At 33.8% G+C, this 72,089-nt stretch overlaps 3 protein-coding genes and 1 long non-coding RNA gene across 6 annotated transcripts; 2 read left to right on the top strand and 2 right to left on the bottom strand.

Moving 5' to 3' along the window:
- Positions 1 to 20,060: 20,060 nt before the first annotated feature.
- LOC111916052 (cytochrome P450 CYP72A219) lies at positions 20,061 to 27,557 on the top strand. The gene is made up of 5 exons (XM_023911701.3): positions 20,061 to 20,406; positions 20,621 to 20,838; positions 23,557 to 23,801; positions 26,122 to 26,506; positions 27,010 to 27,557. Exons 1-5 carry the CDS (start codon positions 20,124 to 20,126, stop codon positions 27,433 to 27,435), a joined length of 1,557 nt encoding a protein of 518 aa, XP_023767469.1. The 5' UTR covers positions 20,061 to 20,123; the 3' UTR covers positions 27,436 to 27,557.
- Positions 27,558 to 29,977: 2,420 nt separating this feature from the next.
- Positions 29,978 to 32,194, bottom strand: LOC111915977 (uncharacterized). Of its 3 annotated transcripts, XR_008230002.1 has the most exons (4): positions 31,901 to 32,194; positions 31,699 to 31,814; positions 30,753 to 30,829; positions 29,978 to 30,126 (listed from the first exon to the last, which is right to left on the bottom strand). It is a non-coding gene; the product is annotated as an uncharacterized LOC111915977 (long non-coding RNA). The 3 variants fall into 3 exon arrangements; XR_006188796.2 differs by lacking the exon at positions 30,753 to 30,829; XR_006188797.2 differs by lacking the exon at positions 30,753 to 30,829 and having other exon boundaries at positions 31,699 to 31,822; positions 31,919 to 32,194.
- Positions 32,195 to 48,853: 16,659 nt separating this feature from the next.
- LOC111916054 (uncharacterized oxidoreductase At4g09670) lies at positions 48,854 to 50,273 on the top strand. The gene is made up of 2 exons (XM_023911703.3): positions 48,854 to 49,422; positions 49,548 to 50,273. Exons 1-2 carry the CDS (start codon positions 48,955 to 48,957, stop codon positions 50,163 to 50,165), a joined length of 1,086 nt encoding a protein of 361 aa, XP_023767471.1. The 5' UTR covers positions 48,854 to 48,954; the 3' UTR covers positions 50,166 to 50,273.
- On the bottom strand, positions 50,213 to 59,654 carry LOC111916053 (cysteine-rich receptor-like protein kinase 3). The gene is made up of 8 exons (XM_023911702.3): positions 58,888 to 59,654; positions 52,559 to 52,977; positions 52,333 to 52,452; positions 51,841 to 51,956; positions 51,378 to 51,588; positions 51,044 to 51,275; positions 50,794 to 50,947; positions 50,213 to 50,701 (listed from the first exon to the last, which is right to left on the bottom strand). The coding sequence occupies exons 1-8, from the start codon at positions 59,301 to 59,303 to the stop codon at positions 50,432 to 50,434; spliced, it is 1,938 nt and encodes a 645-aa protein (XP_023767470.1). The 5' UTR covers positions 59,304 to 59,654; the 3' UTR covers positions 50,213 to 50,431.
- Between the last annotated feature and the right edge of the window lie 12,435 nt (positions 59,655 to 72,089).

Genomic DNA, 72,089 nt, shown 5'->3' with positions numbered 1-72,089 from the left:
AATACTCTACAACCTAGAAGAGGGATGTCGTAATCCAGTTGCAGAATATTTGAAGGTAGGTAAATGACGATTTACCAATAATTTCCACCATGAAAAACGAAAAAGAAATTTAAGTTTTAAATCTATTGAAAATTCCTAGATCTTTTGAGATTCATTGAACTTTTCAATGGCATGTTTAAATCTCGATATGCCCCTCGATTTGTGACTGGGATGCCGAGGATCACAAAATAGGGTGTGAATAACCATGCAAACTTACATGGTGTCCCCAATGTTACAGTCACCTATTCGATGTGTCGGTTAACCACACACGCTCCACCGAACTATGACAAACATTGAGTCACCCTTTGCTACCTTTGCTTAGAACCATTTAGTGTGCCGGTTAACCACATGCGCTCTACTAACGTCTTCACAAGGGCACAAAGTGTAATTTCATGGAATTACATCAATTCACTTTTGCCTAAAGTAACTAAGATTGGGAATTTTGTAAAAACATTTAGTTACTTTATACTTCATTATACTTTTAATGGAAAGGGTTTGCCCTATCCTACCCGTTCGGCTAATGACCCTCCACCAATCAAGGAAGCGGTGGGTGAGAGTGGACACCCATTAAATGGCCATTTTATAGGCCATAACCTTATACCCCCTTATAGATCGGCTTCGTGAATGAGGCCTACTAACGGTAAGACTAGCATTTAAGTTATACATATACAATATTAGACTTTTAATGTTATACATAGTATAAGAGTGTATTTTACACTTTTAAAATATTAGGTGGTTTAATTTTATAAATTACACTTTTAATTTAATTAAATATAAACCATATCATTATGGATTTATTAACTCTCTTTTAATTATATACTTACTTAATTTAATAAAACCATAAGGGTGTAATTTGAACTTTTCAAAATTAGGGTTTTAGAATTTAGACTTTTTCAAAATTAAACCTTTTAATCAAACAATTTAAATCCCAAAACTTGAGGGCAAGTTTTGAAACTTTTCAAAACATAAGCAAGAACATTCTAGACCAAATTACAAATAATAATAATTAACCAATTAATTAGTAATTATCTAAATATGACCTAATTCAATTTCTTGCAAGATAATCTATCAAATAATTCAAATAAATCAAGTTTATCACATAAGGAAATGATTATCTAATTAATTTGACAATTATCTTTTATTTTGGTAAGGATATCTTTTAAATTAAACAATTAATTTAATCTAATCCCTTAAATCCCTTAGATTTCGAAATTATGGGATGGGATAAATCAAAATATTTAATTACCAAATTTAAACATTTAAAGGATAATTACAAGATATGGCATTATCCAAATCCCTAAAATTTAAGATCTAATTTTGGGGAATGAGGCAACTTCGAAATCCAAGGGTTGGATAACCCTAAATTTCAAAATCTTGGAGGCTAAGGAAAAGGGTTTAAAACCCTATCAAAAAATCGCCAACTAGGGTTTTGCAACCCTAATTGCGAAAATTACCAAGCCCTAGGGTTTACTAGCAATAAACCATAATTTGTCAAGTTCATACATTTGAATAATGTTAATTGAAAACAAAAACCAATGGCTCCAATACCACTGATGGGTTTATACAAACAATGATGATGTGTGCATGCAACCCTAGAGTTGGATCTATGTTTTTACTATTAGTTATACAACTTTATGAACGCAAAAGGAAACCTGGCCTGCTACTATTATTTTCAAAATTCATATATAAAATAGAATACATACGTTTTGTTGTTATATAGCAATAACAACTAGTTCCTTGAATTTCCTTAGCTCTTGAAAGCAAGTACCACAAGTGTAGTACCTCTAATGGCTCACAAACACACTAGGTGAAAGGATGAATATGGGAGAGAGGAGAGAAGGGTATCTTGCCCTAGATTTTGTCCCTTTTAGGGTTTCCCAAGGCTTAGACGAAATCTTAGTGCCTTAGGGTGCTATTTATACTTAAGGCTAACTTGGGTTTCAAGGTGTAAACCCTAATCCCTTAGCTTAGGGCCTAAGCAAGTCCATGAACTCCTTTCCTTAAGCCCTTGGACGAAAACTCCTAGATCCTTCTAGGATTTTCGTTCAAGCCTTAATAAAGGTGATCCAATGGCCCAAAGCCTCAACTATTAAATAATTACAAAATAGCCCCTGCACTTTCAGTCAGTTCCTTTAATCCCAAAATTAATTCTAAATTAATTTCTGATTAAATACTAATCAATAATATGATTCCAAATTAATATATTATTCATATAATATATTAACAAATCATATTTATACCCTAATTTATTATTCTTAACAATAAACCAGCCTCTCTCCTCAACAATCATCATGTCTAGTCACCAGTGTGAAGGCAACCCAAAAGGACCATGCATAATCGGGTCAAGTACATACCAAAATAGTTATGGACTTAGAAACTAATCCAACACTTTAATATCTCTATGAAATATATCTTCGTATCGATACCTATGATACAAAGGAAACTGAGTGGGTCAGGCTTGGGAGTCTGGTGAGCATATAAGGTTTTCATCCCACAATGTTATATCATATATTTATAAATATAGAACAGTCAAACATGTACAATTTCACCATATAAAGGAAACTCTTATCCCACCCCATCGATCCTCACAATGACACGATCTAAACTCTCGTATCTAAAATTTTCCTCTTTACCCGATCCCTACTCACGGATCTAAAACTATCCTCTTCACCCGATCTATACTCACGGATCTAAAACTAACATTTTCACCTGATCCATACTCACGGATCTAAAACTAACCTTTTCACCTGATCCATACTCACGGATCTAAAACTAACCTTTTCCCCTGATCCATACTCACGGATCTAAAACTACCTGATCCATACTCACGAATCTCAAACTAACCTCCTAATCTGATCCATACTACCGGATCAATAATTGTACCCAATCCATACTCCCGGAATAGGGACAATCAACTATACCTTAATCCTGATCTGATCCATACTCCCGGATCAATAACTGTGCCCAATCCATACTCCCGGACTAGGGACAATTAACTTAGTCTTAATCCATACTCCCGGACTAACAGCAAGTTTTATCTCTTTACCTGATCCATACTCCTGGACCTAAAACTAACCTCTTGGTCTAATCCATACTCTCGGATCTAAAACTAGCCTCTTGATCTGATCCCTACTCACGAATCTAAAACTAACCTCTTGATCTCATTATCCAACTCATCCTTTTATCACACACAAACTATCTCATCTACCCATGTTCTACCCAACATATTTGTAGATATAAAATACATATACAGTTTAACTCATTTAAAAACTATATAAAACATCCATTCCACACTCATCTCAAATAAACAACAATATATAAACACATAGCACGTATTTTATAACAAATACTTCATATTTATGTGTTAGAAGAAAGTAACCACACACTCACTTGATCAGAAGATGATCGGGCAGTGCCTCGTCTCTTAAAATAATCTTTTGCGATGAAACCGGGATGTTTTCCTCCAAAACCGGGCTTCACGCGGGTAGAGCTTCGGCTCGAGAATCTTTCTTCTCGGGATCTTCGGGTTTCGGGACTAGCTTCGGGTCTCGGGAATGATACCAGGGCTTTGGGGGGTTAAAATAGGGCTTAGAGAGAGTATCGGGAGTGGGAGAGTAAGAGATGAGCAACCTAAATCGGCTGACCCTTGAATTCTATTTATAGGGAAAAAAATGCTAAACTCACCTCGTGAGTTTTTAATTCTCACCTCGTGAGTTTCTAATATTCACCTCGTGAGCTCGATACGTCATTGCGTTCATCATGGCCACTTGCCCTGGAAGACTTCCATCATCTGCTCACCTCGTGAGCCACTTAATGCTCACCTCGTGAGCTCTGATAGGGGTGGAAGTTTGTGCCCCGAACTTTAGAAATTCATATCTTTCGCATATGAGCTCCGTTTTTTACATTCTTTATATCCACGCGTAGGTAAAAATAAGATCTACAACTTTCATTTAGACTTCGTCGGCTAATTTTGACTTTCCTTTTAATATATTATTAATATATTATTTTTAGTAGGTCAGGACAGGAAAACTCCGTTTAAAATTCATAACTCCTTCATCTGAACTTCGTTTTTGTCTTTATTTTTATCGTTGCACTACCATTGACGAGATCTTTGATTCTCGTTAAGATTGTTTCGGCTAAAAACTGCTCGATCTCAAATCGAGTATTCGGGCTGCATACCGCTAAGTCGAAACTTAGAAAAATCATAACTTCCTCATACGAAGTCAAATTTGGGCGTTCTTTTTATGCACGCTTTTGGTTTAACGTATTATATGACTTTTATTTAGATCGCTAAGGCCAAATATCGCTCTAATGTAAATTTACTATTTAGTGTCATGCTGGTTTTGTCGCGAAACTTCAACAGGTCATAACTTCTTCGTTATAACTCAGATTTCGGCGTTGTTTATATGCTTGGAAACCTTGTGACATATACTGCAACTTAGTTAAGATTAATCCTTCTAAATAATCTTCCATCAAAAAGTCATTTTTGATGTTTACTGTCTCTAATTGACTAGCCCTGATCTATGGGTGTTATTCTATACTATTTGATATTACAGCACTATAATGATCTACTGCTTCTGTACGCTTACCATTCTAAAAGGCTTCATTTCCTAAATTCTGATTAACCTAACTAAAAGAAATTAAATTCACACTTAATATTAAAACAAATGCAAATGTCAGCTATCTATAATTCCATACCTTGTAGTGTAAAACCAATGTTTGAAGAGTATTTGTTGGACAAATTCGCCCGTAATGTTGAAGAGTATTTCCCATAGAGTGTTGAAGTGTACATGTGACTCAAAAACAAAAACTAATGTTTCATTCTTTGATTTTTTTGTTTGAGAAAATCTCATAAACAAATAGATGATCAGTATTAGTTAGAGACCACAAAAAAATATGAGAATTCAGGAAAAACTTTTAAGAAACAGTTGGTGGGCAAATGTTTCAACATGTAATCAAAGTTAGAATACCATCCCAAATTGTTCCAATACCTGTATCGCCCTATCAACAAACTGCAATCCTAAGCTCGGTGACCTTGAAATCAAGTCGATTACAATCTGAGATACTAACAACCCAAAAAAAAGTCGACATAAGAACAAATATGGTGCCCTAAGCATAAATTCTTGAGAAGCGAAAGACCCAAACATAATCCAAAACCAATACATAATGAAAAGTATCAAAATCACTATATGAAGCTCTATAAATTACAAATTCATTTTTAAAGGACCTAATTATCCACACACATACCTAGGGGTGTTTACAGTCTGTTTTTTTCGGTTTTTAGGTCAAACCGAAGCCAAACCGTTACTAACGTTTTTTGTCAAGCAAAAACCAAAGCCGAACCGTTGAAAATTTAAAACCGAATCAAACCAAACCGTTACTAACGATTTGGCTCCGGTTTGGTTTCACGGTTTGGGCTTTTTAGGCCCATTTTAGTCGAGTCCATTAAATTAATTTAGCAAAAAAAAAGCATTGTTACATGTATTAAAACAGTAAAAATGTGACACTCTAAAAATTCAAGCCAATTTAAACTTTTCAAAAACAACCCAGTTTCATTAAGTCATTACAAAAAGGTTTCAATACAATTATTATCAGAGTCTTCCCAGAACCATATCATAAAACATAAACACGAGGAGCGGTACGATCATGCCTTTTCCTTGCCACGGTCTCCTGAAGTACCTGAAACATTTAAACCACAACTGTAAGCCCGAAAGCTTAGTGAGATACCCCCAAAATACCAACCACATATACCATACACATAACATATCACAACAGAACAGAACAACCATGCACTTCGGGTCTACTGTGTGACTGGTCCGCCGCTCCGGGCCTTCAGTCCACCTGGTCCACCCTCCGAGTCTAGCCATATCCATCGAGTCTGTAGTGTGGTTGGTCCGCCCGCACCAGGCCTTCAACTCACCTGGTCCACTCTCTGAATCTACAGTATGACTGGTCCGCCCGCACTAGGCCTTCAGTCAGCCTGGTCCACTCTCCGAGCCTTGGCACGTCTGGTCCGCCCTCGTGGGGCCTTTAGCCTATCCGGACCGCTCGCTGGGTCTTCGGAATATCCGGTCCGCCCTGCGTATGTTGGCCTATAGCACAAAGCAGGACCCACCTCAACCCAACCCCAGTCAACCAACCATGTGCACATAAACATATAACCACGTAACAATTAATCATCAATCAACCGATCTAGCAGATCACATACATAGCATACTCTAAACAAGATACCGACCTAAACGGTCACTAATATAGCATCATCCTATGTACCAGGATACCGACCTCAACCAGGTCTCTAACATATATCACCCTAACTACCATGATGCAAACATAGCAAAGAAAATAACATAACAACAATACCCGGATACAATCCGAAAAAGGGCTGGCCTTGGTGCCTTAGACCATGTCGATATAGTGAGGATAACTCACTCTGCTCCAACCTCTGACACGAACTCCACCACTGATTATACCAAAAGACTGAACTCAATAAATACCAATAATTACCAAATTACCCCTGGAAGTCAACTGGTCAACTCTTGGTCAAAGTCAAAGTCCTCAGTCGAAGTCAAACTTCCTGACTGACTCTACTTGCCGAGTCAGCCCGCTGACTTGTCGAGTCCCTATGCTCTGAAAACTCCCATATCACGACCCAACTCGTCGAGTCGCCCCAAGACTCGCCGAGTTCCACGCACTCTGAGTCACCTCTTGCCCAACTCACCGAGTCGTCCCTCGACTCATCGATACACAGCTCAACCAAAACGGTTAGGACTTCGCGACTAGACTCGACGAGTCCAAGAACAGACTCGTCGAGTCCAAGGCAATCTTCAACAGACTCGTCGAGTTGTTCTTCCAACTCGTCGAGTTCCTGCCTATCTTTATCCAACTCGCCGAGTACACCCATGCGACTCGCCGAGTACAACTAGTTCTTAATCCATACAGTGGCTTTCCAAGCCATGCAAGGGCTCCAATCCATAGATCTACTCTTCTACAAGTTATTCCTCACGTAAAGTTGCAAACTTTATGTGAATCCAAAGAGATCTAAGCATAAAACACTCTTGAGCTAGGGCTTGGGACAAGAAGGCTTCACCAATAATTCAAAGATAGGAACTTTATTCTCTCTTGGATCATCACTACTCTAGATCTGAGGTAGCAACCTCAGATCCAACCTCCAAACTCAAGATAGCACTAGATATATTCCCAAAAATCCCACAAATCATAGATCTAGATGGATAACAGCTTAAGCAACGAATCATTACGTCAAGAGAAGACTCCAACAGAAGAATAAGCCAAAACCTTGTAAAGCCCCTTGCTCCAAGCCTCTTAATCTTCAAGGATCTCTTTACCAAGCACTTATCAAGGTTCCAAATGCACTCACAAGCGGATTTAGGGTTTCTGGACTTCAAAAGAGGCTAAGGAGACTGAGGGGAGGGCATTAAGTCCTTTAAATAGGGTGCAACCCCAAAGATTAGGGTTTTTCTCTCTTCAGCACCAACTCGCTGAGTCCAGCCTCTGACTCGCCGAGTTAGTCACTTGACACATGACCAAATTCGCGACCCGACTCATCGAGTCTATCCATTGACTCGCCGAGCCGGTCTTCAATATCTACACTAAGCACCCTGAACTTTTCTCTTTTGAACTCGGGGTGTTACAAAAAATTCTACCTAATATTAAATCTGCAATATTAGAGGTATTAAAACAGTAAAAAACTGCACTATTAAAGGTATTAAAACAATAAAAAAAACTGCACTATTAAAGGTATTAAAACAGACAAAATTTTGCCTAATTTAGTAAAAACCCGCACTATTAACAGTTTTAAAAAATACTGCAATATTAAAGTTGTCAAAACAACAAAAATTCTGCCTGATATTGTTAAAAAAACTGCAATATTAAAGTTGTCAAAATAGCAAAAAACAATTATCAAAAAAGTTGTCCAAAACAGCAAATAAAAAGCAGTTAATGAAAACATCAAATATTGTTCCATTACATCAAATATTATACTAATACACACAACCTACTAAGTTGTCCAAAACAGCAAAAATGTTATCCAAAAAGCATTATCAGCACGCTCACTTCCAAAATGCTATCCAATTCATAAGCTTTTGTTGTCCAAAAAATTCAATATTAAAACATCACACCAAATATTCAATATAAAACCGTGGGAAGAAATGTACCTTTCAGTCGATATTGTCGGTGCAAATATTAAGTTTGCTTACAAAATCTGAAATACAAGTTATATTTTGTTAGAATTAGAAATAATAAGTATGAGAAAATATATAACTTTTGAAAACTTAAGACTTACCATTTTCAATTTCATCAAGGTCTTCAATTTATTTCAACACATTTTCATAACCAACTTTTGCATTTTTGTTAAACACACCCCGAATCCAATTTTGTGTGCATATAAGCGCTTGCACTTTTTTTAGGAAAAAGACTGCTCCTAAATGAATCCAAAACTCTACCCCCTGTGCTAAATGCGGATTTCAAAGCAACTGTGGAAACTGGAACAACCAAGACATCCCGTGCAATTTTTCCCAAAATCTTATATTTTGCTTCATTTGTCTTCCACCAATCCAACAAGTCAAATGACTCATAGCTTGGCTCTTGGTTATCTGACAAATATCTTTCAAGCTCACTCACTTCCCCTGTTTTTTCATCTTCCAAATGTACCTTATATTTTAGCATACGCTTCTCTTGTATGCTAAGAATCTCATTAACTTTCCTTTTTTTTTTTTTTATGATTCTTGTTTGAAGAACTTTTGGCATGCATAGGATCTTTTGCCATATAAAAGTCATAAAGTCTAGTCAAAGTTGCTTTTAACTTCTTTTTCAAGTCCGATGCATAGGAATATTGTTGTTATCTTTATCCATGTAAGGACCTGAAAGAAAAAAGTGCAATCAGAATTCAGAATTATGGACTCACTGAAATCATATTAAGAGGTGATGATTCTTAGCAGTTAGCAACAGGTTTAGAAAGAAATAAAAAGTCAACAACTCATTTCTACTTTTGTTTCGTCCGATGTTTTCTTCTGTTAAAAAAAATCAAACTCAAAATAATACGAGAGGTGATGGGAAATCAAAATCCAACTTGCACATAATATTATAAGATTATCGATTGAGTGTAGCAACAAGTTTAGAAAGAATTAGAATGAGAATAATGAATAGAAATCAAGTGTAGATGGATGGTAAACAAATCAGTTCAGTTGATTCAGAACATATCAGCATACCTTATCGGAGGAATAGACCAACGATAGAGAAACGAGAGGTGTGGTCAGACACTCGAACCTGCAAACGCCAAACGGAGCTAGAATCGGAGCTGTTGCAGGGGAGGCGACGAGCTGTAGTCATAAGGAAAACGAGTGTTGTGGCAACTGGAAACGATAGAGAAAACGAAAGAAACCGAGCCTTTGCGTCTTTGCAAATTGCAATTACTCAATTAGGGCAAGCTGAAACGGATCAATGAATCACGAATTCACGATTGCTCGGAGCTGGAGGTGGACTACTGGACTATCAGGATTCAGGACTATGAATTTAAGCTTCATTTACTAATTACCAGATCACAAAAGAACTATAATTGGGTTGAAATAATTAAATATTGTGGGTTTTAAAGTTTATTATTTGTATATAAAAACTAATATATAATACAATAAAATACAATTATATATAAAAAAATTAATTCATATATATACAAATCCTACGGTCCGGTCCAGTTTTTATACGGTTTGAAATCTTAAAAACCGTAAGCCAAACTGTTCAATATGGTTTGAAAAGTTCGAAACCGCAAGCCAAACCGTAAAGAAAAATACAAACCGTAAAACCAAACCAATGACCGGTTTGGCCGGTTTCACGGTTTCAAACAGAACCGCGAACACCCCTACACATACCTGCTTCGACATCAGCAAACCAATTTCTATATTTGTTGAGGTTTTTTAAATTGGGTTTGCTTAGAAATAATTCACCTTTTTGTCTGGAACACATCATCAAAGAAAGACTCTTGACACCTGAAACTCAAAATACAATTAAAGAGTCCAATTTAATGCCATATAATGTATAAAACAATGTAAGGGCAAAATGGGGATCAAAAAAGATTGTACCATTGACTGTAAAGCAAGCAACGGACCCGTTTCGTCTCTATTATCATGGTAGAACAACCTGCAGATACCTTCTCGTGAACATAAAATAGAAATAGGTGAACTTGATAGATCAAATCATTCTAAAGAAATCAAACCGACGCTTTCTAGGAGGTAACCCAACTTTCAAACTTTCCTAGAATGCTCTTGCAAGCTGTTCATCCTAACTCAATTGACTATCATCAGAGCCACTGAATCATACACAAACTGTTCAAATTACTCAGATTTTGAAGTCTTTATACTATGATATCTTGTTGATTAGCAGACAACACACTCAGAGGGACTATAATTTCGTAGTATAAGTTCAAATTCTTTTGATTCAGAAAGAACAGTACCTGGTTGATCAAATTCATGACATGAATTACAGATAAGTATGAACTTAAACTAAGCAGCAAATACTTTAACATGAGAAATAACTATGCATAATCGGTAAATTAAAACCCTATATATACACAACATCAGTCGAAAGATATAAAAGATGCATTAATTCAATATACAGTTGACATCAGACTCACAAATTTGAATTCAAACACTCATGACACAGATTTATCCAGTAAGAGCTGAAAGCATAAAAAGAAACTTATACAGATCAACTGAAATAGAACTTACCAGATACTACCGGTGTTTAGATTGTTAATGGAAGTTGGCAAAGGATCCGGTTGATGATGGGGTCCGATGGTGATTGCTTGATGAATCACCAAATGCTGTCATTTGTACAATTTGCATATTAAACATACAATAGTTTGCATACACTTCCAGGAATCTTTAAGAAAATGGTGTAATAAAAGAAGCAAACAACATATCACATACACACAAGTATTTGGGTTAGCATGAAACAAACTTGTGCACCAACGGGAACAGGGAACAATCATTGATGGAATTCGGACCCGCAGAGGGAACGTATCCAACTTATATCGAAAATCTTCAAAAGAGTGCAGTAAATAAAGAGAGAACGACTTTAAAGGCAATGACTTTGATAGATGGGGGAAATAGGCGTTTGGTGATGGCGGTGTCCGTTGATTACAGTTATGTAGGGTTTTGGGAAGGCCACTTATATCCGGATCGTCTTTGGAGACGGTAGACGACCACGACCGCAGCCTCCATTACGGACCGGTGAGTTCCGCTCACACCCACCAACTTACCTCCAATTAGAAACCTCCTGCGTTTCACCAACATCAACCGTCTGGTTCTGTGACATCCCCATTTTTCACGGCCAGAAAAGACCGGTTTTGTTTATGCTTGTTTGAAAATCAGAGTAATACTTTTAATTAAAATGTTGCAGAATTTGTTCTCAAAATAAAATATGATAAAGATTTATCAAATCATTTCCGTAGAAATGTATTTCATTAAAAAGACTCGGGATGTCATGTTCGATACAGATCAAAAGCATAAATAGTACAATATAAGCCTTACTTCATTATTTCATATCTACAGGCCTATATCCGTAATCCCTCATCCAAAACATCACATCTATGCTCGAACGCCACTACTTGTAATACATGAAACTAAGTGGGTCAGGCTTCGGATCCTGGTGAGAAAATAGGGTTTTCAACCCATTATAAATAAGTTTATTAATTTCATCAACCAACAATAACCCGATTACCCGTTCTCATTATCCTCACATTACGTCCCCAAAACACCTATCATAAGGGACCTAGACTAAGGATCAACATCGGGATAGACACTAATGCTAAGGGGATTCCTCAGCAATAAATGTCCTTAAGGCAACCATAAGGGGGATGGAGTACACCGGTGAACACATCGTTCACAAACACCTACATGTTGCGAGCCTGCTAGCGTTCCACTGGACTATCTAGAAGAGTCTGTGGTCGTCATCCATACTATGCTAGATGACAGAATCAACAACAACAACATCGAGGCCTCTCATCATTTTATCACACATCATCTATTACATCTACCCATGTTTTACCCCAACATTTTTGTAGATATAAAATACATATATACAGTTTAAATCATTTAAAACGTGTATAAAAATCTTTCATCAGCATAGACAGCAAGTATTCAGACAATATGCACACATAACACGTAGTTTATATTAAATAATTCATATCTATGTGTAAGATGAAAGTAACTATGCACTTACTTGAAAAGGTAGTGATTCCAAACTCAAACAGTGCTTCGCTTCTTAAAAATAGTTTCCTAGCTTTGACGAAACCTAATATTATTACCACTAGAGTTTAGTCTATCATTCACCGAGACTAATTAATAGTCTAGCTATTATTACTATTATATAATCGTTAAACAATACTTATATAACCCATAATAATAGCCCAAATACTTATTGTAAGTTCCTAATAACATTACTATAATTAAATAAAAGTTATATTAAAAATAGCGTAGGCGTAGCTCACTTCCAACGGGTTTTTATAGAAAACCAGGCTTTGCTTGGAGCAGCGTTCCCGGGCCGAAAAGCTCTTCTTCTTGGAGCCGTCAAGCACTCTGGGGCTTCCGCCTCGTGCTAGGGAGGTTCCCTAGGCTTTTCGGGGGGGGGGGGGGGGGGGGGGTTCAGGGCTAGAGAGAGGTTCTAGAGAGAGAGTAAAGAGAAGAAAGAATGAGAAAGGTGTGAAGAAAATGAGGGTGGGAGAGGTTCTATTTATAGGGTGAAATATGGCTGAACTTAGTGCCACATGTCACCATCTGGTGGCAAGACTTGGGGAGAAAGCAATGGCCAAGATTGTGCCACGTCACCCATTTTCGCACAGCACACTTCCGACTTCTAAAATCCGTAACATTCACATACAAACTCTGTTTTTGATGTTCTTTATATCCACGCGTAGGTAAAAATACGATCTACAACTTTGATTTTTACTTCGTCGGCTAATTCTCGACCGATCTTAAATTTAACATTACGGGAAGATTAGACTGTTAAATGTCTGCGAAAAAATCGTAACTCCTTCATACAGACTCCGTTTTCGTCTGTCTTTTTACCGTTGTGTTCCTATTAATGAGATCTTCAACTCTCATTTAGGTCGCGTAAGCCAAAACGGCTAGAACTAAAATTCGAGTTTCGGGTCATGCATTGCTAAGCCAAATCTTAGAAAAATCATAACTTCCTCGTACGAAGTCAGATTTGGGTGTTCTTTTTAAGGACGCTCTCAGGTTAACATATCCTATGAATTTCATTTAGATCACTAAGGCTAGAAGTCGCTCTACCATAAATTCACTATTTACGTCTCCCCGGTGTTGTGCCGGTTCCGTCGCAAAACTTCGACGGGTCATAACTTCTTCGTTATAACTTGAATTTTGACGCTTTTTATATGTACGGAACCCTTGAGACATATTCTACAACTTGGTTAAGAATATTTATTCTAAAAAATCTTTTGTCGAAAAGTCGTTTTCGACCCCTATTATCTCTAAGTTGACTAGCCTGGATCTACGGGCGTTACAGGTTCGGCTTCCAATTGATCAACTGTCGGGTACGACTTATAAGATGGTGACTTAAAGGGGTGGAATCGGAAAATCGATGCAGATATTTGTCATTTGTGTTCATGACAGGTCGGAGGTGGATATTAGAGAAAGCATGTGATTGTGGATATAGGAGAAAATGGGTCACCATCCGGATTTAGGGTGAGAGAGAGAGAGAGAGAGACAGGAGAAGACGAGGGGAACATAATCGGTGAGAGGCGGTGGAACTGGAGATTGATCGTCTCCAAAAGACTAAAACAAATAGAAAGCCGTGGAAGCAAGCATATGTGATTGGGAGAGGGAACAATGATGAGGCGGTTACCATGGAGGTAAGGTGTCTGATGCTCATCTGAAATTTCTAAGAAATCAAAGGGGATAGGGGATGGAGTTGGAATCGGAAGATATTGGATAAGGATGCGGTGGGAAGGATCCGGATGCGGATAAACCCAAACGATGATCAACACGTGTATAAAAGAATATAAATATTTCCATAAAATGTCCAGGTACAAAAACAAAATGGAAACAACAAATTCAAGGGCTATTCTTGCCAAAAAGTACACAGGTTCACTATTGCAAAAGGTGGTCATCTTATATATATATATATATATATATATATATATATATATATATATATATATATATCTTCTCTAATAAATGAAGGTTTTTTTGCCACTTGTTACACTCTCATTCATTTTGCCACTTGTCATTTTGTTGTTATTTTGAATTAATTTTTATTCCATATGTAATTTTGTGGTTTTCCTATTTTATTAAATTCCATATTGTATTTAAATTTAATAATAAATGCATATCAATTTCATTAATGGACTTTACTTATAATTTCAAAATTTTAAAATAAAATCTCATTAATTTGCTTTGATTATTTTATCTAAATGATTTGTTTAAATTTAAAAGAGAAAAAAAACACTTTAATTTTAGTAATTCAATATTTTTCTCATTTTTCTTATAAATTCAAATTTCTCAAATGTTTATACATATTTAATTGTTTTAAATACACCCATGTAATACATGGGCTCACACCTAGTATATATATATATATATATATATATATATATATATATATATATATATATATATATATATATATATATATATATCCTCCATAATAAATAAAGATTTTTTTGCCCCTTGTTAAATATTTATGCATTTGGACACATGTAATTTTGTGGTTAATTCCTAAAAATTAATTTTCACTTGTCATGTGGTAGTTTTTGATTTTCTTAATTAACTATCTAATTTTAAGGTTATAGAAAGTAATTAATATATCATTAATTTGCTTCCTTATATTTCAAATTTTAATATGTTTCCTTTAATATATATAATTTAAAATTGAGATGTTTTTTTTAAGTTTATTGTCATTTTAGGCAAAATGGTCTATATAAAAAAAATAATCAAACTTTGTTGTTTTTTATTGACAAACTAAAAAAAATGTTATATGGTCAAACTATAATTATTTTTCTGTAGTTTTTTTTATTAATATAAATTGAATTATTTATTTTTTCATCATTTTGTTTGTATATATATTTTGAAAATTTATTTTAAAAAATACTTAATGTTTACACTTTGATATTTAATGTTTTCTTTAAAAAAAATATTTAAAGTTTATATCTTCATATATATAATTTTTTTTTAATTAACCCGTTTAGTATAAATGTTTCACACCTAGTATATATATATATATATATATATATATATATATATATATATATATATATATATATATATATATATATATATATATATATATATATATGAATGGAGTGTTGAAACTTAGTTTTATCTGCAGGTGATAGATGGTCACATGCCTCAACAAATCAGATAATTTTATATGGTAATGGAAATATTGACTGGATTTTCTTCAAATTCTACCGTAATAATTATTTTTTTGTAACTTTCTCCGTGTAAATGGTATGGGTGACCTTCATCTAGTTATATTTAAAAGCTTGTAACATTGTTGTACCATGATTATCAACCTGTTACGATACTATGAACCTTACATATTGACTACCATATATATTGTCTACGAACTTCTTGGTTAGGTTGGTAGTATGTTGGTTGATTTTCATTGTTATATATATTTGAGAGTCCTATATGAAAGGATATATAATACAAAATAAAATCATATTTTCTTCTTGTTACTTATATAAAAATAAAATCATATTTTTTCTTTTATAATTAATATCTGAAGTAACGGCATGATGAAAGAGACGAAGAAATCCATATAATGAAGCGGTGAAGAGGTGGAGGAACAAATGCAAGATAGGTATTGGTCGATAGAGGCGGTAACGAACATCTATAAACGATGATGAACGGTGTTATCTGCTATAGAAGATCACAGGGAAAACACGTATATGATAGATGTGGACATGATTGCACGTGTAACCCATTATCTTGAAGAACACCACAGAGAAAAAAAAAACGAAAAGTATAAAAAAAATCCATCATTACAACCAATCAGATGCAATAACTGTTCACCTGGCACTTCAAAATTAGTATATATATATATATATATATATATATATATATATATATATATATATATATATATATATATATATATATATATATATATATATATATATATATATATATATATATATATATATATAATGAGAAAATATATATCATTGCATATGTCACTTCTTCTATTGCGTTTTGATTAAGGAAAAAACTCATCGTAGTAGTCAATGCGTGGATACAGTCCATGAGTCGACTTCCCTTAGATTCCATAATAGATTTTAATTTATTGAGCCAAAATTACACAAATGATCCATGCAGTTTATAATAGATTTTGTCACACTTAGTAACGTTGGTTTCCAAAAACTTAAGGGAATAGTCATTTTTGCACACACTATTGCTTTTCGGTTGTTAAGCCCTATAGATACTTTACATGTGAGGGTAATTTGATCTGTAGTTTATATTAAATTTGTGACAATGAGTAAAACCATAAAGACTATATATACATGGACTATTTTTTCCCTTCTATTTTGTAAAATTATCTCTTTAATTTTTAAATTTTTGCTGTGAAATTTATAAGATGTCACTTTCATTTTTAAAATTTTTCTACTTGTTTATTTTTAGACAAAATTACAAAAATGGTCCCTGTGGTTTGCCAAAAATCACAAAATTAGTCCCTACTAATTTTTTCTTATGCAAATGATCATTGTGCTGAGTTTGTAAGGGTATTTTCGTCTTTTCAAGTATAAATGTACTGAATTTACAACATTTAGTAAACCACAGGGGCCATTTTTGAAATTTGTTTGAAAAAGACAATTAAATGCAAAGGGGAGGGCTCGAACTTGAGACCTACAACACCTTAGTGTACCAAAGCCTTCACCACTTGAACTGCATGCTCTTTGGATTTTTCATTCCTAAAACTAACTTATACAGTAACAAATTGTTAAAATATAAAAAATATATAAATTACAAATAACTTTTGTTCCTAATTTTTTTTAAATAAAACAAAATGTACATTAGCTTAGTTGTATTATATAAAAAAATATTTTTTTACAAACAATTTGTATGTATTTTTATATATTTATTTTACGTAAAATATATTTTTTTGTTTTTAAAAAATACGTTTTTGTAAAATATATTTTTTTTATGTCTTTGAAATAATAATAATTAACACTGCTCATGACATAAAAAAATGTATAAATTCTTTTGGGTTGCTAGTATTAAAACCATTTTTTCGATTATATATACTAAAAAAATGTTATTACACTATATTGAAAAGCAAAATCGGCCAAATATGTTTTGGTTTGGTCTAATCGGCTTTTTGAAAACCGTTTTTTTAAATACGTATTTGGTTATATGTATTTTAAAAAACATAAAAAAATCTATTCGGTTATATATCTTATTTAAAATACGTATTTCGTCTTAATCGAAAGTTCTAAATCGTATGGTTAAAATGAAAATAGAAAGATATAGTGATATATATCTTTTCAATTATTAACACTACTTTTGATACAAAAAAACCGTATAAATTATTTAGATATACAACAAAATCGTTATTAAGTTGTTTTTAATACATATAGTCATTTTAGAACTAGCGACCCAAAAGAATTTATACATTTTTTTATGTCATGAGCAGTGTTAATTATTATTATTTCAAAGACAAAGAAAACATGCATTTTACAAAATCGTATTTTTTAAAAACAAAAAAAATATTTTTGACGTAAAATAAATAAATAAAAATACATACAAATTGTTTGTAATTTTTTTATTATATAATACAGCTAAACTAATGTACATTTTGTTTTATTTAAAAAAAAATTAGGAAAAAAATGTTTTTTTGTAATTTATATATTTTTTATATTTTAACGATTTCGTTCATTAAGGACTAGGTCTCGAGTTCGACCCCTCCCTTTTCCATTTAATTATATTTTTCAAACAAATTTCAAAAATTGTCCTTGTGGTTTACTAAATGTTGCGAATTCAGTCCCTTTATACTTCCCTAACGGCTGAATACTAACGGAGTTAGTAAAAAAGGCCATCAGTACAAGTTTTGCAAACCACAAGACCTTTTGCATCAGAAAAAATTAGTAGGGACTGACTTTGTGACTTTTGGCAAACCACAAGGACCGTTTTTGTAATTTTGTCTTATTTTTTATATGTATGGGTATAAACTCAAGATGATTAACATTTTCCATTTAATAATATTTTTCAAACAAATTTCAAAAATTGTCCTTGTGGTTTACTAAATGTTGCGAATTCAGTCCCTTTATACTTGAAAAGACGAAAATACCCTTACAGATTCAGTCCCTAACGGCTGAATAGTAACGGAGTTAGTAAAAAGGGCCATCAGTACAAGTTTTGCAAACCACAATGACCTTTTGCATCAGAAAAAATTAGCAGGGACTGACTTTGTGACTTTTGGCAAACCATAGGGACCATTTTTGTAATTTTGTCTTATTTTTATATATGTATGGATATAAACTCAAGATGATTAACATTTGGACGTACATTTAAAAATTTTGTTCGTTAGTTTGTTTTTTTTTTTATTTAAAGTTACTTGTTTTTTTATTTACGTATCGATATAAATTCAAGTTTGTCTATGCTGCGATGCAATTTTTTTTTATGTTTCTGTGTACTTATTTTTACATATATTTTCTACGTATGAGTTAGATCAAATATAACACGTCTTGATTATTTATACTTCCTTTTGTTAATTTAAAAAATCTTACTTACTTATTCTTAAAATATTATGTAACAACCATGTACGATCCGTGGACTTTCTTTTTCTATGTTTCAAACTTTTGTAACTCGATTTTTTAATACGTATTAAAATAACTAATGTTTAATACTTTAAAAGTGAAAAAGTTTGGGGGTATTTTGATGTGAAAATTTGGGTGTTACAAGCTGTAGAGCAATTGTTCAAGTAAACTAGGTCTTGGAATGTAGGATTCTAGACTTGAACTATGGAGGAATCGGTGATATTGACCTCTCATGAGACAATATGGTTGAATGAAATTTCATGAATGTTAGACATGTACTAGTTTTAAACAAATAGATGATGTGTATTGTTAAGTGAGGAAGAAAGTTAATATTAATGTGGACTATATTGTTTAAATTTGTTTAAACTATGCTTTATGATTGAGCAATTTGATTTTAAGTGCACAACATAATATAACTCAAATGCAAGTATAATTAAGCTAATAATATATAATGACTAAAATGAGAATGATGTTTTTTAGGTTAGAAGATGTTCGAAAAAGTTAGACGACTCTAGTCTATATCTACACTAAAAAGATGACATATATTTTTAGGTCAGTCATCTTCTAAAAAACAAACAGTCTATAAAATGTTAATTTTTCCGTATGGTTTATGCTCTAATTTTTCCGCATGGTTTATGCGGCACGGACAAGAGAGACCTTATTGTATTTGTCAACTACATTTCCACTAAAAAATTAACAAAAAAAGAAAAAAAAATACCCTAGTGCATGTAAATATGTATAAAATCTTTTTATCTTTTAAGAATGACTTATAGAATAAAAAGCTTTTATTTAAGAGAATGACTTAAAAATAAAATTCTTTTACTTAAAACACATTTTGCTAGAAAGTAAAAAAAAAAAAATTAAATGACATATTCAAAAACTATTTTTTTTTTCAAAAAACCTTTGTATTGAAGATAGTCTAAGAAAAAAGAAAAATGATAATGTCCATTAAATGTCACTGCATATGTCACTTCTTCTATTACGTTTTGAGCAAGGAAAAAACTCATCGTATAGTGGTCAATGTGTGGATAAGGTCCATGTGTGCAACTCCCCTTTCAATAATTGCCATAGAAAATTCAAACATATTTGATTCCAATATACACGTTCAATTTATTTATTTTGTATTTATTACAAATCATAATTAAATATTTGATTAATACTCATAACCTTTTTTAAAAGTTTGTCAAAATTTTAACTTTATTAGAAGATGTAAACTTAAAGTTTACCTATATATAAAAAGGATAGACCAAACAATAACTTGAGTCTTCTTTCACCATATTCTGAAAAGTTAACAAACATGATCGATTCAGTGACAAACACAGTGGCAATCTCATGTGCTATAGCAGCTCTACTATGTGCATGGCACTTGATAAATATTTTGTGGGTGAGACCAAAGAAGCTGGAGAAGTACCTGAAGAATCAAGGTTTCAATGGAAACAAATACAGATTGGTTTTTGGGGATATGAAAGAGTTTTCTTCGATGTTCCAAGAATCCAAATCTAAGCCTTTAAGCTTGGATGACGATGATGGAGTTCTTCCACGAGTTGTGGCTTTCACCCATCACTATTTGCAAAAACATGGTTAGTTTCTTCTTTTCTCCATGTCGTTTTCCAACTCGATTCGTTAAAAAGAATAAGAATTAAGAAAAGGTTAAACAATATTTGGCATTGTGACATCGATTTCTGGAGTTTTCCCAAGTCAAGATTATATTTTACATGTTGATAACAAAAAGGTGAATAATAAGAAATGGGACATGGACATAATCGGGATTATTTTTTTTTTTTTTTTTTGTAGGTAAAAATTACATTATGTGGTTGGGATGGAAACCAAGAGTGACTATTATGGACCCTGATGTCATCAAAGATGTATTTGCAAAGTTAAATGATTTTCAAAAGCCGCAATCTAATCCAATTGCTCAGTTAATAGCATCAGGATTAGTGAACTACGAAGGAGATCAATGGGCTAAACATAGGAAAATAATCAACCCAGCCTTCCATATGGAGAAGCTAAAGGTACTTTGATAACTATAATTTATTTATCTAAATCGTGTTATTAAAATTGTACCTATTATTTGGCTTTATCACCTATGTAAATTGTTCTCTTCTTAGCTAGTTTTGGTTAGTTCTTATCGGTCACTAATGATTGATTAACCATTTTAAGTTTTTCTAATAAAGTCAACGGCTAATTATTTGTACATATATTTATGGCCCTTATACTCGTAGAAGGTTTTACCGGTCAAAACCTAGGATAAACTTGCTTCTTTTCAACAATTTTTAATTAAATATTTATAAATAAATATTTGAAATATATATATATATATATATATATATATATATATATATATATATATATATATATATATATATATATATATATATATATATATATATATATATATATATATATATAAAATAAAACATCTTCCTCTGTCCCAATATTATTGTGCACAAACAAAAAACACACAGATTAAGAAAACATTAATTACCATTAAATTTATATAATAAAATGACACTTTTGTCCTTATTTTACATTTAATGTTCCATTAAAATCTTAGCTAGTTAAATAATAATATTAGGGTATTTTGGTAAAAATGTTATTTATTTTTAGAAGTGGACTATTATTTTGAAACAAACCAAAAAGAAAAGATGGATTATAATTTTGAGACGGAGGGAGTATATATAAAAAATCATAGTTTTTATTTTTCTATAAATTAAACTATTTCTCTATAAATAAAATATAATATTTATATTTGTATATTAAAAAAGTAAGGGAGCAGCGATCATTGTTTTCTATCGACGAAAGGAGTAAATGGAGAGTAAGGGAATCAGTTGGCAAGAAAAAAATGGAAGGAAGTGATAGTCGACATCTCAATCTAAAACTTGCTATTACATGACATGTTGGTAGAAGACAAAACCACTCCTAGCTTTTTAGTTCGGTTAAACAAAATAGAAATTCTAGAATAGTTCGTGAAATTATAAAATATTTTATTAATATTTTTGTGAATGTAATGCTTTTTTAAAAATAAAATTACACTATTGTTTAAGTCTTTTGTTAAAACTAATTGGTTGAGAACAACTATCAAAGTATTTAATATATTGATTATCGTCTTTTTATTGTTTTAATTTTTATAAGATTGGTTCTTTTGGTTTCATTTTGTTTGGTAAAAAATACTATTTTACTCTTTTTATTTCTTAATTAATTTTTATTTTTATATTCATAATTATTTAACATTTTTAAAACAAATTCAATTAAAAATAATAATAAACAAACCTTACCCACCTAGGCTAAAACAAAATTCTCCTTGATCTTTCTCTCTCAAGAAGCAAACAACATCACCACCACCTTCAGCCACCATCGACGTAACCACCTATAGTTGTCGCTCAAAGAACCTTACCCATTGCCACCCCGTCCCTAATCTTAGTCACCACTCAAAGAAGCAACAACCACCACCAAAATCTAGAAGCTCAATTGAGGGTTTTGAAGCCCGAATTTCATATTCATATTTTTATCCCTATATTCCCATTCGAAAGCTCGTGCTCGTCCCAAGATTCATATTCAAAATCTAAAATCAAATTTTAAATTCGTACTTGATGAAGGAAAACACACATAAGACTTTAATATGAAATGTAGTGGAGGTAACCACGTTTAAAGTGTAGTGAAATGTAGTGGAGATGACGTGACACACATGTGACAACACTTTTTTTTAAGTGGGTATGTAGTGACTATACCCCTTAACCTTATTGTGGTAGGGTGTGGATGTAATTTTTTTTTTAATTTAATTAGTTAAATAAAATTAGGAATATGTTTAAAATCAATTAAAAAGGATATTTTGGTCATTTTGTATGCGCAAAAAACTAACCACATCTCTATACTAATAAAAAAATAGTTTTAACTTTTTTTTTTGTAATGTGTTATTCTAATACAACACCTCATTAATATTATGTCACATGTTAAGAAGATATATTAGACAAATCACAATAACAATTAACGACTTTAAGGTTTTAAATAATAGATTTTAAATTTTTTATCGAAGCATTTACTTTTTGTAATTATATATAAATTTGAAGTTATAACTAACTTAAAAATTTTGGTATATCCCTTAATTAATAAACTTTTTATACATGTATCTTTAAAATAATTGATTAATACTTATAAAATTTTACTATGAAAATTTAATTAATTTTGTAACCATGGTTCTCATAGGTTATAAACTAGTCTAACATAATAAATGAAAATCAATTTTGTCAAATATTATGTTATCATTGAATTTGACACATGTTATTTTCTAAGAGTTTTTGAATTATTTTTTTTTCACTTGTCATTTTTTTTGTATTTTTTATTTTCTTAAATTTAAAATCCACATTTTAGTAAGATTTATATATATAAAATATATCATTCTATTAAATTTCATAATAATTTTTCTATAACCTTTCAAATATCTTACAGTAGATATGAAATTATTTACCTTATTTATTATATTCTGTGTATTTATGTAAAATTATTAATTTAAAAATTATGTAATGATTATAATTTTATATTAAACTTTTTTTTATAAACTCGTGTAATACATGTGTTTTACACCTAATAAATAATAAAACCACATTAACATCACATACGAGCTCTTATAGTTGTCCTTACCCGTTACCATTTCTGTTTTGACAAACCATAAAACACCTGCCTAGTATTGTTTTTTTTAAATGGTAACAATTTTTTCATTATTTTGTTCCCAGAATATGGTACCCGCTTTCCATTTAAGTGGTAATGAAATGCTAGGGAAGTGGGAGAATTTAGTTTCTTCAAAGGGGTCATGTGAGCTCGATATATGGCCTGATCTTCAATCTTTAACGGGTGATGTGATATCAAGAACCGCATTTGGAAGTAATTATGAAGAAGGTCTTCATATATTTGAACTCATAAGAGAACAAAGTGTACTCGTACAGGAGGCACTAACATCACTTTACATCCCCGGATTTAGGTAAGTCCCATGCATCTCTACAAAAAAAAAAATGATATGCTTTGTTAATAAGGTCCAAAGAGATTATGAATTAATAAAAAAATTTAGGTTTAGTCACAGAAATCTCTATTCTAATAAATGAATAGTTTTAATCTTTTTTTGCCAAATGTCACTCTAACATAACACCTCATTAATATTATGCCATGTGTCATGTAGATATATTAGGTAACTAGGTGTGAACCCCGTGTATTACACGGGTTGATTTAAAAAAATATTAAACATTAAAGTGTAAACAAAAAATATTTTTAATATTTTTTAATGTAAAATTTTAAAATAAGAAAGAAAGAAATGTATTTATTACAATTTAATATCATATGTATGATATTTAATACTTTATATATATAAGTATATGATTTTAATTTTAAAAATTGAAACAAACAAAAAATTGACAAGTGGATAATATTTATTTCAAAAATACCACAAAATGACAAGTGTCAAAACTAATGAGAGATTGACATATGGCAAAATAACCTTCATTTATTAAGGAGGATAATTCATTTCAAAATTCAAATTTACATTTTCTAATTATATGTTAAATTTGAAGTTATAATAACTTTAAAATTTTGAAATATCTTTTAATTAATAATTTATTTAAAATGAATTATTTAAAATAACTGATTAATAATTATAATTTTTTATTATAAAAATTTAATTAATTTTATAACCGTAGTTTCCACGAGTTATAAACTAGTTACTAATATAGCAAGGTGAATGACTGGCTTTTGGAACAAATATCAGAAATACACGTATTTCCTGAACTAGAATTTGGAAATAAATTTTCTTGGGAAATTCGATTTGTTTGTGGAATGACGTCATTTTTATTATTTTTTTTGCAAAATGTCATTATTTGCAAATTATGTGTACCTCTATGTGACTTGGTGAATGTTTACTTCTCATAATTTGACAATTTATATACTGAGTTGGTGAATGTTTACTCCTAATAGCACTCATTTTAAACAGTCATAGTTTGCCTTAGTATACACTATTAAAAATAGGGTTTTCAATAAGTTGGGGCTAACATCTTTGGTTAACAAAGTGTCTAATAAAGTGTTTCTAAGAAAGAGGTCATCGGCTCGATACAAATCATATACTAACTTGCGGATCTAAAAAACAAAGAAACATGGTTTTAGCGAAGTAGTAAATATAGCGAGGGAACTGCATCAAAATCTTTAAATGCATCAAGCGAAATCTATCAAAATTTTCGCTTGCAGATATGCATGTCGTTGATAGTTGTATGTGTCTTCCATAAGAGTATCTCATACACCCTAACTGAAATTGGCATAAACTTTTACTTTCACTAACGTTGTTGATTCATTGCAACCGCATTTAGTGACGGATTGTTGACTGTCTGTCGCTCTATTTCTATTTCTAGTAGTGAGATCAGTTTTAGTCCTAAATCAGTTAAAGACTAAAACTGGTTTAAAACCAAAATGAACCTAATCGATTTATTAATATTATACATTAAATGCATTCATATCGTCTCTCTCTTATTTCTCATTTCTCAAGAAAAAAACATTGCTAAACATAACTAATGCATTCCTTACCCATCAAAGCCAATATAATGCATGTTTCTCACTTTCTCACTTTTTGATGCTATTGTAATTGATTTAACCATTTGATAAATATTTTTCCAATTATATTCACAAGTGAATCATGTAGGGATTAGTTTAATTTAATAAACGATCTTAAAGTGGTGTTGTTTTGCAAATTATATAACTATATTTTCTTCTAATGATCTAACAATTCCACTTCCATTTGTATAACGTTCTTGCAATTGTTTACCAATAATAAATATATTTAATAAGGGTTATTGTCTTGCAATTTTGCAATTGATTATCAACAATATAAAACGGATACATTTCTACATCTAATACTAACAAATCTCATTATCTCAATGAAGAGGGAATCAATGCCGCTTACTCAAACCCACATCAGTGAAGAATAAATATACAATATTGACGATTGGATCGAGAACATTTTTTTTTTTTCACTTTTTAACGAATGAAGAATAAAAAATTATGATTTTTTTATATTTAATTCAGTTTTAGGTTATTTGTACTTTATAATTTTAATTAAGTTATATAAAAATGTTTGGATATCTTGTTGAAAGTTTTTAAATTTGTTGCTACACATTATAAAATGGATGGTTATGTTGTCTTATTTATTTAAAAGGTGGTCATGTGGTTATCTCATCCCACCTACTTAATTTGGTCGTTTTTGTAATTAACCCAAATAAATAAATATATGTAAAGCTAATTGTTTCTACTATGATTGTGCTTAGGTTTTTTCCAACAAAGAGGAACATAAGGATGATGGCTATTGACAGAAAAGTAAAACGTTCTATAAGAGGTATCATTAACAACAGGCTTAAAGCAATGGAGACTAGAGAAGGTAACAATGACGATTTGTTAGGAATAATGCTTGAATCTAATAGCAAAGAGGTTGAGGAGCACCAAAACAAGCATCATGGAATGACTATTGACGAAGTTATTGAAGAGTGTAAGCTTTTCTATTTTGCTGGACAAGAGACAACAGCATGCTTGCTTGTATGGACGATGATCTTATTAAGTAAGCATCAAGAATGGCAGTCACGTGCGAGGGAAGAGGTTTTGAATGTTCTTGGGAACAAAAATATCGATGTAGATGGGATAAATCACCTCAAAGTTGTAAGTGTTTATATCATTTGGTTAATTCTCTATCAGAAAATGATAAAACCGGTTGAGATTTTAAATTTTACTCAGTCAGATCAGATTGATTAAACGAGTTAAGGATTTTTAACCCAACCTCACTTATTACAAAAATGGATGACCTTTAGAAAAGTGGATAGGCCGAAGGTTGGCCCATTTAATTTTCCTAACCCATGGATCCAACATCTTAGATATAAATGATTCGACATTAGACTAACATCTTCTTTTCCTAAATAACATCCCAAGTTTACAAGATTAAACATAACATATAAATAAATATATATTTAAATGGTCCGACAACAGATTGTTATTGGTTAAAATTTTTAATCTGTAGTCAACCTAGTTTATTAAACGTGTTGATTATGGTTGACCCTTTTATTGAAATCTCTAAACAACTTGTTGGCTTTCGGTTGTTAGGTATTAGTTATTTCTCAAAATTTAAACTAGTCTTTTAAATCATCAGTTTTTTTCTTTCCATATAGGTAAATATGATTTTCCATGAAGTATTGAGGCTATATCCTCCTATTGTTGGGCTAGCCCGTAAAGTTGAAAAAGATCTCACATTGGGAGGATTTTTACTACCATCTGGAACTCAGATTGGAATACCAGTCATGAATATTCACTATGACGAGGAATTTTGGGGTGGTGATGCCAAGAAATTCAAGCCCGATAGGTTTTCTGAAGGAATCTCAAAAGCAACAAAAAATCAAGTCATTTACTTTCCCTTTGGTTGGGGACCTCGAATATGTGTTGGACAAAATTTTGCATTGATGGAAGCTAAAATTGCCCTCGCAATGATCTTACAAAGGTTCTCTTTCGAACTTTCACCATCCTATGTCCATGCTCCTCATATGGTTATCACCCTTCAACCCCAACATGGTGCTCATTTGATCCTGCATAAACTCTAGCATACATAATACATTTGCTTCTTTTGGATTAAGAATTGTCATTTCCTGTTCAATAATGTGTGCTTTTATATATATTACTAAAATAGTTTTGTATGAAAGAGAAATGTGCAATTTATTTTGTACCTACTAGCAGCGGATCTAGCCCCTTTAAGTGGGGTGCATGGACCCCACTTGGAGTTGGGCCCCACAATTTTTACTACTAAATAGCCCTCCAAAAATCCAAGTTTTACAAAAAAATCCTCTTTTTGGCACCCACTGTTACATTAAATACCCCATTGACATTTTTTTACTTCAAAAACCCAAAAATACATTACATTTTTCAGAATTTTATAATTTTTTGTATTTTTTGGACGCCGGTTAGATTTGGTTCTGGATCCGCCACTGCCTACAAGACCTTAATTTGTAGTTGTAGAGTACATGTGTGATTGTTATATTGTTTGATTCACTCATTTGTGTCTTTATTCATTAGCTTGTGTTTAGCTCGTCACTACTAATTTATAAGTTAACCTTTTAATAAGTTACTTAGACTAGCTTCGCAAGAGATTTTTTTAAAATATTCCAAATATACCTATAATAATTTATAGAAAACCCATTATTATATGTCTTTTTATGTTATTGTATATATTTCAACTAGCTTATCTGCTAGTTTTTTACCCAATGTAATTTTTTGAGAAAATTACACGGATGGTCCCTATGGTTAGGGGTTATTTGCACGCTTGGTCCCTAGAAAGAATTTTTAACTCGGACCGTCCCTAAAACTTAGATTTGTTACCCGCCCGGTCCGTAAACTGACTTGCCGTCTATTTTGCTGTTAAACTATAATGAAAAGACATATTTACCCTTACTTTTTATATTTAATATATAATTATTTTTAAAAGGATAAAAACCAAATAAATCATATCCCACCCCAAAATATACCCTCATATTCTATAACCTAGAAAGGACACTCCCTTGGACGCGCCATCACCGACATGTCTTCAATTTGGCTCCTCTCATATCTCCATTCAATCTCTTCCCTTCCCTCTTTGATTTACTTCACCTTCGGCTCCCATGTGATCGGAAACAAACCCCTTTCCAAATCCATCCAAAAACAACGATTGGGTCTTAACTTCTGTAAACTAGTTTTAAAATTCGATCTCCTCCCATGGCTGTTCTTCGCACCATTATCTCCAATCACAACCTACCTCCACAGCCTCCTGAAATCATGGCACTTAACCATGAATTCACCGTTTTCACCTGGGATTTAGGTACGTAACTCAAAGAACATTAGAAATCCAAGTGATTCCATTTATACAGTGTTATTTTGAATCTGTCGCTAGATCGACGGAAGTGATGACAACTTGTTCTTCATTTTTACCATTTGGGAAATTCATATTTTGCTCTGATCATGGAGCGATTTACATCAATGAAATTAGTGCTATTGTTAGAAAGCTTCACTCGAGTATGAAAGTTATGTGGAAAGATTAATTTACAGTTCTTGAATCGAAGTGAAGAAGAGCTATGTGAATCTAACACCTATGAAATAGGGTTACATTAGTGTTATTGTTAGAATGATTCACGCTCGATTTGATTGTATTGAAAGACCCACTTTATCCTCAATCCTAGTCTCCTCAGCCAAGTAATTTGCAAAGAACTTTTTGTGTATTTGACCAAATTGAAATACCCACTTTATGTATTTGGAACATTGTGATCTGATGCTTCACATAGAGCAATCGCGAAAATGAGAACAAGAGAGAGAAACAAAAAACAAGAACTTGAGAGAGAAACGAGAGCGTGGAGGTGATTAGGGTGTTTCTAGAACTCGGAAGGAAGAAGATGGTGACGAGATTGGGTATAGGGCAGTAGGAGTGGGTTTTGGTGGTGATGATAACGAAGAGTCCGGTCGGTGGAAAGGAGGTGCTGAGACGGGGATACGACGCCGATTGTAGGTTATGGAGTGTGGGCATGTGGGGTATATTTTTGGGTGGGATATGTTTCATTTTCAAGAATAATAGTATATTAAATATAAAAGTAAGGGTAGATATGTCTTTTCACCATGGTTTAACAGCAAAATAAACGTCAAGTTAGTTTAGGGACTGGGCGGGTAACAAATCTAAGTTTTAGGGACGGTCCGAGTTAAAAATACTTTCTAGGGACCAAGCGTGCAAGTAACCCCTAACCACAGGGACCATCCGTGTAAATTTCTCTAATTTTTTCCAGCTAGCTTTTCATCCGGTATGCCAAGCATAGCTTTACATAACATGGTGCATGGTATGTAGTTGTACATGATTCGAAATGAAAAATTCGGCCTAACTTTTAGCCAAATTATTGAGTTTATATATATATATATATATATATATATATATATATATATATATATATATATATATATATATATATATATATATATATATATATATATATATATATATATATATATATATATATATATATATATATATATATATATATATATATATATATATGCTAGGTTACAACCCGTGGAAACCACATGTAATAAAGAAAAACAATATTGATAATTAAAAATGGTAATGAAAAATCAAAGATTTATAAAATTTTATTAGATTAATAAGATATGATTACACTTGTATTTTCATTTAACACATATTGTCTAAAAATGATATTAAGTGTTGAATTACGAGATTATGCCGGTTATGCTAAAACTTGAGCTTCCCTTGATTAGTTTCAGACCTGTAAAAACAAACAAAACAATAAGTAAATGACCATAATACCCTTGAAACGAAAACTTGGCTAACATATATGAAACAATACATAAATTCACTAATATTTTTCTTAAATTGGTTTACTAAATTAACTAATGTAGACCTTGAGATCAAACTCTCATCAACAATATAATTACCGATCATGGTACTCTTATTTATTAAAATCTCTTTCTTACAGATCAAAAACTATTCCCCTTACCGGTTCCTTTAAGTAGTTAAATTTATGGTCCAAAGATGAGAAACCAGGTCCCATCTTTACTGGGTTGTCTCGTCTTTCCCAATAATTGCAAATACTGATACACGATTAGAAGCATCCATCAATTTGTCCGAACTTATAAAGAATCCTCTATAATCATTATTTCATTTCAGAAATAGAAATAATATTGTATTTGTTACAAAAAATGTAGTAACTTAAATGATAATGTCATAAATTAATAAGTAATTTATGACATCAATTACTTGAACAAAGAAAAACCAAATTGAAAAAAAAAACAATAAGTATGTAATCGAATCCCTTCTCAAAGATTTCTAGATATCATTAAATGCAAAATAGATCTGATGTAAGTTAGAAATGGGGTTGAGGCATTCGTCAACCTTGATACATCTCATGTTCTTGTTGATGGACTTCAAATGTAAATAGAGGAACCGATGAGGAATGATGAACATGTGATCTACAGGGATGAAATATTGAAACTTACAAACTTCAATCATGAGGTTAAATGAATAAAGACTGTTTTCCTATAAAGGATTAAGATATCACAATAGAAAGTAGTAACTAAATCCTTAAACGTTGTAGAAAAGAAAAAATCAGTGAAAAAGACGACTTTTATGATGATTGAGATGAAAAGGAGATGGCAAATCGAAGTAGGTCAAAAGCGATTTGCACTCTAATCATGCTAAATGAATCAAAAATGTTCCAAAAAATGAATCAAAGTCATTCTGATTAGACAAAACAGTTATAGATTCAACTTGTTCCTTACTAATCATATCAATTCTTTCAAGCATTTCATCAAGCACTTGGTATGTATTTTCAAACCTGCCAATTTCCAACTTGTTCTTTGAACTTGTTAAGCATTCAATTTACAAGAATTATAAAATAAAAACTAAGTTAAATAGATCAGAAGTGTTGAGTAAGATATATTAATATACCTCATTGAGATATGCACGATTTTGATCTAATTTTTACCTTCTATTAACATGAATAGTGAAATATGTGATATTATAAAAAAGTATATTGAAGTGTAGTGTTTTTTCTTGCCTTTCCCTATAAGCAGTGTGAACATTATTTCAAATACATAGCAGGTTATTGCAACAACCCAAAGTTTTCCTTATATTATACTTGTATCATGAACATAAATGATTAAAAGCATCCATAATACATAGCAACTTCAATTTCAAGACAAATTTGGGTATATAAATTTAAAATAAGGGAAGGCAAACTAACCAGAACAAAACAATATCAGCAGAACAACATATTTACAAGAAATGTCACAATAAATATGAATAAGATGATCCTTAACAGTTAGAAACACATCCATACCAGATAGGATGAAGATGACCGCTTTTCCTAGCCAAACAATGTCGTAGGTTTAGAAGGTTATATCAGAACATACCAGCGGTGAAATTTTTTGCCTTAAATCTGGAAGGAAAAATTCTCTGCAGTGCTGACAGAAAACATATATAAGAATAACAAAGAAAAACGTAAATGAACACTTGTTTGCATTACAAAATCAAAATGTTACCTTTCGATATATACGAACCTAAGAGTGAGAGGCTCAAATCTACAAGATTTGAATAATGCAAAGGGGATGAGAGGGCACTATCGTTGCAACATCATTTGTGTCGACCGTTCCAAACTTTGAGCACTTTCCAATTGAAGCTAATAAAGATTATTAGGGTGTCTGTGTGACCATAAGAGAGATGGAGTGGGGATTAATATTGAGAGAGAGAGAGAGAGAGAGAGAGAGATTATTACATTAAATTCAAAAAGAATTTCATCCTTGATGTTTTTTTGAAGTATATGAATCAAAAAGCTATAAAAAGCAATGTGATAACCAAAATAAGAGGAAGAAAAATATCAAACTAATAGGTATTTAAGAGAGGAAACAAAGGACAAAGCTATTAATAATTTTGTCAAGATTTATAGAAGATATATATATATATATATATATATATATATATATATATATATATATATATATATATATATATATAGAGAGAGAGAGAGAGAGAGAGAGAGGTAAGTTCAATTGAGAAAATAAAAAAGGTTGAGAATGGGGGAATCATTCTCAGCCACTCATTTAATCTAAGCATAAAAGACACGGTGGCAAACTTGTAAATATGATAATAACCTTCAATCTCAAATATGTAACATCGATTTATTTGTTGAATACTCCGAATTTGAATTTCCCAGATTCGCAAACGAACTCAGTTGGAATCAGAATTTCTTTGTTGTTCATGAAATTGGAATTGGAGTTCCGGACTCGCAGTCACAGTCGACATTGAAGGACTCGAAATTGGTACTCACAGGTTCCTAATCGGATTTTCGGAAATCAAAATCAACATGTGAAATCGATCAGACATAGGATGTCGCATCTAAAGTCGGAAGCTTTTGAAATTGGAACATATATTCTAATCGAAACAGTTTGCGTCTTGATTATTAGTATTACAAAGAAATCTGGAATCAGGATTTCAAGGTTTCAAAATTGAAATCGGATTTTTTTTTGGAATGAAATGAAAATTGGAATTGCACGCTTCAAAGTCGAAATCGGAAGTATATAATGATTTGAAATTGATAACCTGAATCGGAAGTATCATGTTTTTAACATTTTTAAAAAAGTTAACTTGTATGCCCTATAACTGTTTGATGAAATGCATAAACTAAATTACCACGTTATATTCACATATGAATATGTTTTCCGACCTGAATCAGTATATGATTATTAAAAAAAACAAATATGCAAGTTTGTATGTTATTCATATGTGAATAAAGTATAAAAATTATATATATTTGTGAAAACACATTGTAATATTCATATGTGAATATGCTGTGTAATATTCATAAGTGAATATATCATATTATATTCACAAGTGAATATACTATGTAAAATTCACATGTGATATACCATGTAATACTATGTAATATTCACATATGAAAATATCATATAATATTCATAAGTGAATATACCATCTAATATTCACAAGTGAATATACTATGTAATATTCACAATTGAATGCATCGTCTAATATTTAAATATGAATATACTATGTTTATTATATGCTATATTCATATATGAATGATATTTAAATTATAAAAAAATTAATCATATTTTTTATTCATAAGTGATAATGTATTTTTTTTCAGAAAAAAACATTGTTTTGAGGTCCTAAGCAAGTTTGTAATTCATATGTGAATAACATATAAAAATTATATCCGCATGTGAACATATGTATTATTCACAAATGAATATATATATATATATATATATATATATATATATATATATATATATATATATATATGTAATAATCAAATGTGAATATATATGTATTATTCACAAATGAATAAAACTGTCAATAAAACCGAGGACTACAAAATATATAAAATTAAAGATAAAAAAAGTATTTGATAAGAATATATATATTTATTCACATACAACTAATCTTTTTAGGTTAATAAAATAATTATATAAGCATATATATTTTTATTAACGTTAGATTCATTTGTGAATAAATGATAACTTTTTTTTTTCCGGAAAATTATAAAAATAGAAAAACCTCATTTTAAGGCCCTAAACAGTCCCGAATGACTGAAAAACACCGTACGTCACGGCGAAGCTATGAGTTTTGTAAATCGCACCATTTTACATCAAATATGCGAATTTTGTCCAATTCCGAGATTAACTTCATTGCGGCAAATTGTTTTGATGATGTCACTAAAATTTCATTCCTACTAGTGATGACATCATCATGACATGCTATTTATTCATATATGAATAAAGTTTAGAAATCATTACGATATATTTACTGATGATGATACTAACTTCAATCACACTAGTAAAAACATCATTGTAATCTGTTATTTTTATTTATGCAAATAAGCTATACATGTTGATTTATTTATTTTGTGAATACAACCTTTATATATAAAAATAAATAATACACTATAAGAATTGGTTTATGAATAGTTTTTTTGTATATTGTAACAATATTATTTTACATGTAAAATCAACATTATACTAAGACAAACAACATTGTATTGGTTAATGAATATCATTTGCATTTGAATTTTACACGATCAAAATGAAGAATATATTAAATTGTATACCATTTACATGTGAATATAAAAACATATTGTCTTCGTCAATGATATATTCTCAATTACGTCAACCAATCGTTAACCACCAGGATATGAACCAACCATTGATTGAAATGTTATTCTTTTATTAACTGATAACGATGCCTGAAAAACATGTGAATACACATAAAAATGTTAAAAATATACTTTTAGTTCATAATAATAGCGATTTATCACATTCTAATTATCATATGGTATATTCACACATGAATGTATAATCATATGTGAATATTATATGATATATGTTGTTTATATTGTATATTTACATGTGATATTACATGGTATATTCACAAATAAATATTACATAGTATATTCACATATGAATATTATATGGTAGATTCACATGTGAATAGTATATGATATATTTACTTGTGAATATTACACATTCTAGTCAAATCTAAATATTACATGGTATATTCATTTATGAATATTACAAGGTATATTCACATATAAATAATATACAGTATATACACTTGTGAATATGATACAATATATTCATATTTAAATATTAAATGATGCATTCATTTGTGAATATTACATACTATTTTCAATTGTAAGTATTAGATGATATATTCACTTATGAATATTAGATGGTATCTTCATATGTGAATATTACACAGTTTATTCACATATGAATATTACACAGGATATTAACATATGAATATTACAAGGTATATTCACAAATATGTATAATTTTTATATGTTATTCACATATGAATAACATATAAAATTGTATATTTGTTTTGTGTTTTAATAATCATATACTGATTAAGGTGCGAAAACATATTCATATGTGAATATAACGTGATAATTTAGTTTATGCATTTCATCAAAACATTTGGAGTGTATACAAGTAAGTTTTTTTAAAAATGCTAAAAACATGATACTTTGACTATTTAAAACTTACAAAATAGTAGATTGATAGATAATTATATGAAATTTTTCAAAAAAAAAATGATTTGATGTTTTTCTAACCTTAATTCAGAAGTTTTGTCTGATGATCGATGTTGAATGAATGATATGAAGTGAAATTGTTGTTGATTATCGATGATGTTGGTCTAATGACACTCAGAGTATAATTAATCGTAGATGTTGAAGATATGCTCGAATTCGAACATAATTGAAGGTTGGATTGAAAGAACCAAAAACGATTTTTTTTTGTCTACTGTTGAATGATATTGATGAACGTGTTTTTGACGAAGATGGATGATTGATTAACACTGGATGATGTTGATCGAGGACTTAATTGAAGAAATCTGGATGATCGTTGAAGGTTGGAGAAGAAATTTGGATGATGAACGATCGAGTAGTATTGAATTTGAATTGTTATCAACTTATCCACAATTATGTATCTGTGATTGAAGGATATCATATCATATTTACAATTTTGCCACCGTGTATTTTATGTTAAGATGATAATTAAATGATTGGCTGAGAATGATTCTCCCATTCTCAATTTTTTTTTCTCAATTGAACCCTCCTCTCTCTCTCTCTCTCTCTCTCTCTCTCTCTATATATATATATATATATATATATATATATATATATATATATATATATATATATATATATATATATATATATATGTATATATATATATAAAAGTTAGGGAATTCAACTCGCTTAGACAAATATTCTATTTCCAACCAGCTCGTTCACATCATCGTATTATGTTTTTACTGTAAGCCACTAATTTATGTTACATGCTTCACATATCTATACCTCCCAACTTCTTTTACTAAATAAGTTTCCAAAACTCACATATTTAGATCCTCAACATTTATGAATTATATTTGTTTTTTTTTTTGATAATTTAATTTACTTTTTAGTTTACACTCGCAACAGTTCACCTCCTTAAATTTTTTATTATGCTTATATATAGAAAAAATTGTATTTAGGGGACTCATTTGTAATCTACGTACGCTTTCAAAATTAACGGATCAGCCTGCTAAACCATGATAAATATTAACAAACTATAACCCACTACTAGATAAGTAGGATTTAGTAGGGATAGTTCTTTCCTGCGGCTCAAGAACAATGCTCAAATATAAACTATAGTATCCTAATATATAGCACATCATTATAAGCGGGGAAAATTAGTAAATTATATTTTGAAAAATCTACTAAAGTATAGCAAATGTTGTCCAAATAATAAATAGTACAACATCCTAAAAAGAAGTGTCTTAAAGCAAAACTACAAAATGATAATTTTGTAGATTTTCCAAAGTATGATGTCCTTATACAAATTACCAAGTTACAAATTGGTAGATTTTCAATGTACAATGTCATTATTGGACACAATTAGCAAATTATACTTTTAAAAATCTACCTGTTATAACAGTGCCATACAAATACAAAATAAAATGTCATCTAATATAAATTATGATGTCTTAATAAGAAAAAAATTGATAACAAAATTACTAAATAAGTTTCGGAAAGATTTTACAAAATACAAATTACACATGGACCTTGGAGTGGTCGAGGTGGTTTGCATAATAAAAACTTTACAAATGTAGACATAACCCTAGCATAACCTTTATTATCAGTACATATTTTAAACACAATATCTTCAAACATGAACAATAACAGACGCAGAACACATGAAAGAGTAAGAGAAGAAACATTTCCTACCAGACATGAGATTTAAACTTTAGAGAGGTTCATCCAAGCATGGTTAAATTTTCTTGTGTTTTAATTACTCTTAACACTCACTCTAGCCATTAAGAATTCTTTATCGTGAAACACAAACTGTAGTACACATTTGAGTCACTAAAGGGTCTAAGCTATAAAAAGGCAAGAACTTAAGTGCAACGAAGAATAAAGATCCCTAAAAGAAAAAGTTTATGGGTATGAATACAAGACAAAAATGTACCTTTTTTCTTTTTTCCTAGGTTGTTATTGTTTTAGTCTAATGTTAACTATTTTTTAATCAACTGATTTTGTTTTAGATCATTGTGAGCATAGCTATCCAAGTGTTGTTCCTGGTCTAAGTTGAAAATTGTGATCTCACATCTCATAGGTGTTATCACATAAATAACAAGTGTTATTGTTAGAAGTAATGACTCATGGGAATTTTAGGAAAGCCATCCAAGTTAGTCAATCAAACGCCCACTATGGAAGGTCCAAATATGCAATAACTGGTTTTAACTATGAGTAACAATGCTGCATGTGCCACCAAGATGAAGTTTTTCATGCAATGGTATCCCTTTACCAAGACATCCTTGAATAAATCCTATTGTCGATAGAAGCGAAGTAAACGATGTTGACTATGCTCTTTTTCTATTTGTGAGTCTATCAATATATCATCAATGAATACGATCACGAATTTATCCAGACAGTGTTTACAGACACGGTTCATTAAATCTATGAAGACTGTTGGGGCATTAGTTAGACCTAAAGGCATAACTAGAAACTCATAGTGGCCATAGTGTAACACCGTAAATTTTCAAACCAAAATTTTCATTTTTAAAACACATAAACTTTTATAATATTTCATAAAACCACAAGTGTCTCAAATGTCAACATAAATCCACAACAAAAGTCAAATCCCAGAATCCTCAACATAGTCTCGGGCAGGTGTGTACAATCATGCCGGTGCCTTCCCGCAATCCTGAGATGTACCTGAAATACATACATATAACACGGTAAGCACGAAGCTTAGCGAGTTCCACAAAATACCACATACACAAATAATAAGTCTCTCATGGCTATGACTCGGGATGGACCCTCCGGTCTCATGCGTCTCGGTGCGTACCCTCCGGTCTGTGTCTTAGTGAGGACCCTCCGGTCTCACAGCTTGGTTTGGACCCTCCAGTCCGGTATCATAGTGAAAACCCTCCGGTCCTACAACTCGGTTTGGACCCTCCGGTCCTATCTCAGTAAACACATAATATAGCATATATATCACACAGACAAAATGCATACTATCATATAACTCAAGTAAACACATAGGACCCTCCGATCGCACAAAGATACCACTCATGGTAAGTATAGTGAGAAGACTCACCTCGTACGAAAGCTAAGGAAATGTGTACTCCTCGAACACGAATCACGGAACCTAGCCTCCGCCTAGTCACATTTGATAATTATCTCTAAATAACACTTAAATAAAAAATTCTAACAAAATAAGTTATTTTCCCTCTCTAACTCTTCGATTAGGAAAAAGACCATTTTACCCCTCCATGGTCACCACAACTCATGATTGACAAAACCCTAAAGTCAACAGAAGTCAAACTCGAGTCAACAGTCGATGTTGACCCAACTCGCCAAGTGCATCTATGTGACTCGTCGAGTCCCCATTGTTCCTCAGAACGTCGCAAAAACCCAACTTAACTCGTCGAGTTTTCTCATCAACTCGCCGAGTCACCCTTGTCCAGACTTATCGGAGAAAACCCTAGCCGACTCATCGAGTCAGCTCATTGAATCGCCGAGTCTCTTAAGTCAAATTCTTATTCAGACGTTTTAAGGCAGATCTACCACTCCAAATTCTAGATCTAGCCTCCAAGGTTTGAATGTCAAAATTTCTGCTCTTTGATTCGACCTTACAACATGGCATATGCTTTTCCACATTATTATTTTGAAGTTTCTTGCACCACACTCTTCGAAGATGCAAGTCTTTGGTTCATATTTTATTTGCCACATTTACAAGTAGCAACAAAACTCCAGTTCCAATTTATCTTCCTGATGTTCAAGCTTTCCCACCACAGATCAGATTCAATCTCGTCACTACTACCCCCGAGGTCTGTTCTCCCCCCTCTTTTTTTATTTTTTATTTTTTTTATGTTCTTTAATTGTTTTATGCATACAATGAGGGTATTGTATGAAATAAGTGTGGGGAAGGAGGTTGAAAAAAGATAATCAGGCATAAAAAATTAGAAAAATGCCAGAAATTAAAAAAAAGTTATCAGGCTTGCAAAAATAGTCTAAAAAATCTAGTTATTTTAAAATTTTAATATTCTTGCATTTGAGCTAGTTTGCTAGTATTATGTAGGATGATTCGACACGAGCCCTAAGATTTAGTTGAGCCAATATGTTACAGTGTATTTGTGGCTTCATAGTCTTAGTGAAATTATGAGACAAAAACAGAACTCTGATTAGTTTGAGGGACATAATATGTTTAACATTGTGTACCAGAAATATGTCCAGGAGAGCTTATGTAGTTATTACACTTTCGACTGTTACTTTTAACCAATAAAGGTTGAAGTTAAGTTCATTTGCTTAAGCATATGTTTTTCTTTTAGGTTTTTAGTTTTGAAAGAAAAAGTGAGAAAAGAGAAAAAGAAAAAAAAGTTTGAGTGAATAAGAGTCTACAATATATGAAGATTAAAGAAATATGAAGAAAAGATTCAAAAAGTTCACGATACTGAAGACTCAAGTTAAAGAATAAGGCAAAATTGCCAAAAGTCAAAGTTATTTTTATTATAATTTTTCTTTCTAGGTTATTTTACCATATGTATGTTTGGGAGCTTAACCAAAAATGCATTGAGGGTAGGAAAGTTTTATGGGGATTGATTCGGAGGGATGCATAAAATAAATGTTGCTCAAAATAAGTGGGAAACATTTATAAAGATTAGGAGTATTTAGGGCAGTAAGGTAATTAGGATTTAGACAAAAATACTTGCATTGAGGTAAGGCGTAATTAGTGGGTTCAACTCTGATTCTCTTGTGTGATATTGGTAGGAATGGTTCTATGTGATGTATTAAAAGATATGTTTTGCTTGAGAGCAAGAAAAAAAAACAAATGCGGGTATTTTGATATTGACGTATTTATACATGTTACTAGGCATTACTTTAATACATTTTAATCTATAGTTTGCTTAAGAGCTAAGATATTTTGTACTTATTATGTTAAATTACATTCTACAGCCAAAATGGACATTTTGGAAGAAAAAGGACTGAAACTGACAATAGTTGGTTTCTTGGAGGAATGGAGCTGAAAAAGACACAAAACGGATGTTGTTGGATAGCTGGACACGTCTTCAGTATTTTTGCCATATCTCATGAATTGTAACTCCGATTGATGAGAATCAAAAACTTCCGAAAACCAGACAAATTTTCGGACGACTTTAGTTTTTGTGCGAAATGTGAATTTCCATTTCTCACAACATGAGCCCCATTACCTCACGACGTGACGAATTAAAAATATCTGAAAACTCCCCGTTTTGGTCTACAATTTCGTGTGCGACAAGGAATCCCAGCTCCACGATGTGGCACCTATTTCACACGCCGTGGAAATCAAAAATTGGAAAGTATACATATTCCGATCATTAGGTCGAAAGAAGAAGTTAGAGGGAAGATGGTTGCGGCTATTTATGAAAAATAACCCTTCCAAGAAAACTTGGAAGGCAAGAGAAGATTGGAGTTCAATAAATTACAAGTTTGGAGCAAGAATTCACATAAATCATTTGTTTTGCTTTAGTCTTATTCATGTTTAGCTTAGATTTCCTTGTGTTCATGTGTTTCTGTGCCTTAATCATTGGCTAATAACCCTTACATATGTTTAGATTAGATGAGCTCCTAAATATTATGTGTTCATTTCATAATTAATGGATCTATAAAGTTTGTTTTAGCTTTAAATATTGTTTGATAAATCTAAACCTATCTTGTTAAAGTTTCTATCTTTATTGTCATGTGTCAAGATTGTGTAGTTAAACTGCAATTAATTGCATCAAGATTGTGTAGTTCCTATCTTGTTAAAGTTTCTATCTTTATCTTTATGGGTGATAAGTTAGTTGCTTATCTGTGTTAAAGAGCAGTACTTGATCATAATACTTGCTTGATTACTAGGCTTTATAGTAGAATAATAGTCTATATATTTTATCATTCAGAGTTCAAATTATCTTTTAAAGCAATTTAGTGTATTTAATTTTCATGATCATTGGCATTAAAATTATTGAATTGACTTATGCTAGTTAGTTTGATCGTGATGACTAGTTACTTTTATTTTGTAACTAACGTAATTAAACTATTGTCTTGAAATCAACCATAGGAAACAGGAGGGATCTGAAGCTAAACGAAAGTATCTATTATTCTTGGTTTTAAATCGTCTTTTTAGTTATTAATTAGGTATTTTAATTTTAGTTTTTCTAAACTTGTAAAATCAGATAAAACCCCTTATTTTAGTTGTTTTTTTTTAGTTTAACTTTTAGTAATTATTTCATTAATTAAATATTGTTCCCTATGATCGACACCCGACTTACTCTATTATTCAATAATTCGACTACATGCACTTCCTATAAGGGCATAGTTAAGTTTCATTAGGTTATAAATTTAAAAGTTGATAGGTATATATTTTGAACATCAAGAGGCATGCCAGACTGAAGGGAAATTGGAAACTGACTGCTTCTTCTCAACCTGCATATCGACCATATAAGCAAGATACCCCATGTATCCATGCTGAAGACACTACCTTGCCTTGGTGGCTGAACAAAAGGCAGATCCAACCCTAGTACCCTCAATATAGATAGTCAGTACTCCCCCACTATGATCACGAACCGTCACTAACTGCTTTTTTATATCAATCAATGCCCTGCACCGGTTCAACTAATCCATGCCATAAATCATGAAAACATCTCTCATCACAATATAGTGAGATGAATCGAAAATCTCACACCGAAAATCTCCAATATGCAATCCCAGTATATCTCCGAAACCGAAATCGTACGATCATCAACTATAGCGACCTTCAAAGGTTGATATAGAGCCTCATGAGCAACACTGAAACCTCTACAGAAAGATATAGACTCAAACGAATGACTCGCACCCATGTCAAACAACACCAAGGAATGTATAGAGTTCACAAGGAATGTACCAGCGGCGATATTAGGTGCTGCTCTGGCCTCCTCTGCAGTTAACTAAAAAGGTCGACCTTGGGCCTTTGGGGTCTCGACCTTCCCCTGACGCCCATCAGTGATGTGTAGGGTCACAAGAGCAAGATTCTGAACCGACTTTACCGCAAGAAGTGGAGATTCAGCCTTTACATGGCCCACCTGGTTGCAACTAAAAGATACTCACAAATCCTTCGTACACTCCTTCCTGAAGTGACCCTCCTAGCAATACAAGTAGCATAACTTCCCCGATCGACATAGACCCTCATGACCCTTACCACACTTGGGCATGTGCGGCTCCTCTGACCTCCTGATCTAGAATCAGCGGTATTTGCCCACTTAGCCGCTTACTACGACTAGACTAGTCTCCTATCCCTTTTATGAGTATCCACCTCGGTCTCCCTCACCTGCTTCTCCATCTCAATTTCCCTTCTCCTGGCTTTGGATTGCAGCTTAGCCAATGTCCGGTATTGGGAGTTCGTCACGAACTCTATGATATCCTTCTTAAGCATACTCAAGTTTCAAGTCATTTGTGCCTAATCAATGGATGCATAATTAGGGCAAAATAAAGCTCTCTCGTGAAACAACTTGTTAATCTCAGTCACCGTCTTGGTCGTTTGTCGGAGCGACATGTACTCTTGAGCCATCCATTCCCTTTCCACCAAGGGAACATACTCCTCTCGAAACATCTCCAAAAATCGCTCCCACGTCACCACAGCTCGCTCCGCATGTGTCAAGATGGTGGTCACAAACTTCCCCCAGTGCTTCACTACCAAGCGAAGTAGGTTGAGCGTAAACTGAACCCTTAGATCATCCGGACAGGAGCAAGTATAAAAGCATCCCTTAACATCAGCAATCCACCTCATGGCTGCAATTGGGTCCTGGACAACATTGAACTCTGGGGTTTCGTGTTTTTGAACTCCTGGTACTACATTGAATCACCCTGTGTGGTCTCGCAGCGATAACAGTTGCGGTGGTTGCGGCAACAACAACCTCAATGACAACGACATAGCGCTCATCAAACATTTCAATCATCATGGTCTTGATAGACCCAAACACCTCCGGGATGGCCTCCGGAACTGTCACGACCACCCCTACGCTAATGATCCTACGAATCTCATCATCACTGCTACCCTGCCTCTCTAGACCCCTAGAGCATGAACCTCGAGTGAACACCATACTGAAATACATAAGGAAAAAGGAAAATAAAGCCGCTACAACGCATACAAACATTATGGATGTCATAAAAAAATCTCCTAGAACACTTTAGATTCTTTCTGAATCGCATATGAATCCTATGATTTTCGTAGTACGGGCCCATACTACTTTCCACATGTATCCATAATTGACATAGAATTCATTCCGAGGTCCTAAATACCAAAATATACTCTACTTTTCTTGCATCTATGCACTCACACTAAAGTGCTATAAAATGCTACATCTCAGCTCCTAGGCTCCTCCCAGCCACATCTATTCTTCGTTGGAGTCTCTGCTAATCTCACCATTGGCCTCTGTATACCAATTGTACATAACACAGATTCGATAGACATTTGAATAAGAGATTCGACCCTAAATCGACAACCAGACAAGGAGCAGGAAGTAAGACTAAACTTTGTATTCTAAGGCTATAAAATCCTAATTATGTACAACCATGCAGTATATACGAAACAATCAGTAATCATAGTTTCAATCGTAGCAAGGCATCCATAAGAAATCTCCTAGGCTATGAGGCATCACATAGATATGGCAACTCTATCCTGGAATTCCAAAGGGATCCTTAGCATACTAACTATCACGCATTTCTACATCAACTATAATACGACATATAACACATATATGCATATTTTGGGAGATCACTGCTTCGAGCTCCAACTGACTGTATACCCTGCTTCCTCTGCTTCTTTCCTTGAAATTCATTCTTTTCGTAGAAGGTTTTTTTTTTTAAAAAAACTTTTGGATCCTTAGTTTGAGTCTGTAATCCTACGAGTTTTCATCCAATTCTCTCAAACCATGGCTTTGATACCAACTGGTAACAACCCAAATTTTTACAAAACATTTTTCATTTTTATTTTAGCAAAAACCTCAAGTATCATAAAAACCAAGTCAAGAAATTTCAGGTGAATTAATACAGTCATCCCAAATTAGAGTATCAAAATGTGGAAATCATAAAAAGATCCGCAAGCTGGAGTGCACAGTCATGCATTCTCCTTCCTGTGATCATTCGTGGTACATGAAACACATTAAATCCACAACTTTAAGCATAAAGCTTAGTAAGTCCCACCCAAAATATCCATACAACACAACATAATAAACAAATATGGGGTATCAGTAATCCTAGTAGGCTAATAGCATGCCATGTGGATTAACAACAAGTTTCAGGGGTTATCAACAACCCTAAGGATTCTCAGCAATTCCCAAAGTTATCAGCAATTCAATTTAGATATAACAACACTCAACAATAAAGACCTAGTTGGTCACATACATAAATACCACACATGTATAAGTAGTGAGAAGACTCGCCTTGTGAATAACAACTAGAAATACAACAACTCTCACATAGGGTAGATAGGAACAACAAGATACCTAACAACAGTAATGTTATACCCTATTAGCCTACATCCTTAAAACCCTTGTTTGACCCAAAAATTCAACCATGGTAAAAAAGTCAACCATGGTTAAAAGTCAATCATGTTCAACTTCAGCCAACGGACATGTCGTGACCACCCATAGGTCACATCGTGGCTGAACCACGACAAAATAATCATGAATAATTTATTCTCACAATGTGACATGTCATTCCTCACGCTGTGAGATCCATTCTTGATAGATTTGAGCATTAAGCTCTTAAACCCTTAAGCTACTCCTTGAGACTTTCCAGAGGGTCTTCTCTAACCCTAAGGACCATAAAAATCATAGCTTTTCAGTCATGCATGTCTAATGCATGACTTGAACACTAGTTAGGTCAATAAGAGGAAAATGGGATTAAGACTCATTCTTGGAGTCTAAAACCAACACCAAACCTTAGATCTAAAACTTATACCAAAGAAAATGCATCAATGATCTATAAAGTTGCAAACTTTATGGATCACATGCATGCTACCCAACCCAACCATGAAAAGAGATGCATAAATCTTAGATCTAGCATGCATAAGAGATAAAGGCAAGAGATTTGGGAGTTACAAAGGTCCAAAAACACAGCAAAATGATGAGGAAGGAACTTGCTTGCCAAAAAATGATGCACCCAAGGAGTCTTCTTCTTCTTCTAAGAGCCAAAACCACTAAAAAGATCTTCAAGGTCACCAATGGAGGCTAAAATCGATTTGGACAGGAAGGAGGTGATGGAGCCTAACGGTTTACAAACCCTCACCTCACACTTCCCTTAAATAAGGCGCAAAACAAGGGATAATGGTTAGCCTGATCTCAAGATCTGAACACCTATGTGTCACATCATGAGCCTCAAAATTGGTCACGCGATTCAGCTGAATGTCACGTCGTGAGACATCATTTCATAGGTCGTGACCCTCTACAATTTGGAGTTTTTCATTCTTATTTAAGTACAAACATTGAAAGATCGAGGACTTTCATTAGATTTCACACCATCGGATCAACTCCATGTTTCGACATAATAAAGCCACTATGGTTCATCACCATGGTCCGACATCATTAAGTGCCACCATCGGCTCAATGCCATGGTACGACATAATAAAACCACCATGGTTCATCAACATGGTCTGGCATCATTAAGTGTCACTATTTGTTCAGTGCCATGGTTCGACATAATAAAGCCACCATGGTATGACACGATAAAGCCACCATGGCTTCCACACCATGATTCAGCTAAGTGTAGGTCGTCATGGTCCTTATACCATGATTTGACCAAATACAGACCACCGTGGTCTTCATTCCATAGGACTGCTAAATATGGGTCACTGTGGTTCATACACTATTTGTGTTGTAATTCAGCATACTATAAGTCCAAAGCAGGACCAGGCATGAGCATACTCCTACTTTAGACTTCGGGGACTTATTGGACGGTTTTGTTTTTAAGAAAATTTGATCAACGTTAGTTTTCTCGACAAATTGGTTATATACGACACCTTTGATTTACTAAAACTTCACGAACATACAAAATCATTTCAAAGATTACAAACTTGAACAAATTATATTACAACTCTAATCTCGTTCACATACGCCTAGGGGTGGAAATTGATGACACGACACGAAACGAAATTTGGACGAAACTAAAATTTGAATTCGTGTTCGTGTCAAGTGTAAAAAACACGACGTCATATCGTGTCGTGTTCGTGTTCGAAATTCGAAACAAAATTGACACGATTTTGCATTTGTTTGTCGTGTTTTTTGTGTTTGTCGTGTTATATATGATTAAGTATTAATCAAATAAATTAAATTTGATTTTATTTTATCTTCTTCGTGTCGTGTTGTGTTTGCCGTTTTTCAGTTGGTTCGTTTTCTTGTTAGTTAAAAAAATCAGGTGTCGTATTTGTGTTACTTAAAACCTTGTCATGTCGTGTCGTGTCGTGTTAGACAGAAACACGACACGATGACCCGATTTACCACCCCTAATCATGACATTATTTCTCATAAGCTAGTTAGAAGAAGACTATTGGTTGCATATGCGTGTTACTATAAGTCCGAAGCATGACCGACTCACTCCTACTTCAGACTATATATATATATATATATATATATATATATATATATATATATATTTCATCGGCCTTTTAGAGCTGGTTCGACCATTTTCCTATGGTTCAACCTTTTTCCCATGATTCGGTCGTTTTACCATGGTTCGGTCGTTTTATGATGGTTCGGTAGATTTACCATGGTTCAGTGATTTTGATGGTTCGATTATCGGTAGTTCTTGACTATTACTTCCCAAGGTGAAAAGTACACCAGTCACCTCAACCTTCTCATGACCAGCTGTTGAACTTCCTCTCCAAGAAAAAGGTACATCCCACGCTACTATATATATACTTCTCTCATCCCACATCCTAAAGTAAGTTTAAAGCACTCTTTCTCGCTCGCTCTCTCTCTCTCTCTCTCTCTCTACATACATACAATTGGTTTCCTTCCGCTTGAAGGTTCTGACCCATTTCGTATCAATACTAACTTGATTGTCGTAGGCCGCTCTCGGGACGCAATTCTTGGGGTGAATCTAAAGATCTCATTTATGAATGTATCAGGAATCAAATCGGGGCTTACAAGCGGCAACGAAGAACACATTCGAGATCCTAACTCAATCAGCCTTGTGACAAATTATGGGTTACATCACTGTAATATATTGGTTTTGCAGCCTTAATTGAAGCCTTCAAAGGTTGACACTTTATTTTAGGCTTTTCTCGGAACCACAAAACACAAGTTTACACCCACCATTACACTCCATGCCACCATCCGTATGACGAAGAAGGTGTATGTATACGAGTTTTACTTTGAGGGATAAGGCTGGTGGGTGTCATACTATACTCACCACACTTTTTTAATGTCACGTCATTTTTTGCTGCACCCCACAAAACTGGTGGGGGTCATACCACACCTTACCACATTATTTTTTCTTTTTTTAATTGAATAAAATGTAATAAATAAAAAACTTTTTGTTTTTTTTTTCTTTTTTTAGTTGAATAACATGTAATTAACTAAAAGAACTTCATTAATTTAATCGAAACAATTACATTCCTAAAAACGATAAGAAAAAAAATACATAAACACGATTACAATCCAAAAAAAAATCATAAAAACGATTACAAACCTAAAAACGGAAAAAATACATAAAAACGATTAATTCTTAAAATCGACAAAAAAAAGTACTACTTGTAATATTGTTTTCATGATTTCCGTTGTAGCCCTGAAAACTATATCGAGCCCATCTCCGATGAGTTGATCGTAAGGTTTTCTTAAAATTTCATATCCCGATTTTTTTGCTTCTCCTCTCGAGCTGGTTTCTTTTCCTCTCTCGATCTCTTTTCTCCCCCAACTTCTGATTTTCAAAACTAAAACTACTCCGAAAATTCAAATTATAAGCTTCCAAACTAGTAGCAACTTTATGTATTTCATCTCCTCTTCCCGTTACCGATGTATTCGACGACGATCCTCCTTTTTTTTCCATCTGTCGCCCCATCGGTCGAAGCACCTAGAGCTCATCCACTTCGTTTAAATCAACGACCAAGGCTCACCACATTTTTTATTCGGGCTCGGTAGGGTGTTTACCACATACCACACCTTACCGCGGCATGCGGTAAACTGTGCACCGTGTAGTCTAAGGGAGAGAAGTGGAAAAAAAACATGAATAAGGAAAACACCCAAAAAAATGTCGAGAGCTAGAAAAAAAGGAAGAAATTATATATGTCACCAAACCGAAAGGACCATTTATGTAATTTAATGAGATACTCGTTGCAATAAAAATTTAATTGGTAAAATGAGTGGTGAAGTAAACTTAGTATGAGAATGGACTCTTATGCCCCTATTCATTGCCATATTCTCAAAGAAATGTATCATTTGCAGTGATCAAAATTCGTTGGCTCACATTGGTTTTCACTTCTTGATATCCTATCTTTCCTTCCCTCAGCAACAAAGCAAAAACGGTGCATAAAAAAACATGGCTCACGAGGAAAACATAGTACGTTTTGGGATACTAGGCTGCGCTGAGATTGCCAGGAAAATATGCAGAGCCATAAATCTCTCTCCCAATTCAATTATACAATCCATCTCCAGCCGTTCAACTGAAAAAGCAAAACAATTTGCCATAAAAAACAACTTGTCGGAGTTAGTGAAGGTATATGGCAATTACGAGGCAGTGTTGGATGATCCATCAGTGGATGCCGTTTATATTCCATTGCCAACAAGCCTTCACCTGAAATGGGCTGTGTTGGCTGCAGAGAAGAAGAAGCATGTGCTATTGGAAAAACCCACTGCTCTAAATGTCGAAGAGCTTGATCAGATACTTGAAGCTTGTGAATCTAATGGTGTGCAGTTCATGGATGGAAGTATGTGGTATCATCACCCCAGAACCTCGTGGATGAAAGAGTTCCTTTTGGATCCTAATCTCTTCGGTCAAGTTAAAACGGTAAATAACATTCTTGATTTCTTGAACTTCTCAACATAAATTAATTTAATTATACTAGTTATAAATTTTGTTAACCAATTGACTAGTTAGTTACATTTGTTAACAAGATTTTATCTTATATGAAGATCTACAGTTCTTCGTCATATTTACCACCCCCACAATTTTTTGAGACCAACGTCAGAACAAAAGCAGATTTAGATGGCTTGGGAGCTTTAGGAGATGCAGGATGGTATTGCATTGGAGCTATTCTATGGGCAATGAGCTACAAACTACCAACCACTGTTACAACCTTACCTGCAACAAATTTAAATTCCAATGGAGTCATCATGTCCACAACTGTTTTCCTTCATTGGGAAGAAGAGGAAACCACTGCAATCTTTTACTGTTCGTTTCTATCACATGAGACAATGGACATCTCGGTTTTGGGATCCAAAGGGTCATTTCATGTTGAAGATTTGATCATTCCTTATGAAGAGATTTCAGCTTCGTTTAAGTTAACATCAGGTGCGGGTTTTGCTGATCTTCATATTGGGTGGAATGAAAAAGAGAAAGAGGTCCAAGTACACAATGAGCTTCCACAAGAGGCTTTGATGGTTAAAGAGTTTTCGAGGTTGGTTAAAGGAATAAAAGAATCAAAGATTAGACCGGATACAAGGTGGAGTGGCATCAGCAGAGCATGTCAAGTTGTTATGGATGCTGCAAAAGCATCTATGGATGGTGGTTTTAAGGCTGTATATATTTGATCGCTCACTTTCAAAATAAATGAGGATTTTTGTTAAGAAATGATAGCTACTGTTTGAAATAATGAGTAATATATATACCTATAAATATCAATTGTTGTGTTTCTACAAGTTCCTTATAACGATATCATCATCGATCAATTCCAATTTTACAACAAGTGAAGGCTCTAGTGCTTATGTTCAGACCTTAAAACAACACGCCAACACCCCAAATCTAGATTTGTGATTTACAATGCAAAAAGAAGAACATTTGTCCTCAATATATCTACTTATTTATTTTGTAACCCATTTCCATCTCTGTGCATCACCCTACGTGCATTAATGAATGTAGGTTTGATTAGCTGTCCTAGTCCCAAAGATTGTCCCCTTGACAACAATAGCACAACTTCAGACATTGTTGGTCTTAAGGAAGCTGGTGACTGAGTGCACATGAGAGCAATCTCTATGGTCTTCATGACATTAGCTTCATTGTATTCTTCTTTACCTAATGCTTCATCAATCAACTCTATGTGCATGCGTTTTTCATACAACTGCCATGCCTATCGACCAAAAGAGAATTGTCACACATTTGCAATAATTTATGTGTCATGAAAAAGAAGAAAAAAAATGAGGTTAATCGATCGTATGTTACATGTTCAAGGAGGTGAGCTGTGTCAGGTCCACTGAAGTTTTGATCAGTACATATTCGACCACTAATGATTTCAAGGGCCACGATACCGAAGCTATATGTGTCAACCTTCTCTGATAATTGTCCAGTGGTTGCATATTCTGGTGCCATGTATCCTCTATATTGATTACGTCATAAAACATAGTGATCATTTGAAAAGAAAGGAAGTTGAATCAAGTAGAAATAAATACGTAAACAATATAAAGAAACATACAGGGTGCCAGCAAGCTTTGTGCTAATATGGGTTTGATCCTCCGGTTGAAATCTTGCCAATCCAAAATCTGCGATTTTGGGTTGAAAATCCTCATCAAGGAGGATGTTATTTGATTTTATATCTCTGTGAATTATTTTGACATGGCATTCATTGTGAAGATGGGAAAGACCCCTAGCAATGCCAAAGATAATGTCAAATCGTTTTTCCCAATTTAGAGTGCCCTTTTTATCACCTGTACATGATGAATGAAATTATTAATTACACATTTGATTAAAACTTTCTTCTGGTTAGTTATAACTTAATTATAAACGATACATGTGCAAAACTAACTTACCCCATAAGAAGTTGTCAAGGCTTCCATGTGGCATGTATTCTAGGACAAGAAGTAGCTCAGGTCCTTCACTACACCATCCTAGTTGTCGTACAAGATTCCGATGTTGAATATTACTTATAAGCTTCACTTCATTGTCAAATTCTAATTTTGCACTACCATAACCAACATGAAGTTTCTTCACTGCCACTACCTTCTCATCATCTATAATTGCCTGTTATCACTAAGTAAAGTCGTAAAGCAATTCCATAAAATAGTAATAAAATTGTAAGGGCACATATTAATTAAATGTTTTGCAATCCTTTACCAGTTCATGAATAAAACAGGAGTTTTAATTCACTTCGGAAACTTTCTCGTGATAAAGTTTAATTTGTGCTAAACATTTATATGTAGTTGTTCCAAAATTCGAAGGCCTTTATTTAGACTACGGACAGATAGTTAGACAACAATTTAAATTGTTAATTACCTTGAATACTTCACCAAAACCTCCTTTCCCTATTCTATACTCATCACCAAAATTGTGTGTTGCTAATCGCAAATCTTGGTAACTGTAACCTTTTTCCCCTTGTAGTCCAGGTTCCTCTACAAGTATCACAAGTTGCAAAATTTAAGCGATTAGTAGTTGTAATCTAAGACGTATACGTTGAGATGGAACATACTATAATTTTGAAAATCTGTTAAATGAACAGAAAATTTTAAGAACTTACAAAACTGTAGGTACGAATTTAATAAGGGCTATCTACAATGCTTAACCATAAAGATGTGGACAAAACTTTGGGATAATTTTTTTTTTGAAGAACAAAATCATCAACCTTGGTTATATATCCTTATTATATTTGACTTACCCCTCACAAAGCCCATATAGGTATACCTGATGTATATCATGTGCTTCGTATATAAATATTTCTTAATTAATTAAACCTTTATTCAACGTCAAAGGTGTAATATCTATGGTTACCTTGTTCAACATTCTTTGACTTCTTCATTTGTCGATACCATAACCACAAAACAAGTATAAACAAAAAGAAACCCACACCACTACATACTCCAGCTATCATGCCAGACTTGCTTGAACTTCCTAGTACAAAGAACATAACAAATGTATAATAATGTATTGAAACGTATCCAATAACTGCAACTGAAAATTAAAGCTAATTAGATTATTGATGTATAAGATCCTTCACCTGTACTTAAGAAAGACAAGATATTTGTTGTCTGGTTGTTTCGAAAGAATGGAGTCTCGGAATACCTCATAAAGCAAAAAAAGTCAATTGCCCTTCCTTCCGTATTGGGGAGACAACCATGTAAATTGTCATATGCTGTATTCAAGCAACTTTGACAAATGGCTTGGCTTACGTTTCTGACACACTGTGCAATTGCATACATTGTCGTGTTTCTAGTTGAGACTTGCCTTGTGGATGCTACATAGAAAGTAGATGTTCTTGGAGTAGCGACTTGAATATCAGATAACAATGCCTCTACCATTTGGTTGAAAGTAGTTATCGGCTGAGATATAGATTCCATGCCGCATATTCTAGTTGGAGTGGCATTATCATCCGATATAACATTACCGTCATTAAAGTTCGCACCGTAATTCTCATACCTTTTCACAAAAGAGGTACACTTTAGTATGCATACATGCATACATGTGTTGGCGATTTAAGTGTCATTATATGTCATATTGGATAACTGGAATTTATGAGAGTGTTAAATTGGACTAAGACTATGAACATGTACAAATAACATGGTACGGAGTGTACACTTGTATAAGGGTGATATAGCTTCTAATTGGGTCCAAAGATAGTCTGGGTCCAACAAATGCAATTTAGCTTGTTTTATATGATTTTTAAACTCATGGACTTGATCCAAGGTGTGGACACGGTCGAACATGTGCAGCTCATTTGGTCCGCACTCTAACAATGCAAGACAAGGACAAAAATTAACAAAAAAAACTTGATTTCCCGTTTTTCCCTCTTCTTCTATACACGCATCCACAAAAAGAAATACAATCAAAGCAATCTCCCCTGCTTCCCTGCTAATCAACGACCATCCTTGGACTCCAACGTCTTCCTTTGAAAACACAACCGAAGACCAACCTTCTTTCAACCAGGTGCGTTTCTGAGTTTTCTATTCTTGATATTTCCATTGCTGTTGAGATTTTTTATTTGCTCTGATTTTTTTTTGTTGTTGTTTATGTGGTGTGATTTCTTTTGTTGTTGTTGATGTGCTCTTATTTTGTTGTTGTTAATGTGATGTGATTTTGTTACACAAATGTATGGTCCAAATTTTATGTTAAATGTGTAAAAATGAGTTAAATTATAGGTGTCTTGTTAAATTAGTTAAAAAGTTGTTAGTGTGTATGTGTGTATTTGTATGTGTATATTTGTCTGTATATTAGTGTCTATATTATATGTATGAGTGTATATTTGTGTGTATGTGTGTATATTGGTTTAACCCTTATGTGTACATATGTTTTTTTTCTTAATCTTGCTCTAAAATGTAACATTTTTATCATTCATTTATTCGTTAGACATGATAGAAAAAGAGAGATAGAGCTAGTTGGTCTTCAAATATTGTGAACAAAAGTTTTCTTAAAGCATGAATACATGAATTAACAAGTAATGGTTAGGAGGGTAGTGGTCTCAAAAGAACCTCATGGAATGTAATAGTCGAAATACTAAAAAACGAGCTTGACTTTGTAGTTAACAAAAAATAAATGAAATATCATTATGACTAGAAAAGCAAATATTTAGTTTGTTGAAATTTAAAAACAGAACTAAGAAACTTTATAATTCTAAAACAAACACATTTCATATGACAGTCGAAGTTTTCAAATAGTTAAACAAGATGGTTGATAAATTAAGAAGTATCCCCCTCCCTTTTCCCAGATCTATGCACCGAATTATTTGATGGGGTGACATCGACCGTCGATACCCCTCATCCCACCAAAGTGTTTACTACACAACATTTTAAGGTTATTAAGATGGTAGACCCAACACCTTATACGAATATCCCAACATCAACATCATTATTACCCTCACCTACAAGTTCCTAAAGATTCCTCTACTTGGTCAAAAACATAAAGGAGGAAAATGAAATGCACCCAAGGGCACACTAGATGATGCGATAAGATAAGTTGGTAAGGAAATTGTTAAGGTTGCACATGTGGTCGCGTAAGCAAATAATCTTCACAAGGAGATTGAAGAATGTATGAAAAAGTTGGAAGGCTTGGAGTAGAGAGAATTTCTTTCAAAATACACCACTGCTCTTATGCTATTAACTAAACTTATAGTACCAATATGTTCTAATCCACCAGGAAATACCTCAAAATGAAATAGACGGCTAAAAGACATATTTCCTAAAGCAATAGGTACACTAGATAGAACTCTTTTACATACAGTTATGCCCGTTGATAAACAAATTTGCTAAAGGAGAAGAGAAAAATGTGAGTGCTATCAAAATGTAATAGGAATGCGCTTAAGAAGACTATCGTTAATCCCCTTTATCCAGAGATCCACTGTCGTCCACCCTGGTCACATCCGTCCAGATCGATCATCACTTACTTCTATATATATCCATCAAGATCCACAACCATCCACATCCTCCGTCGGTGGTAGTGGTTCCCAGCAAGTATGATGGTGGTTTCCGACGAGATAGTAGATGCAGAAGGTGACTGGTGATGGTCGACGATAGCCGGTGGCGGTGGTTCTTAGGTGAGGTTCTTAGGGGATTTATTTTACTTTTCATTTATTTAATATTAAAAATAAAAGAAAATGATAAAATTCACAGGGGCAAGATAGTCTTTTCAAATGCATTTAAATTTTGGAGGGACAAAAAATCCGTTCGATATTTCTAATTTTAGACTAACCATGCGATAAATTTTTTACTCAAACTGCACTTTTTGATAAAACATAGGGACAAATTTTGTAATTTACTCCAAAATAAAATACATTGCTATTATACATCCTAAAATGAATATGTTGTTATAATGTATTAAAGTTTTAAATAAATAGATAAATAAATAAAAATACATTGTGTATTCATTTATATTGGTTAGGAAAATTTACAGAAAAGTCTTAAACTTTTAGAAAAAGTTCTAATAAAGTCCTAATTTATTTATTTTTTTTGTTTTTTTTAACAAAAAAATTTCATTATTTTGAGAATATCATATAATCTGTCATTTTTTGTTCAAATATGAAAAATGATTTTTTCGTAAAATATTAAATAATCTGAACTTTTTTGTTTAAAAAAACCTTGAAACTTTTCTCAAAAGTCTTGGAGTTTTCTCTAGATTTCCCCATTGTTTAAAATAAAATAATTCACCTAAAGGTTCATAATTTGCTATAATAATTTTTTTATAGTTTAGTATATTATTTTAGTTTTGGCTGCAAATAAAAATAATAATTATTAACTAATGTCTATACTAAAAGATAAAGGGTTGGGTGGGGTTATTAGGGTACTTATTTTACTTTTTTTAAATAAAAAAATAAAAATAAAATGGGAAAAATAACAAGGCCAAAATAGTCTTTTCAAATGCATTTAAATTTTCAAGGAACAATCTGCATGACATTTTTAATTTTGGACTAACCATACCATAACTTTTTTTTATTCAAACCGTACTTTTTGATAAAATATAAGGACCAATTTTATAATTTACTCCAAAATAAAATACATTCCTATTATGCATCTTAAAATGAATATGTTGTTATAATGAATTAAAATGTAAATATCTTGAATTCATTATATTGTTTAATAAGATGCAGTCTTTGTTGTAGAAATTTCTTTTTGTCGAATGGCGATAAAGTTGTCTGCTTAAATTCAAAATAATTCACCTAAAGGTTCTTAATTTGCTATAATAATTTTTTTATAGTTTAGTATTTTATTTTAGTTTGGCTTAAAATCAAAATAATGTTTATTAACTAATATGTACTTACTTTACACAAACGTTGACTCTAATATTGTAGTGGACGAATATGACAAGTGGGCAAGAGGTGGGCCGCTGCTTTTAAATGTTGGAACTATTATTAATTAGATTAGATTTAGATGGAGACAAAAGATTATTTAAAAACATTCATTAAACTACTATTTCTGGTGGATGTTGATATAGTTTCTAATGAATTATATTATTATTAACAATACCATTAAAGGTATTATCATAATTATTATTTAAACAACAATCTAATCTAATCTGTTTCTATTTACACCTAAAGACCACATATATCTCAAATATATCTTAAATGTGATTTAAACTATAATATGGTAAATAGAAAACAATCCATCATATTCTTATGCCAAAAACCTTCTTATTATTATTATTATTATTATTATTATTATTATTATTATTATTATTATTGTTAAACAGCAAAACTATTATTATTAGTCGTTATAATGCTATCATAAATATCATTGTTATCTATAATTATGATCATAATAACAATCATTAACAACCATATAACCATAAAAATATATAATCATTAACAACCATATAACCATAAAAATATATAATGATTATTATTATTATTATTATTATCATTATATATTTATTTTTATTAAATATATTATTATTATTTATATTATATTAAATTATATTATAATTTATTCAATAATAATAGTATTGTTATTTATTATTATTAATATTATTATTATTATTTTATTATTATAATAGTAAACTATTTGTTAGTATTGTTAAGTTAAAAGTTATGGTGTTTTTTTTTCCACCGCTAAATCAGCATGACATATTTTACCGTCCACATTCACCTGTGGTAATGTTCAAACATCACACCTTAATTATTTTTGTTATTGATAAAAATAATAAAAATATCACTATTAGCTTATATGTCCATAGGTAAAAATTTTATTATACCCCATACCCTCATGGTTATTAATAATACTATTATTATTATAACCGGCAATCACGACCACAGCACCACTCATACGACTCACACGAGTATTGATAGGTTATTTTATTAATGATATTGACATGCATGGTAAATATTATAACGATGTACTATGCTTATCTTATTTTAATTTGGGATAAAAATAAGAAACGTTGTTACTTTGTTAGTCCTAACAGTCACGATGAGAACGACATTCTAATATATTATTATGCCAAAATACAAAAAATCAAATATTAGTTTTTAGAAATAATATTTAGGACATGCTTGGAAAAGTAACTAATAGTTGGAAGTTTATAGATGCTAGCAAAAGGTGCTAGCTTGTAGCTAATAGTGAAATGTTTAGCTTTTATTTATACAGAATAGAACAAAAATAGTTATTAGTTTTTATGTGTATAAAATTAATTAAAATTTAAAATTAATTAATTTAAAAGCTTTGAACTAGTTTTTGGACTCGAAACTTTTTCTTTGAAATTATAGATAAATGTTCAAGTTGTTAAACAAAGTTTTTTATTTGTATTTAAAAAAAAAATAAAAAATAAAAAAAATAAAAATAAATAAACTAAAAGATCCAAAAAATTTCAAAAGCTTTGTCTCAAACAAGCCCCAATTACCGAATGTATAAATAAAACAATTTAAATGATCAGCTACTCATTAATTTCTACTCAAATCTACTATCATATACTCAATCTTAATTTTGATTTCCAGCTTCAAACCAAAGACGAATTACCCTACAACAATATATAGCTATATTGTAATTCAGATTATTTATCAACATTACGCATTAATTAGTCAGTTACATACAAATACACAACCAGTATTTTCAAAGTAATCCTAAAATCTTTCAATACTCAATAGTAGGAGTTTTGATTCTTCATCTATAATTTTCAAACCATCAACATCTATTCTTCTACACTTCTTTAACCGCAACCATATAATTTCTTTTAGTTAAGAGCCAACGCAGATACATCTTAAGGGTATCCATACACACTCTTGGTTTAGGATCTGTTTTTATACTGGAAAAACGTTTATGGACACATACTATAGATGGACACCTGTGACGTGTGAGCAAGACAACATAGCTTTGGAATTTTTTTTGTACATTAACATATACCTCTACTTTTGGAGGTTTCTAACAAATAAAATCTTTGTTTTATTGATATCATGATTTGTGTTTGATTTTTTTTTTAATTTGTTAAATATATAAGACAGGCGTAACAAGTTCCGGATCACATGATATTAAAAAACACAAGACAACTTGTAACTAGTTTTTAAAATATGAAAACTCATTTATGAATAATTGTAAGAATTACTAGTATTTTTTAAAGCACGTTTGATATTTAGGATTAAAGTCAATTTTATAGTTGTCTTAGATGATATTATAATGCCTTGGTTGATAAAAAAAAATTTCTACCATTTTATTTTTCCAGCTCCGTCAAATTGGACATACATGACTTTTAATTAAGCATGGTAGGATAAAACTATTGAATTTGGTTCATGTATTAAGTATAAACGTTGGATTGGAACATAGAACATCTAGTTTAGGTATCATTAAAATTTGGCAATTATTTGAAGAAGCTAATATAGAGTAAAAGAGATGGGAATTTTAATGTTCTAACCTGATACTGCAATCATCATAAATCACGTTAGCCCCATCAGCTATCCCACATGCTTTTGTCTCATTAACTGCGGAGTCAAAACATGCCAGACACTGCGAAGTGGACAGATACTCCCTACACAAAGCGAAGCTGTACACAAATGCGTCATTATTTGCAGCCTGTGCAAACGCATAATATACCTGTGGATCGGATAACTGCCTCCGGAGGCTAGAAAGGGTGGTATTGAGATTGCTTAGGTAAAACTCTCCGTAGACACTGTTGTATGATCTACAATACTTTCTCAGAAGAGTATTATTTCTATCACTTGACTGTGAAATCACATGCTTATCCATAGTTATAAAGATCATGATGACCATGGTGGACATCCACCATGGCAACCTATGGCATATGATTTGGTGTGGGGTTTTTTTTCCCATTGAAATACCTCGAAAGATGTTTTTTTTTTTTTTTGGATCAGAAAATTCCTCCGCTCTTGAAGAAAAGCGTTGAAGCTTAATTAAGAGATGAAGAGGAAGAGCAAGAGCAAGAGCAAGAGATTAATCGTGTGTGGAGGCTCAGCTAAGTTAAATGATATATCATAGTCAAAATGGTAGGAAGAATCCAATTTAAAAATCGAAGAATCGGCTGTTTTGTAGAGGTCGTTATGGTCCTTATACAAAGTGGGGTGGCTTTTTATTTTTATTTTATTTTATTTATTTTTTTGTTTTATCAGTAGTATTACGTATCTAACACGTATGGTCTTACACCAATTAAGTTACCAACTATATGTTTTCCAACAAACATTTATAACAATTGAAAAGTGGTTAATATTTGTGATTCAAAACCATTATATCTAGATTTCTTATATATATATATATATATATATATATATATATATATATATATATATATATATATATATATATATATATATATATATATATATATATATATATATATATATATATATATATATATATATATATATATATATATATTTTAATTTAATTTAATTTTAGTTTAACAAAGAATTTTTTTTTCCTGTTTATAGTTATACCATTATGAGTTTTTTTAAAATTTTTTCAGAAAAATCTTTAGATAAAACTTTGAATTTTATTAAAACCATTACAGTTTAGAATTTTTTTGTGTAATGGTTCAAAGAAAATTTTCTTTTCGATTTAACCATTGAAAATCTGATTTTATTTTCTTGTAAGAAACCCATTTTTTAACCTAAAAAACAAGTCTTCCATGTATTTTCACTACAAAAAAATGTCAATTAGTGACGACAACGAAATGGTCACTAACAATAGAAATAATCATCACTAAGTGATTTAGTGACCAAAATTTTAATCGTTACTTTTCGTCACTAAGCTGATATAGTGACCAAACTATATAGTGACTAAAAATATAGTCGTCACTATATCCATGACCACTCAGTAGTCACTTAACTATTTCATCCATTAGTAACCGCAAAAAGTCGTCACTATTTAATCCAATTAGTGACCATAAAAAATCGTCACTCATCTAGTGACCAAAAAAGTCGTCAATGAGTTCAGTTGTAATGATAGAATAAACAAATCAATAAATGTAAGTTCCAATTTTTTGCATCCTCAAACCTAAAACTATCTAGGTGGGGTCAATTTACATTTTGAGCTTTTAAAATTGCAAATAAAATAAAAGAAATAAGTAAATAACATACTTTGTAAGTTAAATGATGAGTCCATCGATTTAAGTATTAATTAATTATACAGGTCAAGAAAAAGAATAGTAAAAGTAAAAACAATGAAAAGTAAGAGAAAAATTCTGCTATTGTTGTTCCTCTTGTTGCTCCTCTACATGGCTTGATTTAGTTCCTTATCACCTATCTCAACATTCTTTGTTGCTTCAATCACCTATAATAATAAATAAATAAAACCACTCAATCAAATGCTACTAAATATAACATTCTACTTTATTCACCAGATATTGCTATTAACTATAGGTAAATAAATGTACGTATGTTATTATTATGGTAAATAAGCGAAAAAAACAGAGCATATTGCCTATATTGGTACAAAGAGTAAAGTACATTGCTATTTCTCACCTGATCATACAAACACACAATTTGTTGAGCTTGTCGCAAAACATGTGTTGACATTAGATGATTCAATGTTGAGTTGTTGACATCTCTACCATCTTTGTTTTAGTGTAACGTGCAACATCAAGAAGTCTCGATAACTCCACTTATAAGAGTAGTATGATTATTTTGCAAAGTTTAACAATAAGTACAAATATTGTGATAAAAAGGATTAAAAGTTCTCAAGTTAGGGACCAAATTTGTAATTTTGATAAGCAAGAGAACTAAACATGTAGTTTGCAAATACTTGAAGAGCGCAAGTTTCAACATTTAAATCTTGTTTTGAACTATTGGCATAGCTTCTTGAAAGTGTACAGCTGTCAGTTGATCAAACTATCATGGCACTAAATGAAGACTTTCATTTAAAATTAAAACCTTTAATTCAAAAAAAAAACATGAATATAAAACAAAATCATCATAATTCCAAGCCATACTTTTGCATTTGTTTCTTCATCACTTATGCTGGTTTTTAGAATGTCAATTTATTCTTTATAGGGTTTTACAAAAACACTAACATGTAAAAAGGTTATGTATTGTAATACTTGGAGTCAATTACATTTTTGGTCCCTGTATTTAGCTGAATTTTTTAGTATTGGTACTAAAAAGTTCACTTTTGCAAAATTTGTCCTTATTTTGATGTTCCCTACCGATTTTGGTTACTGTGAGTCTAAGTTAAGGAACTAGCTGTTAACCTTTAAAAAATGACTACTGTGCCCTTGGATCAAAGATAGTTTTTAGAGTCTTACTACATGTTCAATGTTTTCTTTTTCCTCTTCTGTGGTATGATGAGGATCTGCATAATCCATTCTACGCTTTTTAGCTGAAAAATAAAGTAAGGAAAATAATATTTTAATATTTAGGTGATTATACGAGAAATAATATTTTTTTATATAGTAGTAAAGATTTGCTTACTACTTATAATCAGCTTTGGTGAAATGTGATATTTCATAAGGTTTGTGCATGACGAAAGATGACATTAGAGATACCCTTTTGGCATGTTGGTGGTAATTACGCATCAAAAAAATCATTAGAGTAAATAACGGTGAAATAGGATAAAGATTGGTTAAGCATTGTCAATACAAGAAATGAGAAGAAACCTCGTTAAATACCAAAGATAGAACATATTTGGGAACTTTCTTAGATGAGTAGTAAACCGGTTCAACATCCTTGTATACACAAGTTTTGGAATTTATCACCATCTTTGAAATTTATGTGTTTTAGAATAGAGAAATATATGAAAGTAAGTTTATACCATAAGAAGAGAAGGAGCAGGAAATGGGCCAAAAAAACTGTACACAAGTTTTGGTAACATATGATGTACCCACTTTCGCAAGAACTTTTTCTACAAAACCAAAGTATGAAAGCTATAATTAATAGATACCTAAAGAATGATATAATATCAATCAATGGTTATTCAAGTTTAACAATGGAACTCCTACTTAATCAAAAAAGCAATTTATCAAACAATAATTAGCCATTTATCAAAAAGAATCAACTTATCAAACTAACAGCATGCCTACAAAATTTAATTGCATTTTATACCAAATTAGCCATTAGTCACAAATTCAGTACTTGGAACACTATACTTATATTTTGGATTGGTGTTTTATATTTCAATTAGAGCAACATACTTATAGTGAGGGATATTGGCGAAAAGATGGCTCTAGTATGCCTATTCTAATGTGTACAAAATTCAAGGTGGGTCTGAAATAATGATGATCATGAGAGTTAGTTGTTATTTAATGCTTCATAGACAGAAGTACGTTGTTGTAATTGGAAGAAAGTTCTAAAAGTTTTCAATTTAAGATGTTCTGATACAAGTCAATGAATGGCTCTAATGGTTTATTCACCTTGAGAGGCTGTTTGTCTATGTTTCAAGGTCTCAAAATAATCAAAATGACTTTAATTATGTCAATTTTGTATCTTTTCAATGACTGGTTGGGGTGCTACTCATATCTTTTTAGGGATGCTTACAGTTGGAGATTTTCTCAAGCTTAGGGGCATTAATGGAATTCTAAGTGGCTGCTTTTGAATTTTGTATCTGAGGCCACCTTTTACCTCTTAATGTCAAAATTTTATATCTTTGGTTTAGGTTTTAGTCTTTATCCAGGGGTGTTAGTGTTGATGTCTTTGTATCCTCCTGCTTAGTGACACACGTCGTCTTTCTGCTAGTCCACACCCCCTTGTCATGGCGCACCGCGCGTGTTGATGCGCACTCGAATTTAAAACTTTGAAAAAGTGTATCTTATTCATACGAACTCATTTTTTGGCATTCTTTATATCCACACGTAGATATCGACGAGATCTACAACTTACATTTAGACTCCATCAGCTAATTCTCTTTTATTTTTAAAGTTATATTTTTAGCAGACTAAGACTATTAAATTCCTTATAAAAATCATAACTCTTTCATACGACATCAGTTATTGTCTGTCTTTAAATCGACGAAATCCTAATCACGAGATCCCCAAATATCATTTAGATTGTTTTTTTCCTAACGATCATCTGATTTGAATTTTGATTTTTGTGGTAACAAAGTTGCGCTGAAAATTCAAAAAATCATAACTTTTTTATATGAAGTTAGGTTTGGACGTTCCCTACATGAACGCTTTTGGTTTTACGATTACGATGACTTTTGTCTTGACTGTTTAGGATAATAATCAACCTATCTCCGGTTCACTATTTACGACACACATAGTTGTTGGTTTAATTGCGAAACTTTGAAGAAGCATAACTTGTTCAAACGAAGTCGGATTTCAGAGTTCTTTATATGTATGCAATTCTTGTCGCATATACCATAACTTTGGTTTAAATTATTTATCCCGAATAATTTTCCATCAAAATGTCACTTTTATCGCATAATGATAAATTCCTTAAATGACTTATAATATGTATTATGCAACGTGCAAGACAAGCGATCTCCCTATTCGAAGGCTCAAGCTATAACAATTATCATTTATTATATCTTAATTGTCTAGCATACATAAATTGTATGCTAAAAAGAGTGTTGTTAGATTTGTGTGCATGGTTGTATCTTTAATGGTATGCTAAAAAGAGTGTTGTTAGATTTCTATGCATGGTTATATCTTTTTTATGGGTGGTTTGGCTTCACCAGTGTACAAAGGTGTTTTGATACGTTAGATATTCCTAGTAGAAAACATGATGTATCAATGGAAGATAGTAAGTTGATTCACTATAAGATGTGTGGGAGGTTTGGTAATATATTAACACTGATATGAAGAAGAACAAAAAACCAAAAAAAGGAAATTTTGTGTTGCAACGTTAAGTATTTGCATCAACACGAGTATTAGCAGAGATGGTGACTATTAGCGGCGTTTGTTTTGATCAATAACGACATAACAATAGCGGCGATTTGTCGCCGCTATTTGTCATCTGTAATGATCAATTTTTTTAAGTGTTCATATGGGTTTTAGGCGATAGTCTTCTTATGTAGCGGAGTTTTTGTCATAACAACACCCAATTTTACACAAAATGTTTGATTATGTTCTAAGTGGGTTTTTTGGTGCGATAAAACCCTAGAATACTGGAAAATTGGTTCATCTTTACCCCATAACGGGATTTTACATGGCTTGAGCGTTGTTGGAATTGTTAGGAAAAACATGCATGGAAGGAAAATTGGAGCTGGGGGATTCAAAACCAAATCTGCTCCATATAAAGCAAAGATCTTAACCACTAGACCAAGTAGCTTTGTTGGAAACCTTTCCTGAAACATTGTACTTACTAGATGTCATGCAGGTTATTTATTATTATTATTATTATTATTATTATTATTATTATTATTATTATTTATTGCTATTATGCATATTATTAATAATAATATGTATAATAGTAATAAATAATAAATAATAATAATAATAATAATATTAATAATTATAATAATAATAATAATAATAATAATAATAATTATTATTATTATTAAAAACGTTTTTATACATAAAAATAACACTGTATATGTATAAAAAAGTTTTTATATGCTTAAATACCATTTTATATGTATTTATATGTATAAAAAACTTTTTACACATATAAAATAGTTTTATCTGTATAAAAAAGTTGTAACACCCGGATTCCCAGGTATGATATTTTGTTCCTTTATTTTTAGGTTTTGTGGGGGAACTCGGCGAGTTGGCGTCTAGACTCGCCGAGTATGGTCGCGGATTTGTACGCGAGTTCATGAGTGGACTCGGCGAGTCCACGCTGTTTAATGAAACCCTAATTTCCAGGGTTTGAGACCTATTTAAAGGGCCTTATGGCCGTCATTTGCGGCCACCAACCCCAGAGAGAAACCCTAAAAAGATATAGAGCGTTTGTGAGTAAGGAGAGGCTAATCTTGAACTTTGGTGGGTGTTTTTGCAAGAAGGAAGTGTTTAAGGCAAGAGGAGGCTGAAGGAGGTGCGATTTTTGGTGGTTTTGAGCTCATAGAGATTGCATTGAGGTATTATTCTCGGACCTTCTTCAGTTTTGGTGTTGATTCTTAGTGTTAGGGTTTTCCTAACCCTTTTAGAGATGGATTAAGTGGTGTATTTGGTCCTTTCTCGAGTTTGTGTTTTGGATCTGGACCCAAAGAGGTCCAGAGACCTTAAACCTTGAAGCTTTATAAATCATTTTGGAAGTCATGAGCTTGGAATGTCATTTTTGGGGCTAAATCACCATTTTGGACCATTTCTATGTTATTTGTGTGTCAAGGTCCGAACTTTACGTGATTATCATGCTTGGGGAGGCCAGATCTATGATTTTATGGAACATATCTGACCTCAGAAGTCGTTTTGAGTTTGTGCATGGCATGAACTCGTCGAGTCCCAAAAACAGACTCGGCGAGTAGTATGAAGGTTGCCCGTTAATCACTCAGTGAGTGGACTTGCCGAGTTGGAGGAATGACTCGGTGAGTCAGGGAGAGTCTGAGGTTTGAGTTCAAGTTGGAACTCGCTGAGTTGTTCTTGGGACTCGGCGAGTTGAGTCGGGGTAGCCCCGCGGTTCATGCCAGGGGGAACTCGTCAAGTCCAGGGAAGTGCTTGACGTGCCAAGAGAGGGTCTAAGAGAGTCAGTGAACATGTGTAGACTCGCCGATTCTCCCTTGTACACTCGCCGAGTTGGGTCAAGTTTGACCGTTGACCTTGTTGACTTTTAAGGTTGAGTACAATTGTATTTATGAGAGTATTACTTTATGTGATTAGGCGGGGGCTAGATCATACTTCTTCCGAGTCAGATATTTTCCGAGACATCGAGGTGAGTCTTCTCACTATACGTTACCTAGAGTGGTACTATGTGATGACCAGAGGGTCTTATGTGTTATGTATGAGACTATGTGCTATGTGATATTTGTATGTTGTATGATGATATTGACTGGACCGGAGGGTCCAACGAGCTATGACCGGACCTAAGGGTCCAATGAGCTATGGGACTGGAGGGTCCCGTTGAGATACATTGACCGGAGGGTCGTATTATAGCCTTGAGTGGCGTATGTGCTGTATGTGGTATTTTGGGGAACTCACTAAGCATTTATGCTTACAGTTGTTGTGTTATGTGTTTCAGATACTAGTGGTGAGCGCGGGAAGGCGCCGGCATGATTCGTACACACACACATTGGAGTTTTTGTAGATATTATGGGGAAATGTTTTGTGATAATAACATTTGATACAATGTGTTTGACATTATTTATTAATGAATGAATGTTTTTAAAAATGAAAAATTATTTTGAAAATTTACGTTGTTACAAGTTGGTATCAGAGCCTTGGTTTGAGGGATTCGGATGCATCTTCGGGCGTATCTGAACTCAAACTGAGGAATTGAGAAAATTTTTGTTAATGAAGTAAAATTTTTGAAAAGAGTAAAAAGAGTTTTGAGACAAACAGAGCAGAGCCGTGTGTACGATCAGCCAGCGCCCGAACGGTGAATCCCCAAAAATACCCTTACATTATGTGTTATGAGATATGTTATGTTATGCATGCTAGAGTAGGCTAGGTATACATATTAGGACTAGAGTGGCCTGATTTGTGATGCCTTAGCCTAGGAGATTTCTGCTTCTGAGATGCTTTGAGAGTAGAGTACTTGTAATCTAAGATCCAAGGAGGAAGACTTGGAGTGAATATTGATGCGGTGTGGTCAGTAGGATTGGGCCCGTACTACTGAAGACACTGGATCAGTGGGCATTCCAAGTCAGAATCTTTTGGACAACGGAGGACAAGTAGGGTTGCGTCATCGAGTATGTGTATGCTCGATCGAGTCTCTGATAATTTTTGTTGTATTTCAGAAGCATCATGGTTGGGACTTGACACACACCTGAGAGCAGTGGTGTCAGCGATGAGGAGATCCGTCGATTGATTCATGAGGAGGTTGCTATTGCCATTCGGGCTGAGATTCCCGAGATGTTTGGGGACATCAAGAACACGTTGATTGAGACTTTTGATGAGCGGTACGCATTGCTGCTGTTGCTGCTGCAGCTGCAGCTACTGCTGCTGTTGCTGCTGCCAGACCTCAGGGAGGTGACTCGTTGTTGTTCTGGGAGTTCGGCAACACGAAGCCACTAGAGTTCGACAGACGCATGACCCGATTGTAGCTATGAGGTGGATCTCTGACATCGAGGGATGTTTCTATACGTGCTCTTGTCCAGAGCACTTGAGGGTTCGCTTCGCCTTGAACCAGCTCCGCCTGGGAGCGAAGGATTGGCGGAAGTTCGTGACGGCGAACTTCACTTTGGCTGAGATTTCCGAGGTGACCTGGGAGAGTTTCACCGCTATGTTCAGAGAGGATTATGTTCCCCCGGTGGAGAGGGAACGGTTGATTCAGGAGTTCTTGACCCTCAAGCAGGGTACTGATTCTGTGGCAGTCATCACCAGAAAGTTTCATGAGAGGGTGATGTTTTTCCCTGAGCAGGCTCGTATGAGCCATTATCTGAGTGTGCTGAGGAGAGATATTTGGGAGTTCGTGGCGAACTCGACTTACCGGACATTTGCTGAGCTCCAGGAAAATGCCCGGAAGAGGGAGATCGAGTTGGAGACTCAGGCCAGGGAGGAGGCCGAGTCTCAGAGGATGGATCGATGGCCAGCTCAGTCTTAGCCGGCAGCCAAGCTGGCTAAACCCGCAGATTCGAGGTCTGGAGGCGCGAAGGGCCGTACTTGTGGGAAGTGCGGTAAGAGTCACAAGGGGTCATGCAGGGCTGGGGTATGCTACAAGTGTGGGAAGGAGGGGCATATCGCGAGGGATTGCCCCAAGGGATTCTCGGTTTGCTTTCATTGCAACCAGACCGGCCATCGGAAGGCCGAATGTTCGCAACTTCTTCAGGGATCAGCACAGGGATCTGTGCCTGCTGCTAGGACTACCGAGGTTCGGCCGGTGAAGGTCGAGGCCCCGAAGGCTCGTGGGAGGGCATTTCAGTTGACCGCAGAGGAGGTCCGCGCGGCGCCCGATGTTGTGGCTGGTATGTATTCTTTTTTCATCTTTTATTTGAGTTGAGGTTTTATGCTTATATGATGATATGCGTAGGTACTTTTCTTGTGAGTTCTGTGCCTGCGTTGGTATTATTTGACTCGGGTGCGAGTCGGTCGTTTGTTTCCATAGCATTTAGTCAGCATATTAATGTCTGTCGAGAGGCATTGGATCGGCCTCTGCGAGTTTCCATAGCTGATGAGCGAGCAGTGTATGCTTCGGATGTGATTCGAGGATGTGTCCTTGAGATCTTCGGTGTGGAGTTCCCGATAGATCTGGTTCCGATCACGATGGGGGACGTGTGTGTTATAGTGGGTATGGATTGGTTGAGCCGATATGGAGCTGTGATAGACTGCGAGCGTCAGTTAGTGACGATGCGAGACCCTAGTCGGGGAGTTCTTACAGTGCACGGCGAGGGTACACGTGCGGGATCAACATTTTGTTCGGCCGCCAAAGCGAGACAGAGTCTACAGCAGGGCTGTAGAGGATTTGTGGCATATGTGATGGATGCGAGGGTTGTTTCAGAGAGACCGAAGTTGGTGGATGAGGTTCCGATAGTGTGCGAGTTTTCCAGATGTGTTTCCAGACGAATTGCCGGGTGTGCCTCCGGAGAGGAAGGTAGAGTTCGGTATTGAGTTGGTTCCAGAAGTTGCGCCTATTGCTAAGGCGCCGTATCGCCTTGCACCTCCGGAGATGCAAGAGTTATCCTCGCAACTTTAGGAGCTGCTGGGGAAGGGGTTTATCAGGCCGAGCAGTTCGCCATAGGGGGCGCCGATCCTTTTTGTCAAGAAGAAGGATGGCTTGCTCCGGATGTACATTGATTATCGTGAGCTGAATAAGCTAACGGTCAAGAACCGTTACCCATTGCCGAGGATCGATGATTTGTTTGATCAGTTGCAGGGAGCATCTTGGTTCTCCAAGATCGATTTGAGGTCTGGGTATCTTCAGGTGAGGGTGCGGGAAGAGGAAGTCCAGAAGATGGCATTCCAAACTCATTATGGGCATTACGAGTTCGTGGTGATTCCTTTCGGACTCACCAACGTACCCGCGATGTTCATGGATCTCATGAACAGGGTGTGCAGACTGATGTTGGATCGCTTAGTGATCGTGTTCATCGACGACATTTTGGTGTATTCGAGATCCAGAGAGCAGCATGAGGAGCATTTGAGGGAGATCCTCGGAGTTCTGAGATCGGAGAGGCTTTATGCCAAGTTCTCCAAATGTGAGTTCTGGCTACGAGAGGTTCAGTTTCTGGGACACCTCGTTAACCAGAATAGGATATTGCTCGATCCAGCCAAGATTGAGGCGGTCATGAGATGGGAGGTGCCGAGGTCACCCACCGAGATCAGGAGTTTTCTGGGTTTGGCCGGCTATTATCGGAGATTTATTAAGGATTTCTCTAAGATCGCCGTGCCACTCACCAAGTTGACCCGGAAGGGTGTTGCATTTTCTTGGGGTCCGGAGCAGCAGACCTCGTTCGAGACACTTCGCCAGAAATTATGCGAAGCACTAGTGTTAGCTCTCTTCCGGAAGGGATGGAAGATTTTGTGGTTTATTGTGATGCATCGATATCCGGATTGGGAGAGGTGCTTATGCAGAGGGGGCATGTGATTGCTTATGCATCGAGGCACCTTAAGCCTCATGAGTCGAAATATCCAACTCATGATTTGGAGTTGAGAGCGGTAGTGTTTGCTCTCAAGATCTTACGACATTATCTGTATGGGGTCCGGTGTATGATATACACGGACCACAAGAGCTTGAAGTATTTGATGGATCAGCCCAACCTGAATATGCGCCAGAGGAGGTGGTTGGACGTGGTCAAGGATTATGATTGTGAGATCCTGTACTACCCGGGCAAGGCTAATGTGGTAGTCGATGCATTGAACCGTAGGGCAGAGGGCGGTCCAATTCGAGACGTTTGTTTGAGATTGTCAGTGATGACCCTGGTGTTGGATGCTATTCGTGGGGCCCAGGCTGAGGCTGTGAAGCCAGAGAGTCAGAAGAGGGAGCGAGTTGTCGGGCTGGTATCGGAATTTGTTACCGACAGCCGGTGGCTTATGACATTTCAGGGCCGGATTTGGGTATCGTCTGTGGGCGGTACGTGTACCATTTTGTTGGAAGAGGCTCATCGATCGAAATTCTCGATCCATCCCGGGGCCACTAAGATGTTTTTGGACCTGAAGAAGGATTATTGGTGGCCCTGTATGAAGAGGGATGTCGCATGGTTTGTAGAGAGGTGCTTGACCTGTCGCAGGGTGAAGGCCGAGCACCAGCGTCCACATGGTAAGCTGCAGCCATTAGAGATTCCTGAATGGAAATGGGAACATATTACCATGGATTTCATCACCAAATTGCCAAGAACCGCGAGGGGTGTCGATGCAATTTGGGTGATTGTGGACAGATTGACGAAGAGTGCTCACTTCCTGGCCATCAGTGAGAGCTCTTCCGCGGAGAAGTTGGCAGAGGTGTACGTGAGAGAGGTGGTATCGCGGCATGGAGTGCCGATCTCGATTGTCTCAGATTGAGATGTACGTTTCACTTCCAGATTCTGGAAGAAGTTTCACGAGGAATTGGGTACGAAACTGCATTTTAGTACCGCATACCACCCACAGACTGACGGGCAGAGTGAGCGGACGATTCAGACGCTCGAGGACATGCTCCGGGCATATGTGTTGGATTTCGATGGGAGTTGGGACACATATTTACCCTTGGCAAAGTTTTCTTATAACAACAACCATCATTCAAGCATTGGCATGCCACCATTTGAGTTGTTGTATGGGAGGAGGTGCCGAACCCCTATTTGCTGGGGAGAAGTAGGGCAGCGTGTGATGGGCAGCACCGAGATTGTGCTTCAGATGACAGAGCAGATCCAACAGGTCAGACAGAGTTTGTTGACCGCTCAGAGTCGTCAGAAGAGTTATGCGGACAGACGCCAGTCCGAGCTCGAGTTTCAGGTCGGTGACTTCGTGCTCGTAAAGGTCTTTCCTTGGAAAGGAGTGATCCGATTCAGGAAGAGGGGCAAGTTGGGGCCCCGATATATTTGTCGTTTTAGGGTGATCGCGAGGGTAGGCAGAGTAGCCTATCGTTTGGAGTTACCAGCCGAGTTAGGTCAGATTCATGACACTTTCCACGTGTCGCAGTTGCGAAAGTGTATAGTCGACGAGTCGGCAGTGGTGCCATTAGAAGATATTCAGGTGGATGCGAGCCTGAATTATGCCGAGAGACCGGTGGCGACCAGGGATCGGAAGATCAAGGTTTTGAGAAACAAGGACGTGCCGCTGGTGCAGGTCCAATGGCAACATCGGAAAGGGTCAGAGTTGACTTGGGAACCGGAGCGTGAGATGCGGGAGCATCATCCGAAGTTGTTTGCAGAGTCAGACTTCGAGGACGAAGTCTGATTCTAGTGGGGGAGAATTGTAACACCCGGATTCCCAGGTATGATATTTTGTTCCTTTATTTTTGGGTTTTATGGGGGAACTCGGCGAGTTGGCGTCTAGACTCGCCGAGTATGGTCGCGGATTTGTACGCGAGTTCACAGCTGGACTCGGCGAGTTCATGAGTGGACTCGGCAACTCCATTGTTTTTATATGTATTTGTTAGATATTTTAATATTTGTATGTGTACAATTTCTTAAACATATCAATATATATTTTGAAAATAT

Source organism: Lactuca sativa, chromosome 2 (genome assembly GCF_002870075.4).
Source record: "Lactuca sativa cultivar Salinas chromosome 2, Lsat_Salinas_v11, whole genome shotgun sequence".
In the NCBI taxonomy this organism is placed as follows: domain Eukaryota; kingdom Viridiplantae; phylum Streptophyta; class Magnoliopsida; order Asterales; family Asteraceae; genus Lactuca; species Lactuca sativa.
The sequence above is the reverse complement of the archived record's forward strand: the minus strand, read 5'-3'. Positions and strand labels throughout refer to the sequence as shown.

Excerpts from the sequence above, each read along its gene's own strand:
- LOC111916053 (XM_023911702.3), bottom strand. The coding sequence starts at position 59,303 with ATGGGAAAAAAAACCCCACACCAAATCATATGCCATAGGTTGCCATGG. Across the intron at positions 50,948-51,043 it reads ACAAAGCTTGCTGGCACCCT|AGGATACATGGCACCAGAAT; the intron begins GTATGTTTCTTT and ends TAATCAATATAG. Across the intron at positions 50,702-50,793 it reads CAGCTCACCTCCTTGAACAT|GCATGGCAGTTGTATGAAAA; the intron begins GTAACATACGAT and ends TTTGGTCGATAG.
- LOC111916052 (XM_023911701.3), top strand. The coding sequence starts at position 20,124 with ATGATCGATTCAGTGACAAACACAGTGGCAATCTCATGTGCTATAGCA. Across the intron at positions 20,839-23,556 it reads TCCATATGGAGAAGCTAAAG|AATATGGTACCCGCTTTCCA; the intron begins GTACTTTGATAA and ends TTTTGTTCCCAG. Across the intron at positions 26,507-27,009 it reads GGATAAATCACCTCAAAGTT|GTAAATATGATTTTCCATGA; the intron begins GTAAGTGTTTAT and ends CTTTCCATATAG.
- LOC111916054 (XM_023911703.3), top strand. The coding sequence starts at position 48,955 with ATGGCTCACGAGGAAAACATAGTACGTTTTGGGATACTAGGCTGCGCT. Across the intron at positions 49,423-49,547 it reads TCTTCGGTCAAGTTAAAACG|ATCTACAGTTCTTCGTCATA; the intron begins GTAAATAACATT and ends TCTTATATGAAG.